We start from the raw sequence: 72,089 nt of genomic DNA on the forward strand, positions 1-72,089 counted from the left end.
TTTGGGCCCTTAAAAATGTTTAATGCACAAAGTTCCTCGGATCTTTTGTGACATAAAATTTAACTTGAAATGAGTCATCGTTCATGGAATTCTGCATTGAATATTCTCAAAATGCGAGCCTTGTAGCATATTTTGTATGAAATAATTTTAAAGCGCGTATGCCTGGAAGCTGTTTTGGATTTATAATGATGTTATGCAACAAATAACTTCAGTCTAAAGCATTCTACGCGGGGCATCTATTGTGTGTGCGATTACGTGTACGTAGGTATTCCTAACACTATTTTTCTCGTTGGTATGGAATGCTAATTCAATAAGAATTGGGCCTACCACGTTTTTATAATAAGACAATATTATAAGATTAACACTATTTGCTAAGTATATTTTTACTAATAAGAAACATCAAAGAATACGCTGGAAGGCTGCTTTCTATTGTGTAAAGTTAGTTACGACTAATTAGGCAAATCATTTCATATGACTTGGTTTCCCAGTTAATTAGAGGATGCTAATTTGGTCTTGCGTGATGAAGCGATAATACACCATGCAGATCCAGGTACAGCTAATATTTAGGCGGGGCGCGGCGAGTATCCATCACTTCCTCGGCCCGACTCTTCCTGTGCGACTCATTTTTCCCCGTTACGACCTCCGCCGGCGATTTATCAACACTTTTATCTCTTAAACTTGAAGGGAACAACTTGAATGATAACAAAGCGGCGCGCCTCGGCTTTAAAAATAATTTCTTATAAAAATATGGGACAATAAAGCCGAGTGTAATTCCTGGAGTAGGAAACTTGGGGAGATAGAGAGAGAAATACCGAAATGGCCCGCTGTGAAAGAGACAGAGTTTCCATCGTTATCTAAGCCTTAATAATGCTTACAAACTGCAGATGCAGCTATAATGGGAAGCCGAAAAATGTCCTCCGTAAGGCGACGTTCACAAAATGGTGAATAGTTAAGAGATAAAAGCTATTGAGATGCTTGAACGCTGCACTTTTCAGTTCAAAGTGTTAAAAACTCGTGGAGCGCCTCCTTTAGTGCTAAGAGTCTTTGTGCTTTTCATAATAGTCTACACTTTGTTTTATTAAGATTAATTTATTTTTTTATTTTGGGAGTGATACAATTTAAAGTAGCTATCATTAATTAATTATTTGATAACAATTCTACATCCAGATACAACATGTTTTATTTAATGTAGCCAGTAGTACTGACAAGCACAGCCTACTAACATCGAATATTCTTTCACTAACAAAAAATATTTAGGTAACGATAGAAACAATGTTGAGGGGGCTACACTTGCAACGCAATACTGTCTTCAAACTCAGACGTCAGTGTTTACGACGAGGATTTACGAATGCCTTCTCCGATATCAATGTATATATGATAGCAAGTGTTTACTTGCTAATTGATCCACATTATGGTCTACCTTCATCTTAAGAAATTAGCTATAAATCATAAGCTCTGTTATTTTAAATTCACGTTTCATGCGATAAATCAAAAGTGTAGTTTGCCGGTGCCAACTAGCGGAGGTGCTCGCGCGGTGCCAGTTCGGCTCGAGCCAAAAAAGTTAGGACTTGTACAGCCTCGCTTCGTTTCAAAGCTTCTGTTTCGTTTGCACTAGTTTCTTGATTTCGAGAGTCATGATTGATGTTTTGGGTTTTTGATGCACGAATGTGATACGCATGTGCAGCATTAGTTAATTACCTTAGTGCTGTGTTCTGTTTTTCACTAAAAAAGTCAGGTTTTTGCAACATGTATTTTTATAACTTAAACTTAAAGACATCGCTTACTCTCACCTTTGAGTAGGATCTCAAGTAGACATTTAATATATTGAACTATTTGATAAACAAAGCTTAAGTTGTCATTTAAGAGCTCGTTCTCAGCTGCCTTGGCGTTGTCAATAAACAAATTAGCTGTCTTAATTCATTTTATGCTGTGACTTAAGATATTATCTGAGATGTTGTTGATATCTTTTCGGAAAATAGCGATGACCTTATGCTGACTTGAACTTAACAGCGTCTCAGTTAATATCGCACTTCAAAGCGAAATTTAGTTGTTTCTATTAATACGGCCCTTAGAATGGACGCGAACTGAGTGTCCGTATGTATTTCTTATACATCTAATTGGGTAGACAAGCACGTTGCTTGCGCACGTACGCGCCGCCTATGTCTGTGTTAACGGTGGGTAGCAACACTAGCCAGACTATAACTGCATGAAGCGTAATGCAATGGTATTACATCACCTGAATCACTATGGTATATTTTAATTTTCATAGTGCTTAGTGATTGATTTGCATAGGTAATTAGTTAGTGATTGGTAACAAAGTTGTTTTGTCTGCTCGGTATGACACCGTTCTTAGGTCTCGAGATCGAATCTCGGGTCGACTAAAGTGATATTGTGTTTTCTGATCACAATCGGCTCGGAATATGGAATTTGTGCCCGATTTGGCGATAGGCCCGCCCTTTTCTAAATCGTGGGACGGTAAACACCTGTGAGGCATGTTTGTTTTGTTTCTGATTGTACTAGCTAATATGTCTGTTACATTCTACCACAACCGGTCTCCAAAGTTGCAGTTCGTATAAACAAGTCGGTGGCATCTAAGTAGAGTGTGGCGCATGATAGATCTACCAACACTTACTCTTCAATCTATGAAAACAAAAATAATCTCAGATTTTAATCGGAATTTGAAAAAAAAACTAAGTAAACACTTCTTACAAATATGGCTACGTTTTTGGCAATAAACAGATACGGATGACTATGAATTTCCTAATTAAAGCCAGATCTGAGACAGACTGACTTTATCCCAAAATATGTAGTTTCTCGAGCTCCTACGCGCTAAAAGACGAAGCCGCAAACGAAAACTAGTTTTCCACTAACGCAGCGACCGCGTCAAGTGTATGTCGAACACGCCGCATTTCGGAAGCAGTTGGAGTTCACACTCAGGTACTCGCGCTAATCGAATCCCGAACCACTGTTCAATAGAACGTGTTCCACCAGTTACGGCTTTCATTCGCAACTTGTGCCGAGTTTCTGTGGTAAAAGTTTGTTTGGACAAATTCCTACACTTGACTGTTACGTTAAATGTTTTATGAATATCAGCCTTATTATACGTTGATTTATTACTATTTTTTGTTTGTACATATTCGGTTTATCGTCCGCCACGCTAATGGTTATACGTAGGTAAATTAATACTACATACATGTCAATTTAAAGAGTTATTATGTCATTAAAAGTAATGAGTTGGGAAGGGATCGAACCTTCGACTATCAATAATATAATAATAATATCAGTCCTGTATTATATAATACATTGGATGTGCAGGTTTCCTCGTGATGTTTTCCTTTACCATTAAAGCGAACGATAAATTTATAAAGACACATGATTTTTTTAGAAAAGTCAGAGGTGTGTGCCCTTGCGATTTGAACCTGCGGACATTCGTCTTGGCAGACCGTTCCATACCCAACTAGGCTATCGCCGCTCGCTTATATATATTATCAATAATATATATAATTAATATAGCAATAAGAAAATTAACAAAAAGTTCTCATTTCATATAGTTTTTCTGTGAGGTAGCGTTGTCACTACCACTATTCAAAAAAAGGTGCAAATCCCGCGGGACTGTGGAATCTCGTTTAGCGGAATTGCGGTCCCTAGTTGCTTTCCAAGCCGAGCCAGCTCACGCTAAAGGCAAATATGTTTACAGCGAAACTAACTATAGTAATGTTTGACTCAGCTAGAATTATTAATAAATCTGTTCCATAAAAAACAACGTTTTGAACTAACTAAACGCTTTCTACAATACAATCGAAGCCGCGTTTAAATTATAGGTTGTATCCGTTACCGATCCAAGGCCTTTGTTGAATCTCCCATTACCATTGTGCCGATAGTCCATTGATAACGGGCGGTATCTATTGTGCGGTCAGTGGGGTTACCTGTGACTTCTCTCGCCGTGCGCCGGATTCAATAAGACTATTATTCTGAATAGGGTTGGTATCACGCACTGGCTAGGCGCTACACAGGATGGGAACAAACCGTTTAGAAACTACAATGAGTTTTTAATTTAAACCACTGACAGATCCATTTAGATTTACGTTATAGTGAACAGTGGCACCCCTATTGAAGCTCTGTTACTAGTTTTATTACTACTAAATATTATATACCAACTTCAGAGATTACAGTACGATATTGACCGGTTTGAAGTTAGTCACAAAACGTGCCCTCTGTAATCTGTCATGTTTAATACATTAAAACTCTATTTAAAATGAAATTGTCAACGACTTCTGTAATATTTTAAGGGTACTCTCAGTAAGAACGATGTATAAAGCTTATTTTGCTTCACTGAAGTAATTTATCAGTTTTCTGTTAACACTACAAAATAACCAAAGACGTTTAAAGCAAACCTCTTCCGTTTTAAACTAGCTCGGGACCACTTCGTAAGTTCCTAGATTACTGAAATCACAGAGTGGAAAATGAAAGATAAGATTTGTGGAGTAACTGTCGAGAGCCGACTTTAGCTAGACTCGAGATAAGTTTTTGTTTCTGTTGAGATTGGACGCCAATGCTGAAACATTATGTTAAATTAACTTCTGAAGAAAAACAAGATTATTAAAACGAGTCCTTGTAATTAATATTTCATCAGGTGGTAAGTTTTGCGAGAATAAGTATTTTTCCTTTTTCTTTTTAAATTGTTAAGCTGTGTACTTGCTTTTTTCTAATTACCTAGACACTGTAGCTTTATCGTTACTAGTCATACTGAAACTTTTAATTAACATTTTTTAAACATACTGCAGTGCATTCTAATTCAAAGTACGATGTCGCATATCTATTGGTTATAGTCAGCCATGATAGTTACCATCAGACGAATGACTGCTGGACCAGTTGCATTGCCATGTTTAGCATTGTTTCAAGTCTTTGTTGTATTTGTAGAGTTGTCAAACCTTATCCCATCCTTACCTCCTCGAACAGAACAACACGTAGCTTTCCAAACCAACAAGTTCGGAAGGTTTCAACTCTGCCGCACCATTAAACTGAACAATTTGCCTACACGTGTTATACTTTACACAATATTAATATATATTCTTTATAATGGGTCTTTTAAACAATTCATGTAGAGAAAAATTAAGTAGGTAACACCACGCCTTCATTCCTGAAGGGGCAGACAGAGGTGCCACCAGGACACCCACTGTTTTGCTTAGTGTTCCGTCCCATTATGAGGGGACGAGCGCATTGGCTTATCGTACAATTCCATCTGGGCTAATACTGAACAGAAAACCCTATAATACTTTGCCCGACCCGGGATTCGAACCCAAAATCTCATAGCGGAGTTCGAACCGCGCACGGAATATAACTACGCCCCCGCGGCAGGGCCGCACTGCCCATTTTAATATCCTCGTGTAAAATCAATTTTCACCACCTGTAAAGCATTTTCTATCTTCAAATACAGTGGTGGAGCCCCTGGTGTATAGAGGACAGTGGGTCAGGGAAAGCGAACGAGGATGGGATTGAGAGGAATAATGGCGCATTCATAAATTCAATATTCTTATTGTACTTGATTATGCAGTTTACTTTGACAGATACAGAAAATTAGGATTTCAAAATAATTAAAAAACCATTTCAGGAAAAATGATGTTTATTAAAACCTGTTGACATGATCATCGCAGTTCACAGATAATGACAACTAATATGTACAATATGTTATACATGTAGTACCTTATATACACGTTATGTATATTTATACGTGGCAGAGTCGAAACTTTAGGATTGTATACAATTACCTTAATTATAAACATTTTAACGTTTTGTCACTTTCGCTTTTACATTATTTGACGCATGAGAGAAAGTGACAAAACAATTGGTAAATGTTTGAATAAGGGGATTACTCCAAAGTCGTACACACGCTATGGTAGAGTTTTGTTTCAAAAACATTTTTTATGCATAAAATGAGCACGTGCCCAATGAATCGAATGGTATATATATTCCTAACCTTTAATGTTTAAAAATGGCGATTGCGGAGGAAGAAGGGATTTGTTAACCCTCGCTGTTCAATTTCTTGTAAAGATCAGCTACATAAAAAACAATATTTCATCAATATTAATGGTATTTCGTGTTAGAAAGAATGGTAAATGATGGAGGAATTTGCTTTTTCATTACTTTTATACCAAAAAAATTCGTTGATAGTCGACCTTTAACACAAATTGTTGACTATGACGGAGAAATATAATGATATATCTTTATTATAGTTTGCGTCAATATTACTTAGTATGTCATCCTTTTATGCGTACAAATCACATGATGCGTTAATGATTCAGAGTCCAATATTTGTTATCAAAAATAACATTAAAATGAATATTAATTTTTATATACGGAATAAGGCAAAGACTAAAGCGTTTAAATTATGGTAATAGTATCACCGCTAAACAGTGAAAATATCGTTAGAATTATGGTAAAATTAACTACATCAATCAAATTATATTTAGGTCAGCGTGTGTACGACTTTATATTTTTAAATTTACAGAAATAATCTAAATATTTACAAACAGATCTATAAATGTAGAGACGCTCTACATTTGACACAAACGGCGTCACGTCCGTCACCTAACGGGCGACAAACGTCCCTGACATGTGTCAAGTGGCAATTGAATATGTGTCAATTTCGACGCGAGAGCTGTCACATTTGAATTGATAATGAACTCTTTCCGGATCGAATTCACCGTCATATTTTCATATAGATTTTCTAACACATTTATTACAATCGTACTTTATCTCTATTGAAATATAGAGTGATCTATGAAGCAAAGTTTAAGTCCGAGTTGAAAAGTTTTAAGAATGACTTGTATCGCGTGATTTTCTGGAATAGATTGTCATAAATATTTATTACAAACACGCAAAAGGAACTGCGTCAAACAGAATTTCAATAGTCTTTCTCACTGGAACATAAACTTAGTTCAAGTTAGCTTCATAGTTTTCTTTATTCAGTTTCTTACTTAATTCATAGATTAATCACTTAAGAAATACTAAAGTTCGATGTAATTTGAGAAGTACAATGGATCAGTAGAAGAATAATTGACTGTGGATATAGATAATAATCTTGAAAAAAAATCCATTTTTCTTCGATAGTTTTAAATTAATTCATCAATAATGTCATCATATATATTGGTAAAAATTGCTGGTATTTAAAAGTTAAAACAAATCAGAAACGGTTATATTGTATTAGGCATTTGTTTGTTGTGATAGAAAGCTAGTAAATTAATGAATGGGTGACGTGACATGAGCGTGATTACTTACCACTATTAATCACCGTCACTAATGGAGCATGACGTCAAAGGAAATGTGCATACGCTACCAATGCTCAAGGAGCAGTAGAATATGATTCTTTATCAGCCCGGTAAGTATTTCATATTCACAAAACAGAAATATAATAGTAATTTAGGAAATTAAATAAAAACTCAATATGGCATTCTAAAACGTAATTATCCGAGTAAATGCGCTCTACGTAGAGGTTTAACAGCGCGCCGTAACTCAGTAGCGAGTGAGGGTCGACGCGCACGTCCCGGAGTGATGGACGTCTCCGCCGTGCGCGCCGCTCGCCCGGCGACTGCGATAACGCAAAAAAACTACCGGGACAACGTCCGGAAATTCCGGCCGGTCAGGGTGGACACGGCTTTATTATTGGGTGTAGTGATTATTCGTTGGTTCTTTACGAATACTTAAGGCAAAGTATTCTTTGATTTATTGCGGTGTGTATGTTAAAACAGTTATAGTGTTGTGCGTTCTTAACAACTTTCCACAAAAGCCAGTAAACGTGCGCTCATTAGAGATGTAACACGTCGTGACGTGAATCAACTAGGAATGTTACTGAAGACATTGTGGGTTAAATGTGGTCTTATGTTATAGAAAATTATTGTACATACTGACCATTTAATAACTATTATTTATCAGTAATAAAATTTATATCGCGTTACGTTGAATCTGGTAGATCTCTTCATCAATGCGATATCTTTTAATAATATTCATTATTGTACCTGATGACCGGTAATGGATAGACATTATGAGAAACGAAATCAATATGGGGCATGAGTAGAACAGTATGACGGTGTTCTTTTCGGAACTGTCCAAACATCTGCTTTATGATTTTCTGCTGAAATGTGTCATTTCATTTTACATGGAGACATTCAATAAAATTCCAGTAATGTACAATATTGTATTGCACAAAGGTAAGAATTATATATTTATTGGGGAAGGAAAGTGCACTGGCCTTTTGGGTAGAGCAATATCGATGAAGGGAAATGCCTGAGTAATAGAGACCCATTGGCATCTATAACGTGAAACAAAATAACAAGAAATATGTACTAACTCGGGATACGATACAAATAATTCCATCAATAATTTATACATGAACGGAATGAAGCGAGTCAGCCGTGCAGTGCCCCTAGCGCGGTGAAATAGCGTGATGCACACGAGTGCCCTGCAGCGGTGCGCCGGACCGAGCGGCCGCGCGCCTCACTACACCGCCCGCCGGCGAGATGCGCTAACTGATGGCCAAATATGCTCACACACATTTATCTCTGAAGAAGTACACAGAGGTGCAATTAGGGCACAGTTCGCCATGTGTGATCCGTCCCATGATGTGATAGGTGACCTTATCGTCATATCGGACAAGGGCAAGGGCTTGATTCTGAGAAGAAAAACCCAATATCACCTTGCTCAACCTAGAATTCTAACCATGCAAGTACCACTGAGAACAATATACAGTCTTGAATATTTGTGCTTTCTGACATTGGATATAGAGAGGTATTGACGAGGAGCCGTGTGGTTGTAATGAAACTCGGTAAGCGACACAATTGCCGATAGAGGTTTTTGTCAACATACAACAGTGTAGTGATTAATGTTGCGTAACAATGCAGTTCAAATGTAACAATACAAAGGACATGGCGATGCTTAACGATTACTGTAGTTTTGCCGGCAAGCATTTAATAATGACGTCACTGAGGATCGCGGCCTTTGTTCTATATTTAGTATAACTAATAATTATGCATATTACGCTTGACATCAGGTCTAGCGTAGTCTCCGTAGTTTATGCCGTGGCATAACAAAAACCGTACCACGAGAACAATTGGCGGCGCTGCCCCGGTATAACTTTCGGTTCACAATTTACTTAGCTCGAGCTGTAGAAGTTCGTGAATAATTTAGCTGCTGTTAAATGTGGCTCTTGTTTTATTTGCTTAATGTTTTTACAATATATTTACATCTCGTTTGGAATTCAGTGATGTAGAATTCACGTGTATTTACTTTGGATATTTAACCAGTTCGTATAATTGTTAAAGTACATTGTATTTAATATGAATAGTGTTGTAGCGTATTTAGCTTGTCAAGTCGATGGTGGCGTGAGTTTTATTACTAAATCGTATAACCAATTTCGATGTATACATATAACATAAATTTTCAAATTTGTTAGTTATGCTCAACTTGTTAATGATTTATTATTTTTCATGAGATATAAGTCAGGTTGGCGAAACATTGGTAAAGTCGTTGTTTCTGCCTACCCTTTCGGAGATAACAGCGTAAGCTTATAGAGTAATACCTGCCGGATAATAATAAAATTACTTTTATAACTTCGTGTAATTTACAGTATAAATAATATTTTGATAAACAAAGAAATTTTGCAGTCCATGTTTCATAAAAAATACATCAATAAATTATAATACATAATTGTGTTTACCAACTTTTTTCACTTTGATACAAAGTAAATATAAGGAAAAATTAAAGTGTATTTCAAATTATCGTCGCTTGTAACAAACGAAACTACGCGTACATAATATTATAATATTCGGTCCGACATTTGCATTCATACATTGTTTGATTTCAACGAACCAGCAAAAGTAAAATAGAGATCCCGAGTTATTCCAACATAATATGGAAATTTCGATAGATTCCAGCTTTACACTCGATAGTTAGAAACTAATCAAATCAGACTAACAAACGTCTGTATTATTTGATTTTTTATTTATTAGAGACACAAGGGCCAGTGAGCCATTGATTCTCACTTATATACTATATAAATGTATCCGCGAATTCTTACTTCGAGGACTCCATTAAAAAGAAACAAATTGCTTAAATATTGAAATTTTGTATTTGATGTTATTCTTCATTCTGGAAAGTTATTTAATACTTCAGTAGTATAATGCAGACGTTTGATATAGTCTAAGGCTGGTCGCAAACATATCAGTTCGATGCGGAGTTGATACGTATATCGTATTCAGACGTCTTTCAATAATAATATTGATCGGTTTAGTAAGGTAGTTCTTCATGTTTCATTACCAGGACGATAGCGACACGTGGAAACGCAATGAAAAGTAAGATTGATTACTAAGAGACTGTTCTACAAGTTACAAGTAAATTTCATTTAACAGTTATCTTTTTATTGAAATTAAACTATTTTTCGGATTCTATCGCGGTTTTTTATATTTTGGTTTTCTCCCGACGTTTCGAAGACTTTGCTTTTAGTTATCTTTTTAAAAAGCTAAAGGCGACACGCATTTTATTACCATTTATTGGGGAGCAAAGATCTCTTGTATGTGGTTGGTTTATAAATCTATGTGGTGAGCAGCTCAACTTAGAAGTTGTAAAGCAGCCCCCAAGTCTTAAGTTTGTGCGTTTAATCTTATATCTATGCAACTCTTATCACTTTACCTCAACTCCGCGTCGAGTTCACAACTTGCCTCACTGATTTGTAGTCACATACAAGACAATACATCTCTACAATACGTTATAAAGTCCGACAGTACGGCGTCACCATCTACTTAAAGTTATCGCTGGAAACAGCGCGAAGTACACGATAATCACTTTACCTGTTTAGTCCATCAATTAGTATTTAGTACGCACGCTCAGTCCGTGACGTCACAATATATGTAATGAAATTTGTCTAACAATAAGATATAATGTAGAAACCGATTTTATACGTCTAACACTCACCAACATATATCACTTAGAAGCAACGTTATTTCACATTTTATAAAGTACGTTCCGAATTCACAGCTGTTAAACCGTTCCCAAGACGTTTCACTGTGAAATCCTTTTAGCACGTCAATGTTTATCGGCTTCAGAACGGCTCTACACTGATATCTCTTGGATCTGGACGCGCTTTTTTGGTGGCGCGACGGTGCCTTGTCTCTCTTTTAACTCTGATTCGCTGCTGCGCTGTGGATATCGAGGGACATGTTAGTAACAGCATGAGGAGATACATACATACATACATATACAGATTTTACAAATACTTATATTTATTTTTACATGTACTACAAATAAAAAATAATGTACAGAATAAAAACGCATTTCTTTTCATTATCAAAAAAATAATTAATTGTTTTACTAAAAGTGTAAGTTTATAAGAAAAATACGCGATTTATCTATGTTATTCACATCTACTATTAGACTTTTAAACGTGTACTGATTGAAAACACAATCGTAACAAAGTACGACAGATAAAAAGTGGACATTTGTTTAAAAATTCAAATGACTTACAAATGATCTTTAATATTTATTACAATTTGAAAGACGTTTGAACTAAGCAATCTAAATATAGTATTTATAAATTAGAAAATCATATTGGTTATGTCTTCAAGTATTTAAATGTTATTGAATATGGTGAAAACATAATAAACTAACTTGTCAATAATATTACTATTTATAAATATATTACAAACCATTGTATACAATAAAGTTGATCTGTGTAAAGATATAAATTTCTTTTCACCCTTCTCTTCATCTTATTGCGCTTTAACCGATCTTACATAAATCATCAATCTTTTTCAGATAAAAAATAAAGGAAGAGATTGATTGAAAGAGATAAATTTGGTAATATTTGTGCCATTGAACGAGTTATCAAAAACCAGAAATAAACATTTGTATTTTACAAGCGCGTGCGATACCGTCGAATGAGCGGCGCGCGATAACAGAGATCCCTCCCCCCCCGCGCCCCCGCCCGTCCCGACTCACCCCCTCCCGCGCCCACAGACGTATTCCATTACGTTTCATGTCAGTTATAATTTTATGTACGACATGTTTTATTGCTTCGGCGTTACTTTTTATACGCGGAGAGTAAAGTAAAACTGATTATGGCTTACGCGTAACTTGCGATATTTAGGCCTTATTTACGTTTAAGATTTTTAATTAATAATATGGAGCCACAACAGTAGATAAACAAGTTCATAGCTTCAAAATGATTCTACACATTCACTTCAATTGAAATATTATTTTTATTGTATCTAAAATATGGTATAAACCCTCTAAGTATATTTGTGAAGAAAGGTAAAGGATTGTTCATAAGGAAACACAAGTTTAAAGGCGATTTGAAATTTGAATTTGTTCCGCTCCATTTATGGCTGACTATACCTAACTTTCGTAATTAATTACATCAATATACAAATATCAAGATAATAATTAAAGTCTGCAATTAATCGTCGCGTCGGAGAAATGGACATGTGTAAGAGATATTTCTTGCAAACACTAAATTCAGTAAAGTATTAGTATACTAAACCAAAAATACTACCAGTAATGGTGGTCGTCGAGTAAAAAATACAGTAATCTGATCAAGCCTCTTTACAAACTTGTTGTAAATGAGGTCCATTCTTTTAATTTTAAAATATTTCACTCCGTAACAAAGGAAGTTTGCCCTTTTAAAAATATGTCAAAGGGTTACCAGAAACTTCTTTATTAACTTTGTGATTGTTCAAGTTGAGAATTTCTTATACATTTTGTAGCAAACGTCTTTTGTAATGTTCTATTGTACTCGGCTTGTTAACTTCGCACAATCATTCCGCTTGTTTACTTTACTTACTATGCATTAAATTCTTTTTATTACCTCGTTAACATAATGAAATTGAGAAATAGGCTAATACGTGTGGGTGAATATACGTCTGAAAATATTTCTCAGTCTTTTCTAACTACATTAGTATATTAATTTGACATCGCTAAGTATCCATTTTTCACGAATGTTAAATAATTCGAATTTGTTGTACATGTCCTTCAAATCAATATTATCGTAGTTGAACATTATGTTATATAACTCAAAGATATCCCAAATAAATTGTTGAGAAACACTATTCTTAGTACATTGTTATATACATAATTATATCTACAAGTTTACATTTGACTAAATTCTATGTATGATGAAATATAAAATTTGAAATGGTTAAAAACTTTGCCAACGTTAAATATTTTGAAATAAATTCTATGTGGTTTTCATAAAACAAAAACGAGTGCCTGTTTACCAGTTTGCGTATGACGGAGAAAGGTTCAACGAATTTCGACGCAAATTAAACAATATTTTTTGCGAAACTTTATTGTATGCATTGGCTATGAAAATAAATATATCACAATATCCTTGCGAACGCAGCGGCGGGTACTGGTCAATAAATAAATTAAGGCCTTTTGCGTATATGTTAATATGTATTCCCAAAGGTAATTAAAATAGTAGACCTATTTTACAACACCTATTTTTCAAAATAAATCTGTCATTTTGCTAGTTATTTATTCGTGTAAATATTTATGGGGAGGCATGTTTATCGCTGGATATTAATATGACATAAAACTTTGTAACAAAGTATTGCATGATATTGCATTCAGCTCGTCACTATGCAAAGGGTATATTTAAAAATCTTGCTTAGAGAAACTCATTTTGAAGAAGCTAATATTTTCATTTCGAATAGTTCTTTTATCAAAGGCAACTAGATCTGGAATGTTTTATTCAACCAATCTTCTTGATTGATGATTAAAATAGTTATGACGATATTACTTACTTCAACTAAGAAAGAAATTACACTCAAAGATTGTGTTGAAAGTCTATTATTCTTTGAAACCCGCCAAGCAAATTAATCAGCCTGTTTTTCACTTACTGCTCGGAATAGGCTTCCTCTCTGTTAAAAGTTCGCACTTACACATTTGAAACACATACTTCAGAATAAATTACATGCATTAAACAGTAATAAAAATTAATACTCGATACCAAGAAATATATAATGAATAGGTAATGACAGCTATTTCAATTGTTTTCTTTTACGTCAAATGTGTTGGATTGTGACTATATTTTAATAAAATTGAGGAAGATTTCTTCAATATACATTTATTATACGTACCAAAAATAACAGTTAAACATATTCTGACTTAAGAAAAAGCATAGACACCGCGGATATAAAAAAGAACAAGAAACGTTTACATAGACACCCAACAGATTCACATATTGAACGCGTTTGTAAAGAAACGACCATTAAATTTATCTTCATTCAGAAATATGGCGGGACGGTCATAATATTGAAATAAAACTATTGACGATTTTATCGCGATTATCTATATTACTATTTTCTCCCGAGGTTTCGACGACCTTGCAGCCTTCATGGTCACGGGGCGGACTGCGGTGTTGGTCAGTTACAAGTGAAAGTTAAAATATGTACCTACATTCGCTATAAAATCCGTAAATAGTTTTATTTCGCGTAAACATAAGAATATTCATAGTCATAATATCATAAACATGTCAAGGATTTAGGGTAAACGTTCGAAGGATAAGGTTACCTTGAGGGTGCTCTTGCGCGGGGAGACGGGCAGCGTCGGCTCACTGTTCAGAGACACCGCGCCCGCGCGACTGCTGCAGCTCCCTGCGAATACAAAGTCTTTCAGAAAAGTGTAGTTACGGCACTACCTAACGAGCAAGATTATCTGATGCTGAGTTGTCATCTTTGAGATCATCCATCACAGAAGTTGGAGCATTATCCGCTTTAATGGACAGGAAAAGCAGATTAGCGTAGAGTAGAATAGGAACTAGGTACCTATATTGGAAAATTTAAAAGGGTTTGAATGGACAAAATAATATTAAGGTATCTGAGCCATATTGTCTTCTGATTTAGGTATATATAATAATTAATTTATAGGAAAGATATCATTTTACACAATTTTATATTCTTACTGATCAAACAATCCACAATTCCGATACAGAAATAAATAAACTCGAAACGAAGTCCTTCTACGAAAATTTAAATTCAGCGGGAGATATATTTTTCCGAGCGAATTACAATTGCAAATACTGACTGTATAGTTATTGGTTCTCTTGCAAATTAATAAAAACCGTTGAATTCTATAGTAAGAGTCTAGAAAAGATTCAATGCGCCCTCGAAATAAGTTATTTTCCTAGTGTATAATCCTAATATAATATAAAATAAATATAATAATAAATCCTACTTGATGAGCACAGAATTTAGCTAGTTTTGTATGCGTATTTTTTGTTATTTTATTTTTACTTGTATTGTTACTATACATCATCTCCTGGTAATCCGAAACAATAAATAAATAAATAACTAATACCTCAGAAAAAAAGATAATGCGGCGCAGAGTTTAAGAAATTTCATTTCAGAGTGAATAGTCGCCCCGCTACGCCTACGCAACATTATTCAAATACCAATTGAGTATTAAAACTGAAATAAAATTTATACTCTGTGTTAGAAGAAGTTAAGTTTCTTAATTCGGCGTTTACACACCTAGTAATTACACCAGGCCACAATTTAATTTAAGACGACAGCAGCGTTACTAGCACATAAATAGACGCTCCGACCTAAATTCCCACACAAAAATCTACCACATAAAGCGCCGACAATCTCACTAGCTGAACTAAACAACAGCAAACCACCTCGGCAATTCCAAAGTCAGTGGTATTACCAGTCCACCTCGCAGTACGCTGTAAACGAAGCTGGTTTTAGTCCGACTACCATAAAGCCTGCGAGGCCGAGCTCCATATTTAACGTTACATTATTTTGGCAGCAATTCAACCGCGCCGCGTGGTCACGCTGTTTCGGTCCTCATGGTGATAATTCAGTCTCTGATACTAACTACGTGAATATAATGCAGAGTTGTACCCTTTGGTTTAGTTCGATTTATGTTGTGAAAACGGCGAGGTTTTGGCTCATTTCCCGGATCGAGAAAAATTAGGACTCGGGGTGAGAATTTGTTCTCATAGTTATAGGTTTATGTATTATATCACAGGACGCAAATGAGCGATAGAGATTACAATACGATAACCAATGTGCATACATTAGTTCGTGGGCTATATATTTATAAAAAAATACAAACACGGAAACGTTCCTTGGAGGTCGCGTCTAAAACTCTAACAATATTACACCAAGACAGAAAGACTATTTCACATTTCATCTAAAAAATACGAGTTGTATTTTTGTTGTAACGTATTGTATTACGACATTGCTTTGAACTTGACAGACGTATGTCTGACTTTCAGTGATATTACGGTACCGCAGACCGACTTTTTATGCCAAATTACTTTAAATCTTACATTATTTATATTTGGGTTTGTATTACATTGTTGTAGTGGCCGCATATTTGTACTTCAACTTCAGCCCGTTGTTTGTGTGTCACCAGGTAGATAGGTGTCTCATGCGCGAGTCCGGTTGAGAAAGTAGAATGAACTATCGCAATATATATTTCTGCTGTCATTCAGTATTATGCAACCACTGTTACGTTCTCTTTTAGAGGACATTGTAGCCAGTGTGATGTTATAAGATTCTCCTTTAATAACTCAAGGTGAGTAAATGACTACAGTGCAGTCGTGACTTACAGTCTAGCTACTTGCACCAATTGGTTGTATAAAATAGCCGATAGCTATAAAAAATACGCCAGCAAAAAAAAAACACTAAAGCTACTAAAATAAGATTTAAAATAATTTCGCGTAGCGCACTATGCCGCGTACTGAACGTCGGCGTTTAGTTTTACAGCTGTAGCGGTACGATGCGCCAGTAACTCGGCTGGTTTACGAGGCAGAATGGCCGCTGGTTTATCGGCGGCGAGATTGGGATGCTGTGCGTTAAACGCTCTGTGTTTGCGGCGAGTTTAGGACGGAGTTATGTCTCTCTAAAACTCTACGAGGTGATCGTGGCCGAATGTTATGATTTTTGTTGGATGTAAAAAATTTCGTCTTTGTTATATGGTCAAATAAGTCTTGTTTATAAGCGAAAATGTGTATATCGTCTGGTCGTGAGTGTTGGTTAGCTTCTATAATATTTCGCTATATCGAACCCATTATGTCAACATTGTTTATTTTTAAGTAAGTGACTCTGCAGTCGGTAGTAAATTAAGTGCAGTCCACTAAATTCTCACCAATGCGTGATGGGACGTTTATCGACCAAAGCCAGGACGACCATACATCATGCGCGTAATAGAACGAATATTGCTTAATTTAAAACTGATACTTGTACACATATTCAAATTTGTTTATAATTAAGTTTTAGGTAGTTTCCTGACTTATGAATGGTATGTAAATTGCTTTAATATTACTGAATTTATGAACGTAATTTCCAAAATTAAACGCTACCTAAAGATAAACATTGCAAAAGTCCGGTTTTGTCTTCTCGAAACATCGAGAAGCATTCTAAAGCTTAGACCACAACCTAGAGGCGATAGCGAACGCGTTGGTACGAAAAAAGCCGTCCCTTTGCTCTGATGTTTTTTGTAAACTAGGCACTATTCATATTTTATGATTTAAGTTTTAATAGGGTATTATGTCTTTTATATTCAAATCAATAAGAGAATATTTCTCGCTTGTCATCCTGCTTTTAAGTATATAAGAGTCGACAGATCGGCTAACATATACCTTGTTTATAATTATGTATGTGCATAAATACACAACACCAAAGGAAATGTGGATACATAGCGTTATACAATAAGAAAGGGGAACTGCAGTGGGCATTACGCGAGCATTCGTCAGTTTCACTAACTGTAACACCCGGCCGTGTGGTTGAAGCTGTAAACTCCACTATCTCGTCCAAACGGGAACTCGCTTGAAAATAGAGTAAAAAGTTATTGATGTGTTTTTCCCGTGCAAGCTGTGGTTCGATACATTCTCGCCAAGTGCCTAAGCCCATGGATTGATGGCCGCTATTTTTTCTCGTGTTCCGAATAAAATTCGTGGGATTCCGCGGGTTAACTGAGCTGCCGGTGGGATCAGAGAGAAATGTTACACGTGGTATTTGCATTGTAGAGTTATTTGAATTGTGCATTGCTAGAACTCCGTAGTGATTCTAATTTTAAACTCAATTTTATGGTTATTTATGAAAGCTTAAAGCTTTTAGTTGCTGGATTTGAAACGTATAATTAAGACGATCTTTTCATTTTATTAGCTAAAATTAGCATGAATAATTTAATGGCGTACACAAGAATAATGTCAGGTGTCAACTTCAGTCGAACGCTTTTCCAAGATATTCTCAGCTAAGGCCGAAATTCGGTATTTTCCAAGTAAATTTAAATTTCTGAACGTACTTTTTTCATTAGTTAATGGCCCTAGATCTTGGAAAGTAGATTGCGTTTATTACGCCGTCTTGCTTATGAATTAATATTTAAATGGGTATTTTGTAATAAGGTATATTATAAATTATCTTGATGTATTCAAAAGTAAGTGCTAAGTTCTTTGTATAATAAGAGCAATGAGACGTTGGATACCACCGTCTATGAGCAAGCACTAGTTTGTGAATTTAAAAGGACATTAGAGGTAGCACAACCTGGTCATGTGGTATAAATATCACCTTACCTTCCCTCCTGGGTCTCCTGTGCGCGGTCCTCCTGCGCCCCCTCTGCAGGTAGATGCCGGCGAACACGAGCACGTTCAGCGCGAGCAGGAAGCACCCTGCGCCGACCGTCACGCCCAGGGCCACCGTGTAGCTATGACAATAATATATACGTTGTGATATCGCTCCAATGTTGGGTATGACGTACGAGTGGGTTACATTTGCCAGGTTTCATGTGGCAATAGATTTTTCATATTTAAATTGTTAATGTTAAATATATGTACTGTTATTGGCTCCTAATGACGCGACATGCGCGTTCCGTCAACCAGAGCGCGTGAACTCCTTCGGTGAAATGTGTGAGCAATGAAAATCTGAGCTGTAACAGTATTATTTTGGAGTGAGAAAAATGGCGTGCCACGCCACATGTATATTTTGCAAGTTAATATTTTGTACGATTTATCCCTGCAAAAATTTCACTTTAGTATATTAAGTGCTAGCTGAGCCGAATTTACATAAAGCCGTTATGTACTACTAACCTAAACCTTCCTTAAGAATTGCGTTAACTTTTAGTAAAAACCATACAAAAATCCGTTGAGTAGATTTTGAGAAGATCGATCACATACAGACAGACAGCTTTTGGAGACTTGGTTTTATAATAAAATTTATAGATTTTCAATAGTTTTCTATGACATTTTTTCTTGATCGTAACCTAGCTATACAATGAACTGACTGACACCTTTGAAAAGCTAGAAGCGCGTATTATGGGATCATAACTCATGATGGTCCTTACTACTCCCGCTGCTATAGTATTCTTCGACTTGCCATCTCAAGTCTCATAGTGACAAGTGCAATGATACTCTCAGGATTTATTTTTAATTATAAGAATTCTTATTGTTTACCATATTCGAGGTATGTGTCATCAAGAGAGCGGCTTGCTCATTTCATTTATCAACATAAAATGCTCAGCGCTGGAGCAAATAAAACATTGAGGGTTCCTCATTTCTAGGTCACGCGTTTGCCTATCTCATAATCGGGTTAGGAAATCTTGGCACGGACACCACCGAACATACAGCCAAAACGGGGCCTTTGGAAATTACATTTAGGAATGATTTAGAATTATATGAGCCACCTTTTGGTGTTCCGCCAACGAAGGAGCTGTAAGCGGAGGAATGTCAGGAACCAGGAAGATTAAAACATGATTTAAGGATTCAAAATTATTTGGATTTTTTCGTTATTATTACAAGAACGTCAGCAAGCTACTTCTATGCCACGAGCTGAATGAGAGATGGTGATATTATTTATAGCATATATATGACCTAGTATCGCCTGTAAGTTAATGATTATCACTGCCTACAAACATGTAACCTAACAGACTGTTTATCTTGCAATATTAAAAGTTAATAGCATATTCTCCGTAAACATAAAACTAAGATGGAGTCCATGAGGAAAATGTAGCAGAAAATCTCCGCCGCCATTGACCTTTATTCTCGTATTGAGACATCCAACGACAAACTCGGTCAAACCCACCATATATCCCGTCTCATTTCCTCCAGAAAAAATATTGCGAACATTGAACTATTTGTATCTACGCACGAGTTCGGGCCGGCGGCCTTACTCGCTGCGATGAAACGAATATGTGTTAGTATTAAAGAAATTATTATAATATACATGATATACACCCGGCTACGCTTGCAAATAATACTTTACCAACAAGTAAAAATACATTTAAATATAGTTTGTTACACAGGAATAGTATAGTTTTATTATTGACGATTTTTTTTTAATTGTTTGATCGTTTGAAGATTATTCTCTACATGAAACGAATCTTATCTCATTTGTATTATTACAGGTACGTACATACCTATAGGGACCACAAGCTCCACAAGCAAGCATATAGAGGTATATTTAGGATCAAATTACCAATTACTGCACGGCACTGATACATTCGATACATTAGAGGAGCCATATGTACACACCTAATTTTATATTGAAACCTTAATATAATAAACATAGTTAATACTTATCCTGTGATGCATGGGGATATATCCACACAATAAACTTACATTCGCCTTTTATCCCTGAAGGGGTAGCCAGAGTCGCAACTGGAGCACCCAATTTCCGCCGTGTGTATTTCCTCCCATGATTTGATAGGGGGAGAGCCTATCACCAAATCGGGCATGTCGGGCACAAATTCCAGACTCTGCACTGATATCGAGTAGAAAAATATCAATATCGTTTTTCCTGACCTGGGAATCGAACCCAAAACCAGCTCTGTAGTCGTACCTTAATATTATAAACTTAATAACTACGCCACCGAAGCAGAGACATGGGATTGCATATATACAATAATAAGTGTCTAGATCTCATTCAGCTTGCATTCTCCGCGAGTGGAACAAACTTATCCTTGTCTTTAATCATAAAACACACTGACGACAAAATCGTTCAAGTCGGGACCAGACCAAATAATAGTCGAGTAATGTAGTCAGTTTAATTCCAGCATATATTCCTGTTATCACAGTTCAGGAAAAAGCTCCCGATGCGAAATGGCCGCGCATTAGGGCATTATTTGCGAGACAAGCGAGGAGTTTAGCTAGGTAAACAACTACGCAAACACATTAGTCGGATTAGAGTTCAGTGGTATGCGATCCATCTTGTTTAGCTTCGGCATCATGTCCTGTCTGTACGTGTTGTGCTTTCAAATTTGATGTACTGCTAGTTTGGTGTTTTACAATGTGAATATTTGTGAAAGAAATAACAAATGAATTACTAACTGACTGCCTCGGTGGCGTAACTGTAATACATGCGCGGTACAGCAGCTCCCTGAGTTGTTGGGTTCGAATCCCGGGTCGGGCAAAGGGATATTTGGGTTTTTCTGCTCAGTATCAGTTCGGAGTCTAAAATTTATGCCTGATATGGCGATAAGCTCGCCTCCTATCATATCATAGGACGGAACACATTTGGCAAAATTAGATGGTCTGGTTGCGCCTCTGCATACCCTTTGGGATAAAATGTAACAAGTGAATAATTGTGGTAATCATCGCCATGAACATCTTGAATGATAGAGGAAATGCGTGCGTGGTGTACAGGTTTGAGAAAGATAAAGAGATATTACAAAATAGAGGAAATAAATACTTCTGGAAATTTCACTTAGTGCAAAACCGCACCAACACCACCAACGTTACAGAAAAGAAACTGAACATTTTTATTACGTAAGGTCCCATATTCATAAATCTTCTTTTGTAGAACCCTATCATTAAGACGGACTACCTTCAAAAGCAAACACTAAGTTATGCACAACCATCAATCAGCATCTAGATAAAAACTTAAATCCTGGAGCCAGACGCCACGACAGATAAAACTTTGCGAGTTTATCAACTGCACGAAGTTTCAGTTCTGAAGAAACCAGATAGAGAGCTTGGATCAACAATGAAAGGCGAGGATGTACTGCTTTTTGCATGAAGAAATGTATTAAAGTTTACCGTTCTAGATTACTTGTATACTTGCGGTCGTCCTGCATGAGATTAAAACCTGTCGAGAATTTCAATTAAGGTATAAAATGCAATAAGAAAGAGGTACTTTCACGTCGATCTTTTGTATTATTGTAACATCAGGGAACCTAAAATTATATTCTACAAAAACTGGCAACGTTTTATACAGTCATGGTAAAGCACCTGGTGGTAAGTAGAGTAGTCCAAATAAAGTGTTGAATGATGAGAAATAATACTCCTCAGCAGTGATACCGAAGTGTCGCATACTTACGTGGATCACTGTGGCATCCTGGCACCATGAGTAAACTATATAAACTTTAAGGAATCTGTGTCCCTCTACCTTCTAAGCTATTTCCTCTCGTAAACGTTAAAAGGTGCATTCCCAACTCGATTTGATAAGACAGCACAAAGCAATAAAACAAAAGAAATACCGCACTACTATTATCTTTCTCCAGAAACAAAACTGCAATAAATTACCCGGTCAGGAGCAAGCGCTGGTAAATTGCGCTTCCATTGTTTATTACGAGCAACTTGCTTTTCATATTATTGTGGGCATTGCGTCCTCGGTCTAGTCGTAGCATAATGTGGAACTGGTGTCATGGCGTATTAATACCTCTTCTGGCAAGTTTGGACGATATTACAAAAAAAACCTTTATTACTCGAATTAAGGTGAGTATAGACTAGACCATTATAACAAAACATCAAGTTTTCGCTGTTTAAAAATGTTTTCTAAATGCATCTAACAGACGATGCTTAATGTTCTGTTATAACCTGATTTTAAACACCAAGTTCAAGTGTTAGTGTAAAGAGCAAAGACGCGAGCGTGCATCGGAGAATGAAGTAAGTAGTTACTTATTCAAGTTCAATCAGTGATTTTGCACATGTTATGCATTAGAACATTTCGTCTAACAGCTTCGAGCATTCATGGAAATGTTACATTTAATGGATATTCTTTAGGAATCCGAGCTTTTGCCTACATTGTAACATGCGTAAGATCGTTACATTACTTTGTTATAATCTAAAAATGTTCTATTCTATATACACCTTTAGATTTGAGTGGTATAATAGATTTTTTATTAAGGGCGGGAAATACACTCAGCGAGCAGCGGTATTAATAATTAAACTTCATGCGATATACTATAAATCTCTGGCATTACGGGCGAGTCGGCTAGAAAGAGGCTGAGGCTTTGACGTCTGCAGCGAGACAGACGCTCGCGTGATCCGCAAATATTTGCTCTCGGCGCTGGGACAGAACGACCTCGTAGCTGATAACCTTGAGCCGTATCTTGTAAGGGACCAAAATACAAAAATACACAATATCATAATTTATATATTATTAGTTTTCGTATGTTTTGCAAACAATGAACAGAAATTATTTATTTGTAATTAAATTTTTGTCTATTATTTTAATTGAATGTAATAATACAGTTATTTACTACAATATTAAGATGAATGTCTGCAAAATTGTCCTTACAAATATCTAGAATATTTAAATAATACCGCTCCACTAAAACATTCTGTATAAAGATATCACTAGAAGCAAATATAACATGAACCACGTTACCGGTAAAAGTTTGTGCGCGAGATAAATTACAAACAATATTTCTCGACTTATAACGAGACATTTCCATAGGAGTTGTCCTAATTGGGACATATTTCAGCATATATTGAATGTCACGCCGCTCCGGCGCCGCTTATTGATTAGTCCTCTTTGATACGCGATATCTCCTGAGGTTTATCGCAAGTTTTGTTGGATAAACTTCGGAGCCCAGGTAACTAACAAAGTGTAGCGTAGTTCAGGATAAAAACATAGAACTTAATAGGCAATATATTAGTGTTACAAGTCGGTACATGGAAATTATAATCACTCAAAAAAACTCACCATGTATGTCAATCTAAATTATTTTAGTAACAAAGCATTTAAATTCACTGGAGGTCAATCTCATCGATTTCGCGCCTTAAGTACGTATTCAACAGAGCATTGAGGCGATAAATGGTGAATGGTGTGTAATTACAGATCTGAACCAATTGTGTCTGTTTAATATGCATCAGTTATAAAGCCGAGTCTTCAAGTAAAGCACGATAATAATTTTAAAAATATCAGTGTTATAACCTTCAGATCATTCCGACATGCTGTTGTGAGTTTGTTAGACATACTTTCCAAATTGTTATGGAAAACAAAAAATCTTTAACGATAAAAATAAGGAATTAGAGGAGGAAAATGGGGATTATAAATAAAATAAATATATTCATATTATTATGAAGTACCTGTAATATTGCGAGTCCAAGGTTAACGAGTCCTCCTTTGGGGTAGGGTGCGGGGAAGGCAGCGCGGAGAGCGCGGGCCGCGGGGAAGGCGACGGCTCGCACTCCTCCACTTCAGAGGAATCTTCCTCCGCCTCCGTGCTGTCCTCCTCATCATCTAGAGCCGCCGCTGTCGTGTACAGCTCGGGGAAAATCTCACCTAAGAAATAAGTTTATTGACAGTAAAATATACGTAAATATACTTAACGTGTCGATCCGTGATAACCCGCGGCGGTGGTAGATGCGCAGTATTTGGTAATATTGCAGAAAGACCTCCCAGATTATCCAGCCCATCTATTTTCCGCAAATATCGGAAAAAAAGAATCTGTATTTACAGGACTGACACGCCGCTTTCCTACTTTACTTTCCATAAAAGTAGGTAGTAAGCAAAATGGCCGCAGTTAACGAGAAACTTGTCAGTTATCATTAGTTACCAAAGTATTGTTAATATTTCTAAACAGGAACGATACCGTCTTCTCTAAAACAAGAGCGTCTCATCAAAATTCTCGTATCTAAAATCGTAGAGCAGTAGACATCGATTAATAAAGTTCGATGCTGTCCATTGACGTGTACAAAGTAACTGAATGTGTCGAGGCTCCAACGCGGCGAGCAATTTATGTTACCCGGCTTGTATGATCGGAAACTACCAACCAGTCGATAGATAAATTAGTGTCTGGCATTTCTAACTCCCTACATTGATATGTTACTTTCAGCTAGTATTAATGAACAGGTCATGTCTGTATTCATCTAGGGGTACGCATAAACTAGTGTACGTGTGATTCATCGAGTAATTACGTGATGATGCGGCAAATATTTTGTCTTAATATGTAGTAATTTCAATTTTAGATAACTTATATATATACATATCCATACAAGATAATATAAATGGCAATAAGATCTCGACTATGACATCATAATATAACGTGGGTAAACAATAAATACATATTATTTTGCATCTTCGCTTATTACGTGATAAAGACGTTAGACTACAACTACATAGTTATAAGACTGTAACTATGTACGTGTTGGTAAGTCGGCATGTTTGTATTCCCTGAATACTAATCAAATTCCCTAAACTTTCGTTGATAGAGTAATATAGTTCAACTGAAGTTGTACAAAGAGCGGTTATCGGTGCGGGGCACCGCCAACACCCGCATCCCTTCGAATAGATTTGTTGTGTGCGAAGGGACTGTTACCCCGACGCTACCCCTTGCTACCCCTTTGATACCCCGTTGTTACCCCGTCCAGGCATTGTTCAACGAGCGAACTAGAAATTAAACAGCGACCACAAATTAGGGAAACCCTCGCAACGACTCGCTTTGATCAAACGTCTCTCCCCACCGCGCGTTTATACGGTTTTTATGACTTTTTCTTGTTTTATGGTGGAATTTACGTTTCTAAATATTGGTTATGGGTTTCACGAGTTTAGTCACGTACATTTACTTTATTGCCTAATTTGAGACGTACTTTTCTGAGTGCGGTCTTTATTTTTTCTTTTACGGAGGTGGTGGTTCAAATTTAATTCTCCGTGAATTATTGGCATACAGAGTAAAATTCCCACGGAGGTCTTTATATAATGGAATAGTAATAATATTAGCTCTGTATTACATACTGTCGTACTGCAGGGCAAGGTAATAAGTAATAACTTTATTTATTGAGAGGAATTAGGCCTTAGTCCGCCACGCTGGCTTGTGGATTAGCAGACTTCACATGCCCTCAAAATTCTTATGGAGAACTTATAAGATATGCACACCGTTAAAATAAGCGATTATTTATAAAAAATATTCACATAACTTTAGAAAAGTCAGAGATGCGTATCCATCGATTTTGAACCTGCGGACATTCGTCTCGACGGGTCCGTTACACTCCTAACAAGCTATCGCCCCTATATAAGTTTTAGAATCAACTTCAACTAGGAAGAAGGGTAGCTCTTGCCTATATCTTACCCGATAAAAAATAAAGTCCAATTTTCAGTTCAATAATGTCCCACATTAATCATACTATCAACTTCACAATCCCACATTAATATTCACAAAGGCGGTAATCCTTTAGTTTATTGCGCGGTATAAAGCAGTGGGACTGACGCAGCTCCTGCCGCCGCCAGTAATTGGCGTCCGCTGATTATAGATTCAATATCCTCCATAGCTTACGTTAATTAAAATATGCATTTTTCATTTATGGACATGCGTTTCTGTATTGTATTGTTAATTGCTTACATGCTGAGCTGGTTCTTTGGAGATTTCAAACCAGAACAATATCCTGAAAGGTGATACATTGCTTTTTGTTGGTATCATGATCGCCTTTAAACTTTATACTACGACATGTGCGTTTTTGATATTTAGGGGATTAATCAGTGGAAGAGAAGAAATTATGATAGTCTCCAAAAATGCCACTGAACTAGCCACGTCGGTTGTAAACATGACATTGATGTTATTTCGAAGAATCGGTACATTTAACATGTAGAATAATATGAAGTTCTAAGTTGATTTTGTGTAGAAATTTACATTCGTAATAGTAATACATCATATTCAGTAGAAGAACAAATATTTTCCTGCTTTTCAATTATCTCTAACTACTAAGGTATTCAGTGTAGCAACACATATCATAAGAATAGCAGCTTTTAATACTAATGAATAAATAATTATTTTAATAAAAGTTACTATTTAAGTAATTACATTATTTCCAAGTTATCAAGAGCACTTAATACTTTCTCAATTCCTTACGTAGGAAGTAATATCACAAAGTTACTCTTAGTTTCCGGAAATTTACCAAAATTTCTTTCCGAAAAGTTAATGTACATTATTATATTATAACTGTACGCCGAACATTTAACACCTAAAACTTAAATTTTGATGCAACTTTAGATGACTAAGTAAAATTTAATATTATCGAACATCTAAAAGCTTTTATGGTTCAACTTTAGTTGTAAGTTTTAATCTATCTGTAAAATTTTAATATAATGTTGGAAAGATATGCATTATATTTTGTATCCATGTGGGTATAATCGCCATACACCCGATACATTTTTTTTGTTGAACCTTTCTGTAGTGAATTAATATAAGTATAGAGTAAAACAAGCCAACCTAATTCCGGCAACAGTTGAGGGACGCAGTCTGTTAGTCAACAACAATTTTACATTACTTATCAATAGATGCCAAAGAAACAGGTAGCGCAACTTAATCAAAACAAGATTCCATATTCAGAGGATTACGACCCTCGGCAATTAGGAAAACCATACGAGGAAGAGGATCAATAGGTACAGTGTAGTCCCTTAGCCAAGCCAGGAAAAAAGCAACATATCACCCCAGCATGATTAATATTCCGGCACACGCGGCAGTTAGCGCGTTCATTCGCAATCTAGTTAACGTACAGCCGCAAAACAAAAGCCGTCGGGGTAACAAATGCCCCATCGGCAATTACCGGTGCGGCGCGGCCACATTGTTACCCCATTCGCGCGCGGACATCGTTAAGAAATCCCGGTACGGATCGCCGGGAATCCCGATGCCGGATCCCGATTATCCGGAATATAAAAGCGAATGGTGCCGCGCTTTGTTCTTTAATAAAAATGAATTTTAATGGAATCGTTACTTGTGTTAGACAGATTTTGTTTTACTTAATTACATTTTCGGTAATTGATTATGTTCGTGAATTATTCGGTTCGTGTATAAACAAAACCTTATTTTAATTAAAAATTATAAACTGAGGGCTCAGACAAATTCTAGGTTATTACTGTTTTATACTACTGAATGAAGTAATCAAGTCGTTCAACAAGCAGATAGTAGACTCAGTAGTTAATGGAAAATAAATTGTATGTAGTAGATAGCGTATGAAGCGTCATGTGTACTGTGGTGTCAGTTTCTCGAACAGTATTTATCGGGCCAGTTCGTTGAGTACCGTGACATCGTGATTATCGAAATAATATTAGTTGTAGAGCTACTTGCGGTCAGTAATGTGGAAGCTGAAAAATTATATATAGTGCCCTTAAAATCTAATAATTAACATCAGGCTCTGCTAAAGCCGAAAAAGAAATTTAATAACATTGTTCCGACAGAATGAAGGGGGCCATTAAATTGCATTGCTTTTCATGTCACCTTATTGCATTGCCTTTAGATCTAGAGGGATAATAACAGTAAGCTATCGGGCATCGAACACCGTGCAGATAATTAACGGGCGATTCGTACGCGAGGACACAATGGACCCCATTGTTGCTCCGACCGACACCATCGACCCCGAGGAGTCTACTCCCGAAAATCATGAATAATAAATTAAAACGAGGTATTGATTAAGTATTTTGGCCGATGGATTGGTATTAAAATTAATGATAAGGAAAATTTGTTTAAGGGCAACATTTTTAGACTGTGGCAGGATGAATCAGGCATTTCTAAATAGAGTAATCAAAATTTGTTCGGGATTTCGAGAAACACGTTAAGTATTCGGGAATACAATTAGTGCTTCACACGACGATGAACTCATCACTTATAACGAGATTTAGAGGTGAATTCTAATTCGGGAACAGTTCCACCGCTGCCAATCGCTTCAAGATAAAGGCGCGAGTATATACAAGCTACACAGCCCAATTCCCAGTGACCTATATACGGAATCTAACTCCATTTGTATCCGCCTGAGGGAATATCAATAGAACCTCGGCTCTGGTAATAGTTGTCGATTAATTTGCGAGTTCCCTCACGCGTGGTGTGCTACGAATCGCGTAGTTCAAGTCTCCGCGTAGCTCGTAGCCGCGTAGCAAATGTTTAAGAACAATGTGGCAGAGGTGGATTTAGTTTGTATTTTGTGTAGTTTTCGTTATTTCTGATTTATTTAAATGGAAACATAACTATGCTGTATCCTTTAGGGGGAAGGTAAAGGTGGCAGTGGCGAAGGGTTTATATAAGCCAATCCCTGTCGGCTTTCCTACATGTAGAATTTAAATAAATTTCAACTTGGTATTATCAGATCGATTTGCACATCACATTTATGCATATTAGTGCCTATATGTTGCGTCTGGTTTCCTATCAAAAAAATTCACCTTTCGCCACTGATAATTGGTTTTCGCCTCAGGATGTGATAGGGACTGTTTATCGCTGTATTGGATAATATTTTTTTTAAGCAACGCACAGGGTATCGCATTCAATGTATCTCCCTAGTCTTGTAGATTTCGTGCTAAAAAAGAATCTTCATAATATTGTAGGTACGTACCTAGACACTGTATATTAGACCTGATGTTTAACAACCCGCTCCATTTCCACAGTTTTAATTAATACTTTAATAAAAATTAAGAACAGAAATTTACAACAGTGTACTTCGGTAGAATGGTTTCTAATTAAATGTTCAGCCTAAAACAGTCAGACTGTGACAAGCAAAAAACATTATGAAATGTTTTTTACAAAATGTAATTTGCTTTAACACGAACTAGACCTTGACATCCATCAGTTAAAATATTTTATAACATTTAGAAAAAGCCGCAATAGCGCAGCGGTGAGAGAAGAGGAATGATGGGACGGAAGCTAGAGGTTCATTCCCGGCCTCAGCTTAAGAAAGTCTCACTTGTGAAAGTCACGTGTATATTATAGGTTATAAATGTAAAATAATGAATGACGTTGATCTTTTTAACGCTAAAGAAAAACGTATCGAAGAAACCTACCCACAAAGACAGTCCCCCATAAAAATCTTGAAGGTATTTCGATATGCCAGCAGAGTGCACGAACGAAGATTACTGCCACAGATTTAAGAGGCCTATGAACCTTATTTTATTTTCAATACCGATTATTTTCCTTAAACTACAACGCATCTAAGATTTCTATAATATTTAGGTCTTCGCAGGCGTTGATCAAAATGTAGGTAACCCTTTCTGATCTTTTGTCATATAAAAAATAATAATAATCATTCAAAATATATGTTCTCATTTTCATTCGACCTAACTCCGTCCCTTCATGAAGGAAACGTTTAATGAGGGTGTTCGATATGGCGGCAGAGGGGTGAGGAACCAGGGGGGGGGGTTAGCACAATTAACGGTGAAAGATAATAAGACATATTATATTTTAATAGTGTAAATGTAACCCAAATAGATCTTTTTCGGTTGTATAAACAGGGGAACTTATTTTATTTACATTATAATTAAAACAACGCCACATTTTTTTCCTATTATTTCTTGTGATAATATTGAGATCAAAATTTAAATAGGGAGAGTAATTCATTGTGAGCATAAATTTCAACCTGGGCAACATAAGTATTTTATTTATAAACTGTCTCATAATTTTCCAGCCTAAAGATCACACTTACAGCCTCAATTTCAAAAACGTTATTACTACACATACAAGTAATACATTCGTTTTCAATTAGGTCGTAAAACAATATCTTGTCAACAAACGGCTTGGTAGGAAACGTCATAAAGACAATTTAAGGGCACGTCCCCAAGCCGTCACTCAGGGTGATATATTTTTATATTTGAAAGGGAAATGAGCAACCGAGCCGCCTGTCTCAGGTGCGTCACACCTCTAATAAATAGTCTGGCACAGTTTTACGGTTGCCGAATACCCGAAGATGTACCTAACAAGGTTTGTGTTTATGAGTCATATTTATCTAGTTTTCATGGAAATTGTTTATGGTATAAAGTTTAAATTTTACTATAATTTGTATCAACTTACAGCCAAGACGGGACTTTAATTTTATTATTGTAGTCGAGAGGGATTTAATGGGAGGGAAAAAGCAAATTGATCACCTGATAAGTGGTCTTGGACTTACTTGAAAATTTCAGATGTATTGTGTTCTCTGAAACCGTTGAAGTAAACGAGGAAGTTCGTGCCCATATATGGGACAGTGTACTAGGCTGGTAATATTATAATGGGTTGTCGACAATTTTGGGAAGGAACGGTTAATTAGGTGCAGACTATTCGGGCGTCCATTTACTTAGTACTTTTCTGTATTCTATGGTATAATTAGGAACATTGCGATGTATGTTGGACAGAAGTACCATCTATTAAGTAGCAGGTTGTATACAAATCTGTCTACTTGGTATACTCAATATGTTTATAAACTTACCAGCGAACATGTCGGGGTGAACGGATCTGAACTGGTGATGTCGCGGCGCGGCGCCGGGTCTGTGGAGCTGAGGGATCAGGTGCAGCCACAGCGCCATCTTGTGCCCGCGGTAGTGGCTCTTGACGCGCAGCTTCGTACCTTGGAAATAGAAGGCGAATTGCTTTAAGTGTACAAATATTGTACACATAAATATATACATGTCAAAAGAACATGATTGAAAGTTAAGTGAACGATACGCTCGTTCTACTTTTAAACCACTAATATACATAAACTAGAATTAGCCTAAATAAATTCACGTAACCTCTCTGATGTGCTATTTTCATGATTTTTTTTATTGCTTTGAATGACGAGACGAGCTTACCATTCGCCTGATAATAAGCTATACGACCGCCCATAAATAGTAGAAACACCATCCAACACCTTGAATTACAAAGTATTGTTTCGTATTTCATTGCGCTCGCCATCCTGAGATATGAGATGTTAAGTCTTATTATGTACAGTAGTTACACTGGCTACAATGTCCTTCAAACCGGAACACAACAGTCTCTTTACACTGCTGCTTGGCGGCAGAAATAGATATTGCGGTGGTACCTACCCAGGCGGATTCTCACATATGAGAGATCTACCACTCGTTACCATGACATAGGTTTTATACAATTTTACTCTCATTTTCGCAACCAGCTTCCATCTTCACTCATCGATCTCGCAGTACGCACCCTTAATATCGCGGAGGGGTAAATTTGATCTAATTCGGAAGCGTTCCCATAGCCCTCGGCATTCTACGAAGCTCTATAAGTTAATGTAATTTAAACACTGTCGTATCGGAGTGACGGGAAATACGGTAACTGATATTCACATATGTGATTTATTATACCTTAAGTGCATTTTAAGAAATATATATTTGTACTACAAGCAATATTTGCCTTTAATGTAAATAGCTTTAAATTTAAAATCATTTCCTAAAACGACAGTGGTCTAGATCCGATTCAGTTCTGATAAAACTTGCAATTATTACGTATTTCACGAAGAAGTTATAAAGCTATAATCTCTAGATGTTTTATAAAGGTTATAATAAGAATTTAAATAATTCCAGACGTCAGTTTTCGTTATTATTATTCTTGCGATAGTTTGTGAACCTCTTTGGATTTTTATTAACAATTTCACAATTACCGCTAAATGAATTTGGGTAAATATGCAAATATGACATAATAAACAGTTTTATATTGGAAAAATGTGCAGTGGAATTCTCCGAGAAATAATTCATTCAGAGCAATTATCGGTATTTTAAATACCAATTAAGTTAAACATTAATTACAGTCGGTAATTATAATTATATAAATATTAAAGTAATAATGAAAGTATTGTACATCGTAATGATTTAAGTGTTATAATTTTACCAATTCAGTCGTTTATGTGTTTCTATAAAAGCACATTATAATAATACATTTATATAATATGAATATAAACATATTATTATAATTGAATGTGTGATATGTTATAAAATTGGCATCAATATAATTAAATTGTAATTTTGTAACATTATGAGTCTCCAAAAAGCCCTTATTCCATCAGCTGTCGAGAACAACCATTTTTTTATTCCTCAGTGAGCGCACTCACAATTCTTTTGTATAGTATCTATCAAAGGACCAGCTTATTCACATTCAAATTCAAATGCAATTTTTTTTATGGCATCGGCTAAATAGGTATATTGGTCTTAAGTAATAACGATAGATCCGATATCTGCTTTTGGAGCATAGAAATATTTAGAAAATAGATGCTTAAATCTAGAATAAATAAGTTTATAGCAAATAAGTAATAAATTTGACAGAAAAAAGTAAAATAACTTTAAATAAGTACACAGAACTATAATCTCTAGTTACTCCTATAATCTTACCTATACTAAGATATTGCTGCGTGTTGATCTCGTATCGCGGCCACGAGATGGTGTCGTGATGTCTCTCGTCGGACTTCGGAGTGGGGTCTCCAGTCTTCGCGAACGCAGCCAGGAGTGACACCGTGGACTCCGCGACGGATACGTCTCCTCGGGAATAGTTCCTGGGGTTAATAGGCGTTCCTCCCACTAACGGGAGGCCCAGGAAGTACGGGAGTGTTTCGCTCGTCACGCTACCTAACCGCTATGGGATAAAAATGGTAAATCATTGTCCACAATTTTGTTTGACGATTTTCGTATTTTACTTTTAGCTTTGTTCATAAACAATAATATTGTCATTGTATCGTGATTGCTTTGTACCGTTATTGTATTGCGGTACGACTGCAGTGCTGAGGTCCCGGGTTCGATTCTCGGGTCGGGCTAAGTGATATTGTAATATGCGTTCGCTACGCAAGATGAAAAATTATTGTAATTAACATGTTAGACATAATTAAAAATACTAAAACACTGCTTATGTAATTCTTAAATGGCCCCCGACATCTTATTTTTTGTCAATTAGGTGCCTACAATAATAAATTTGTATAGCAATATTCTAGATATTATTTTAAAATTTTACTTAACAGAACTATGCTAATATATCTTTGAAGACCATCTGCTCCATTCTGATGAATAATTTGATGTTATATAAATTCAGCGCTACTTAAAAATATTTAACTTTAAATACATTTAGTTTTCAGTAGGAAAATATGGTTTTATTTATAGTTAAACATTACTAATTATAATGCCAACGAAGCAGCAAATATCTTCAATACGATAAATCAAGTGAAACTCTGAACAGATTCACGTTACACAATCCAATTTCTCAGTACAATTTAAATTGTTCAAATCGAGTGGATCTTTAGAGCGTGCGGTTAGCATAAAGGTGGCTTTGCACGGTGAGTATTGTGATTAGTAATTGTAAACTTTTGTAATCTTCATTTGATAATAGTTTATTTCTCTCTTTCTCTCTGCTTTGTCCCCTGACACATCATGCGAAGCAATACACATGGTTAAAAGTGGAGATGACGCGCTTGTGTGTGATTTGTTTTGTGATATTTAATTTACCTATTAAGATTATCTAAACTGCCAGTTTTCCTGTTCAAATGTAATCTGGCATAGCGTGTGTCCCTACTGACCTGCGGGTAGTCGGCGTCCCTGGTCTGGTGCGCGAGATGCGCGAGGTAGGTGCTGGCGCCGCGGCGCGCGTGCAGCTGCGCGACCCGCAGCGCCGGCGCCGCGCCCGCCGCGTCGCTCAGCGACTCCAGCGTCGCGTCGCGGATGTTGATCGGGTGTTGGATCGGCTTCTCCCAGTCCGTGTACTCGTTGCGGATCGCCGCGAAGATCTCGTTGCGGTGGTACCGGTACACGTTGCGCACGTATGTGCGGAGGATGCGGTTTCTATACAGTTTATAGTATAAACATCGTTAGGGAAGTTTAAGTGGATCTGTCTGTGATTTTTATGGGTTTGTATTAAAATTTATACGTGACCAAATTCTCTATACCTTGGGCCAATAGTGTATTATCATCCGGTGCAAGTGTTGTATATTACTGTACGTTTACTAGAATCGAAAATAGATTTACAATAAAATACAAGTAAGAATAAAAAATGTTATGATATAATCTCACCGATGCTCCTCCTCAAATCCATGTCTAATGTCATCTTCACTAAAGAACTGGTAGCTCTCGGTAGTGGAGACGACCACCGCGAGCGCACACTCTAAGAACGCGTCACTCGCGTGCAGGGCTCTCGTTGGAGCCTGGACTTGCACGGGACTGTCCCGCGGCAGAGGCACCGACGGCGCCCAGCCTGCCAGGAACCTCGCCCGAGGAGCATCCACAGCTAACAGCGCCGCGAGAGGACGAGCCCTGATGCATTCCACCAACCTAAACATATGGGTGCCCCGTCATTAAAATATAACATCAGATCTGTATAAAATACTTTCCACGAGTCACGACCCTCTTAATTAAAGTGGTAATATCTTGTGACCACCACGCTGAACGAAGAACGTTTCAAAGTCTAGGTTTCTTTACAATGATTGTTGTTTATTAGCACATAAACATAGGTCTTCATGGTATGGGGTCAGTTCCAGATATACAAAAATCCGAAGACGCATAGTAGGAAAATTTTCCGTTATGAAAGTTATGGCAATCTCCTCCCACTCGAAATATGTCAAATCTGTTTAAATTAGTGCATTTTACTATTTGATTTAGTGCCTTAATTGTGCACAAAACTGCCATAGCGCGAATACCATAAACCACAAACAGCGATTATGATAAAATGTTAGTCAAACGCGGCATTAAGTGTAATTATTGTATATAGGTTTGATTGCGGGGTCACGCCCTGCAGTTGGCTGATAAGCTTCATCGATGTAAATTATTCGCTATTGGATTTGGTTTCCACTGAATTTTATGTTAAAAACGATATAATTCAGTGTTGTAACATGATTTAAGCATGATGTATGAGTTTCATTATTGGAACTGTAAATTTATTATGAGTGGTTGTTGGGTGTTCCTATCGAGGGCTCACCGCAATGTGCTCTATTATTATCAAAGGATTTCTGATACTATTTATGGAGCAATTTAGAAGGAACTATTATATTATCATTAATTAAGTTCAGTTGTATTATTTTATGTAGGTAACCAATGTAGGTGGTTTCCAGATGGCGCGCTTTACATAATGAATACAGAACAGTTGTAGATACATAATCATCGCTTTGCCGTTTAAATAGACGGACTCAACGATCATCGACGACCTTATAATAAAAACGATGCCTACTCCAAAGTTTTGATACATTTACCGAATGCCAGTAAATTCCCTTCCTCGTATTATTATTTATAACCATACTTTCAAACTAACTCGACATATCTCTGGTGTTATGAGCCGTCACATAATATCAAGGTAGGTAAGATAAGCTTTTTTACCTTCTCATATAAATCTATAATAACTTTCTTCTATATCCATCCTATCAGTAAGTTTTACCAATTTTCATCATCGGAAGTCTCCGGCACGCATCTCAGAGACTGCGCCGTGTGGTCTCTCGCCAACGCCGCGTCGGGGGCCATTGCTGTCGGACTTAATGCTGAACCGCTTAGCAGCAGGACTCGGGACACCAGACCTAATGATCATATAGCTGATGAAGCCCTTGTCATCCAAATTCTTCCTTGGATGAAAATTTGTGTTAACCCCTTGCATAAACTAACAACTGAACAGTCTTGTAGATTATTATGCTTCTAATTGTTACAGATCCTATTCCATATTTTCCTAAAATAAACACTTTATTTTCTTGCACGGATCTTCCAAGATTAAAAACTCATTTAGCAGACCTTACCTTTACTCTCCGGCGCCATGAGCATAGCGTTGACGAGCGCAGCTCCCGCGGCATGACCAGCCAGGGTCACTCTCCGAGGGTCGCCTCCGAAGGCAGCGATGTTCCTTCGTACCCAGCCCAGAGATGCGATCACATCCAAGATAGCCGAGCCGCCGGCCTGCTGTATAGGGTCGGACTTCACGCCCGTTGTTAGATAACCTAAGGATTGGTGTGAAGTTTTTAAACTGATTTTTGAAAGGTTAAGATGTTTTGCCAAACAGATGTAGTTCAAAGAAGTGGACAGTGTTGACGTCTTAAGAAGAAGTAGGCCTTGTCTTGTAAGAGAAAATTAGCAAAAGATCTTCAATCTCATCAACGACATTATATTCCAATGAGTGAGGTCCTGCAGGGACACCATCGCGTCACTTGCAGTCGTTGAAATTCTCCTATATTCTGCATCATCTATCCGATCCAGTTTGCGCGATTAGTGTTCAATTCAACACACGAAAAGCTTGTAAGAACTGTGTGTTTTTATGAGCTAATTTAGTATTCTTTTATAATGCTATAGTATATAGATACAATAGCAATCCTTGGCGTTTAAACTTTAGTTATATAAAATTACAAGTTTGTGTTATTACGTAAGTTTAAAGACAATTTATCAGCGGGAAACAAAATTGTAACCAACATTTACTGTAATATGTAGATAATAGCTGTCAAAATACACAATTTACGTTATTACAGTATTAAATAACAGTTAATTATAATTCATATTATCCAAAAGCTAAATTACATTTTCAAACAAATTAGGACATTAAATAAATACATTATCTGTGAGCACATTAAAACAATTGCATTGTCTATTATAATTATGACTAAACATTTGTGGATAGATTGCCGTTGATTAAATGTGAGACCGCACCCGACCGAATAACAGTCGAACGTGTAATGCAGTGAACTCCTCACCAGTATAAATAACTTATTTTTCTTTTGCTACTAGTTTAGTCATATAGTGATATATTTAGTTACGTAGTCATACACTAAGTTAGCTATATACAGATTAAAACAAATACAAGGGGCTCGCACAATCTTGTCTCCTTATGAACTTGAACATGCTGTCTATTGTTTCATACCATAAAAACACTTTATAGTTTTTTGACTGATAGTCGCGCAGACCGTTGGCTTTAGAAGCACTAAGATAGAATATTTCTAAGATTTCTTGGGAGCTAAGAAGATTTTTTTTTCCACGAGCACTGCAAAGTGATCCCACTAAACCTGATAATAAATGGGGACTAGACAGAGATTCGACTGACGACACATGATTACTCCTCACCAGTCGACACAATTATGTCGTCCTGTTTTATACTGGATAAATAAATTCAATCAACAATTAGTGAACTTGTATGCTGTTACCTAGTAATCCTATCCTATAGTTAATAGTGATGACGAGCAGATGAGCGCGCGCGGCGAGCACGGCGCCGTCGAGCACGTTGGGCGAGCCCCACTCGTGGGAGGGCGCGCCGGCCCACACCACCACCGCATACGGCGCCTCCACGCCGCGCGCACCTGCACACCGACACATTGACATCTGAGACTCTTTACAGCGCGCAGTTAAATATTATGATGGTATACGTCAATGGATAGTATTCATCATTGTCTTGTCTGATTAAATTTAATAATTGATGGACATAATTCATTGAAATATGCAAAGCGAACAAAAAATTATGATGTAAAGAACAAGAATGAGCAATTTATTTTATTTTATAAGTACGGAAACTTCATTAAAACGGATAAAATGACAAATATGGTTTATCTACATAGCTCCATCACTCCACATGTCGGGGACCAGGTTCAGGCGATGTTTATCAAGTAAGCCCGCATAATCTTGGTTTCCTTCGACTATCTATTAAAGTTGTACCAACAGGTATCATGTCTTCTATGCCAAGACAAAAAAACAGTTGGGAATTTTATTGTTTACTAGGTTCATAATTCGCTTACCGCTACCGGGCACATATATATTGAGGAACAGACAGTCTTCGCTCTGGTTGGCGAGGAGAGGAACTGTGACCTTCAGCTCGTTGTATATGCCCAGCGGCATCTTTGAAAGTGCTGCGGTCCTGGTAATGAAACAGATTTTATTTATGCTATTAAAGAAAGCTGTAAGCAGAGGTATAACTAGTCCAATCACTTTTAGCCGTGCTATCCGTCCCATAAAGTGATAGGGAGCAAGCCTGTCACCATATCGAGTACAAATTTCAGTCTCCAGGCTGATACTGAGCAAGAAACAATATTATTTTGCCTGATCCGAGATTTGAACTTGATACCTTAGAGCGGTTATTGCACCGCGCTCGCAATACAACTACGCGATCGAGGCAGTTGTTAGTTGACTAATATTTTTATAAAGATGGGCGGAAAGTGGCTTTTCCCTTCATAGATACCAAGCAGTCTAACCAATTCGAAATTATTTTGAATATTTATACTGGAATAATCAAATGGCGCTAATAAAGTCCGCCTTTTAAAATTAAGATTGAACGTTATACAGTTTCTGCGAATTGTAAATTCCGTGAAACCCAAATGCAAAACTCTTGGCCTAGATTATGGGCATTTGAATAGCTCGATATATATTGCCTGCCATTACCGAGCTATGGGGCCATCGATGGTTGATCATGTAACAAGAGTAGAGTAGAGAGTTGAGTTACTAGCAGAGTGAATCTTCCTCTACGATGTGACTAACAATCGAATTTACGATACGTTTCAATGTTTTATATTGCTTCTGAGCCATCAGCTATTGATTATATTTAACTGAACTACGTGTGGTGACTGACTTGTTGGATATATCCGGGCACCGCTGCGGACAGACGGGCGCGAAGGCGTCGGCGAGCCTGGTGCCAGACCAGCTCGGCGCTGGCGGGGGTGGCGCCAGGCGCGCCGGCTGCCCCGCGTACGGGACGCCCAAGAACACCTCCACGGGCTCCAGGCGCCGAGACGCTGGCTCCACTATGATGCCTCGTATCGCTCCTGCAACCAGCAAGCTTTAATACATTTCCACACAAAGCGGTAAGATAGTATTTATTGCTCTTAATATTTTATTACCTTTCCACGCGACTTGTTCGCGCAAGTATCGATTCTAAAATACAAGCGTTAAAAGACCCTTAAACATTTTATTTCGTTTTGAACATTTCCTTCACGCGATAAGCAAACCGACTGAGCGGAACATCAATAAATACACTTGATGCACACAATGTAACACGATTATATACATCACGCCGGGCGGATAGATTGGCCTCATCACTATCCCTTAAAGGTTAACCCCATTCGGGGTACACGCCACGAATGAGATCCAAACAATAATTAATTTGATCTCCGCATTTCGGGAATGAACAAAGCGTTGTCATTCGGCTCGTTTGCCTTAGGCCCGGTCTGATTGGATTGTGCCGGGATTGTAGTGGAATTAAACACCGGGTTGGGTTTGGGCCGCTGGTGTAGAGTCGTGGATTATGTGCGTACGCCGCGCCGCCGCCGCCCCGTCCTGTACAGGTGATCTGTGGTCAATGCTTGTTTAAATTGGGCTCACTCGTCAAACAACTTACAGTTACATTTTGCTATTGTGTTAATGTAGATTCAGTGTTACATTATTTTGCGATATTTTTTTGAGATATTCATAATTGAAAATATTCCAAATAGTCCATTGAAAAGTTACATTTGGGGTTGCGTTTTTTAGAGGACGCAATTTTATTTTTTTGAAGTGTAGGGGGGGTCAGTCTAAAGCTAAAACCAAGTTTGTGGGGTCGCCACCCTTGTCCCACGGCCGCCATCTTGAAAATAGGGGTTGAAATGGTTTTACGATGTATCTCTTAAACTATTTATCTGACAAAAAAAATGTATAAACATTTTTTGTTGCAGATTAAATTCTCTACAACTTTGGTCTAGTAACTTTTGTCGTAGAACTATAAATAAAAAAGTTATAAGCGAAAATGTTAAGAAATTCAATGTTAAGCGATTTCCAGTGCTGTGCTTTAAAGACTTTTAAAAGTCAAAATGCTAATAAAAAAAGTAGTTTTCACTCAAGTTAAAATCGTGTCTAAAATCATTTGAAATCGTCTTCACAATTAAAAACAGAATAAAATACATCCGCACGTACAGAAATATGTAGCACAACTAAAAGATATAAGTTGAACGACAACTTCAACACAATATTATCAGCTATTCTTACAATAAGAGGTTAGAAATAATAATAATAATAGCAGGCAGATGTTCTTTTGTTCCCTAATGGTCCCTTGGGTATTTCGGTATTAATGAGAGTACAAAAAAAAGTATTATGAACCTTATAAACACACGTTCTGATGACGTTGCAATGAACATTGCTTAACATTGAATTTCTTAACATTTTCGCTTATAACTTTTTTATTTATAGTTCTACGACAAAAGTTACTAGACCAAAGTTGTAGAGAATTTAATCTGCAACAAAAAATGTTCATACATTTTTTTTTGTCAGATAAATAGTTTAAGAGATACATCGTAAAAACCATTTCCACCCCTATTTTCAAGATGGCGGCCGTGGGACAAGGGTGGCGACCCCACAAACTTGGTTTTAGCTTTAGACAGACCCCCCCCCTACACTTCAAAAAAATAAAATTGCGTCCTCTAAAAAACGCAAGGTAAGGCCTAAAAAATGTAACATTTCAATGGACTAAAATTGAAATTGAAATTTGTATTTTATTATTTTGTGTACATTATATGAAAAATATTCCATCTGTATAAAATTTGCATTTCTTATATTCGTTCGTAGGTTTGCTAAATAAGTGAATCTGTTTGAGGGAAGACCTTAATTAAAAGAAAATTAACTCATACCTCTCAACGCAATAACAGTAACAAAACAAATTAAATAAAACACAGTTTTTCATCAAACAAAGTTCTTTCGAAATGGTTGAGTAGTTACTCACTACAAACTCACAAATACTTATAAAATGAATAGATAGAACTCAATCCGAGAGTGACATCCCCCTCTCGGCGCAATAACAACCGTACTCGTCCGAGAGCGACCCGTTATTTATCGGCACGAATTGTCGTACGACGCGCGTCCGATAAGCACTCGTACAGCGCAGCACTTGACAAATGGACGCATATCCGCCGTCACACGCTCTTTGCACCACTGCTGCTCTCTATAACCTATGAGTAGGGGTAGCAGATATGCATTTTGTTAGGGATACTCATACGCAACCGTATGCAAATAATGTTCCTATAAAAAGTGAAGCGGGCATCTTACCGCCGAAGGCCGACCGGGCATTTACCGCCCCATCTATTTTCGTAATAAGGTATATACTTCCTAATTATTTTTTTTTTGTGACATTCGGTAACAAACTACTTAAAACAATTGCGGCGTACTGCGCTCGTTTTCATGTTACGCACACGACCAAGGCCCCTTTTTGTTCCCGCAAGCTATGTCTACTGCCGATATGTAGCTAATTATGTTACTTGGCAATACAAGATGATCACAGAACATAATGCAATGACATGCATATTGTGTAATGTAATTTATGGTAAACATTTGTACAATCAGATATTACATGACATATTACCAGGGATGATAATATGCAATACAATCAAGAGCGATTTGCATACACCGACATTCAGTTATAAATAAAGAAATAGTATTAAAAGCTACGACGTGACAACCCTGCGCTCGCCCCCTCAGCCGTCACCCTGTTCAATATGTATTGTTTCCCTCGGGATCCTTTGTTTCTTGCTTATATTTCATTTTTATTAAGGGGCAATATTGTATGGTTGGATGAGGTATGTTAGAACAAGATGGGATGTAAAAAGGTAAATGGAAATATTGATATAGATAGTGTGAAACATGCGTGTCCTTACGTATGTATTGAGGGGTGGATGGAGATGCAACACATGTACTCACTTAAATGAAGATTTTATGGTCCAGAATGTTATGACGGCACTCCTATTGTTATATGTCAAACATGGGTGTATTTATTTAAAATCTTTTTGTTATACGGGCACAGCAAAAAGACGCCACTGCACCTGATGGTAAGTTGAGTGGGGTCCAATGGAATGTCGATTGCCAGGAGATTATTACCCCTGGACAGTCGTCACAATTATGCCGGCTTGGAACCAGATATACACAGACAGATCCCGGAATGCGACATATTTACGTGGGCCACTATGGCGGGTTTTAAAGACACAGCAATTAACATCATTATATGCGACACACTGCTGCTTCGTGCCAGATTCAGAAAACTCTTATGACACGTCAGAACCCATGACCGTATCCGACATGTATATTTACAACAAAAAGATCATACATTGCTTCGAACCATTATTACAAATACATTTGCTGCTGCAGTAAATGCTCAGCGGTAGCGCGGAAGCCCATGAATCTATCGGTTCGCAGCACTTCACTGTAACTACTCTCGTGAGTGTTTGTGGGAAGTAAGAATTTTGGCTACCTCTGGCTTCCGTCCAAGCCTCGGTTTCTTTAGAACTTTACGGACGACTTGATTTTTCGCATGCAACGGATCTGCACTTTGCTGTTTATTATGAATGGAGTGAATAAACGGGCCAAGAATATCATTCTATTGAATTTTGTGTTGGTGTTTATTGTATATTAAATAAATAGACAGAAATTTGATACCATACTTTCAACAGCAGATTGTCTTTTGATTTTTTAATGTTTTACGTATTTTTTTTGTGTTTGGTAAACAAAACTGATAAAACTCATATAATACAATTATCTGGTACATAACTTTTAAATAATTGGAACTTACTAGGCGTAAACGGGTATTTGGACGAAACATGTTGAACCTTAGACAATGCAACATATCAGAACCGCTTATATGAGCATAGAAGAGTATGTATATTACTATTTTCACTATTATAAATTGTTTCTTGAATTTAATTATTGAATTAAAAGCCTATTACTATCAGTAAAACGTGCGCGTGAGTGCTTCAGTAGCGCATTGGAATCGTGCTAGTGGTAAGTGTGGTAGGGTTACCTGCATGCGTGTGCACGATGCGCGAGCTGTAGCGCGGGCCGGCGGCGGCGAGCGTCGCGAGCGCCAGCACCGCGCACCACGCCGCGCATGCGCGCTCCATGCGCCATCACGCGACGGGGGGCTGCACAAAATACACTTCAATAAGTACATAAATATAACCATTTACTAGGTGGTAGCACTCCATTTACTACAATCTGTCTAGGTATAATAGCCGGCAAATATCTTATGCACACTACAATAGCTACACTTACTAACTAAATAAATCTCCCAACACGTGGTAGTGTGCTCAAGTTGTTTGTTGGCTTTGAATTTTTTTCCTGCTAAGCACTTTATTGCTCAGTAATACATGGATCAAATTTAATTGAACTACTTTACTTTGTTTTTTACGCCCAAACGTCAACATTTTTGTCTACATTGAACCTAACGGTAAATAAAGAGTAGAACAATTACGATCAGAGAAAAACATTGCAATGTTCAACGCTAGTATTACGTGAACATTTAACATATATTTCTGTAAGTGAAAACACACGAGCACATAGCTCTCATATTGCGTGAATATCTCGCGACCCCGCGTTTATCGCTCCACGCAGACATTCGCCGAATTCCAACGAATGTACATCAAAATGAAATTCTACGCGGGAAACTTTCTGTTACGATTCGTAAAGGAAATGAATTTTCTTAGCAAAAAAAAGTTCCGGAAGTTAAAGGTCCGCGCGTAATTAAGGATTCACTTTGGTCGGATATTTCGTCATTGAACGTAATCTAAACGTCGTTTCCGGTTCAATACACAGGTATACCATTTCCCATGGGCACGACAAACTCAATATGCCAAGTTTCCCAATTAATCGAGCCCCGCTCATGGCTTCGATAATGCATTGTTTTTCGTATGGGGAAGCAGGGATGTCAGATCGTGTTTGCTTAATCTATATTCGATTTATCAATGTAATAGGATTCGTTTTGGGGTGGAGTTACTCCACTGAAACTTGTGGTGTGTACAGTCGTATAACGAAATATTCGTTTCTAGACTGTGCCTAGTATTATTATTTTTTCTTACTGAATGTTCACCAGAGTTCATTGTTTAATATATACAATAGTTCGTTACACAATATATCTTGTACCAGAAACAGTATTAATAATTCATGTATTTAATAAAAGCGCAAATCAATTTCTTTGTTGGTGGTAGGATATATTTTATATCCGCCCGGCTAGCGATCACCGCACACAAGGTGTTAAAGTGAATGATAATTAATAAACAGTTCACACATAATTTCAATTAGTCAGAGATAAGTTTTCGGTTTTAATCCTGCAGACATCATCACAGTCCGTACCATTTCCAACTACTATTTTATTATGGTTAGATAAAATAGTAAAAAGTCAACAACCCTATGACTTTTCGCTCAAGTAAATTGGATTCTGACAAAGGTTCGGGAAAAAATGAGTTGGTTTTTGTAGCCGCAGGGCAGAGACAAATAGTGCGCTCACGTCAGTCGCAGGCCGGGTGAAGGGCGTACCAAGAGCCTTGCCTGCCACTCCTCAACTGCTCGAAGGCTGATAGTCGGCACATGCGTCATACTCGTGAATTATACGGATGTTATTTTTATTAACCTAATTATAGACATAAGACACTAAGGTAAATATTTTTTTTTAGTCTTTCATAAATATAAAATGCTGAGAAACCTTAAACAATAAGTCGAAGATATTTGTATAAAACACAATAATGGTTTGGAATAAATAAAAAGAACAATGTCAGAATTGTAAAATCCGTAGCTGTATTTAAAGAATATTGAAGTTATTGTCAATTCTTCTAGTGGAAAATGTTCTCCGAACTAGCGATACTGTTCAAATTGGCAATAACAACAGTTTGTTGATACAATGAAATAATTCCATCCAAGCATAACGGAGAATGTAATTCCATAATACTGTAAAAGCGTAATGTGAAATGGAGCGTGTCGAATTGTTGCGCATAAAACATTGTAATCTATTTATGTTCGTTCAGATTGGCTCTGTAGGCACTAAGATAATCTAATTTTGATTTATTAGCACGACTCCATTGTCTTACAACATCTATCGTCTTGTGTCTTAACTGTATATAACGTTGTACTTCGAGTATCTTATACCATTTCTTATCTATATATTGTGTTATATCTATGTAATTTAGCACACACACATTCACGCCTTTTTTCCCGAAGGGATACGCAGAGGTGCAACCAATTCATTCACTTTCCACCGTATATATTGCATGCCACGGTGTGATAGAGAGAGAGAGAGCTTATCGCCATATCGGGCACAAATCCTAGACTCCAGGCTGATATTGAGTAGAAAAACCCAATATCGATGTAAGACTCGGAGCTTGAACGTCAGACCTCAGCATGTCAATCGTACAGTAATATAAATACGCCACCGAGGCTACGAAATTATGCTCATATTAATTGCTTTTAATTCAATGGAAGGATGATGCATTCAGGACGGTCACTCGATGGTAGACGCCATGATTGCGAAGCTATTTACTATGGCGGCCATTCATTTTGCTGGTGGTAGGATATAATTTATATCCGCCCGCATAGCGACCACCGTACATACCAAATAGTGGCACACGTGTGTCGCGTTCCGGGATAAGCCTGTTTATATCCGGTTCCAAGAGGCCAGCATAATTGTGTGAACTACTGAGTAGTAATCATCTCTCGTCAATCGATATTCTATTGGACCCCACTCCATTTACTATCAGATGCAGTAGGTTCAACTTTGTCGTGCACACATAAAAAAACACTATTTGAATTTATTCCCGAAATCAGGGTAGTTTTAGCCTATGATAATACGAAAATAAATTAGACAACCGTAATATACCGTTTAGTATAATTGCGCCTACCTCTTAAGAGACATAGCGCGAGCTTATCTCTAGTCGACTCTTTACTAAAAACACGTCAAATATATAGATTTGATATCGTACCTAAAAATTATAAATATTATACTCTTTCCAAGTAATAATATAAAGCTGAAATAAAATACATGAGAATTACGAATGATGTAATACATCAAACAGAGTATTTGTCGACGAAAAATAAATGAAATATATCAATATATCGTGTGTGCCTCCTCCATACAGAGATGTTACAGTGTGGAATGGAATTGAAAGGTAAAACTGTAGAGGTGGAAAGGTAGAATCGATTACAGGTAAGTATGTTATTTAGAAGGGAGGAGTAGGTATACAAAGGGATAGATCAAAAAGCCTATAACAAACAGATTGGAAAAAACCGGGTTAACTTGGGTACCGGGTACTAGTAGCGTCTTTTGCGAGCTGTTCGAATAATATTGAACTTAATGTTGGAACCATCATGGTGCGTTTTCCGTGGGTCTAAACACCCTCCTTCCTTCCTCAATCCCTATTTCTTTCCTTAGTCTGCCAGCGCATCCATGATTCCTTTGGTATTGTGGTTGTTTTGGTACGGCTGAGATTATTATATAATATCAAATGACCCGACTACTTCAGTTTAAATGCTATAAAACTATTATACCAGAGGGACCTATTCATTCTTCTACAGTAAGCACTCCACGTATAATGCTCGAATTAGTGTATAGCTAAACAATATTGCATTTAGCAGTTGAGCGCAATATTGGCCGAATATAAAGGAAGTTATGCGATATTTGTTTTTACTGCAAACGGGACGCAGGTTCGGCAGCAGGTTATGTTATAGCTTCAGGGGTGTTAACAGCTGAGGTGCGGCGCCAGCGACTTATTTGGGGGTCAATTTTAACAGTCCGAAGTAAAAGTCTGAATAATCTGTCTTTATCTCACTTATTAGTAACACGGTGTTAAATATGCATTCAGTAAAATGGGTCTGTTTGACTCAGGTCGAGGGGCGCAGTCGGGTTTGTTATATATATTACATTAGATCTTTATGTCTCCCAGAACTCTATGGTAACTATTAGATATTGTCTCTGACGTCTGTCAAATAAAATATAAAAATAAAACCGTGCTACATAAAAAATTATGTATTAATTAATTACATGCGAAATACAACAGGGTTGGTCTACATCTATTTGAACTACATTCTAGTTGCATTTAGTTTCACTGGATGGTTGTAGTATATTTTCTAGGCCACACAAGGACAAAAATAACGCAAATATGAATGAATAAAATATTTACTCTGAAGACGATTCATGATTTAGCAAGATAACTTTAACAAATTTAAATGTCAGTAGGTATAAATTATTTTATATTAAAAAGCAACGCGACTACAATCTGCGAATTTAAAACCAGCAAATTATAATGGAATAAAGCAGGCTTATCACAAAATATGTACATTTAAATTTCTGACAAAGAAATTCCAATACGAAAAAAGGAATTTCGCAATCGAATAAACTCTTAATTGTCGATGGACCGACACGATCCGGCTGCAACACATAAGTAACATATTTGAGAGCCTGCACGCGGTGCCAAAATTTAAGACGACACAACCATTGTCATGGCATGTAAACTAGTATATTTTAATGTTGACTATAACGACCATTACTACGCCGATTTACCTCATTTGATACTAAAATAAAAAGAGACACAACTTGATCTTATTGCTGTTCCCTTTAAAGACAGTTCTTTCCTATATCTAAAGGTTAAATATATCTTCTTCGCCATGACTTTAGACCACTCCAATATACACAATAATATGTTTAGGATGCCTCCTATAGGGTTCGATCTCGAGTGTTTTGTGTTATAATCCTAACTAAGTATGTGAGAGAACGTAGTTATTTAAAAATTATTTCTGTATTTTTATCCGTTTTCCGATTTATGAATACAGTATTGCATTTGACTTTTCGCTACCCGCATTTCCCCTACTATGCGGCGAGGTCGCTGTATAAAACGGGGCGCGCATCTGTCGACAGATCAGACGCTGTTCAACATTGGACACGGCACTAGCAAGTGCTCTGAACTGTCAGGTAACGTAAGGTTAAGATGTAATGCTTGTTACTCTGATACTTTGTACGTATGAATTGCTGATTTGAATATTACATAACATTGTTTTGATTTAGTATTGCTTTATACTTATTTATACAATTATACAATTTATATAATTCTTCTTTTTTTTTATTATTTTGTGAAATATATCTCTGATATTAAAACAACCCACTGACTGTTTTTTTTTTTATTGTTTCTCCCACATCAGAAGTGGGATTAGTAACACCAACTACGCCTACAAAATTATTGTTTCAGGTTTATAAAAAAAAAAGCAGTTATAAATAAAATGGAAAAAGTGACTGAGGCTGAGCAGATCCCGGGAATTTCGGATACTACGCCAGGACGTCCAGAAAGGAGTACTTCTGGATGCCGGTCACCAGTCCTAAATCAAAGAGCATCACGCATTCTTCCTGGCTATCGTGAAGTCTCTGACGGTGAAAACTGCGCATTTCCCAACTACGGATCAACAGATAGCCGTGATACAAGGGGAGCAGAATCTGTCCCTATTAGTGTTATGCAAAATATGATGCAGGAAATGATGACGCAACTGATTCGCACTACGGCACAGGCATTTAATCCATCTAATGTACAGCCTGCTCCACGTATGCGAAGTCTTGAGCATATCTATATTCCTGCTTTTGATCCCGATGATCGGACCGATACCATACAAATTTGGTGCCGAAATATTGAAGAACTTAAAACAGAATATGACCTTACTGATCGGGAAATTCTTAATCTAACTCGAAAGAACTTGAAAGGGCGAGCTGCTGATTGGGCACGCCGCAATTATTGTATTTTGACTAATTGGTCTGAACTTAAAACAGGCCTCATTGAAACTTTTGCAGATGAAGCTCGTTATTACGATGACTTGACGCAGTTTATGGAATATACCAGCGAGCAAGCTAATAATCTTGCCGAATATGCAACTAGGAAATGGGAATTGGCAAAAAAAGTGATTGGTGTGGAGATGACTGAACAACGCCTCGTCGAAGCAGTTATTTCTGGTATGTCTGATTTCCGTATTCGCTCTGATTTGCTACGGCTTACACCGAAAAATTTGCCACAATTAATTCAAAGCCTTAATTCGTATAAACGTAAGAAACCTATTAAAGATCCTGATCACGGTATTGCATCTAAACGCTCTAGAAATATTTCTAACTCGGATGTCTCGTCTAGACGATGCCACAAATGTCATAAACTAGGACATATACAAAGAGATTGTCGTTCAAACACATCTAATCGCGGCCCACAAAACAATTCTGCCTCTACCTCTGATAATTCGAAACCTAGTGAACAGAAACTGTCTAAATCAGTCACTTGTAGTTTCTGTAATAGGAAGGGGCATGCTTTTGAAAATTGCTTTCAGCGTCTTAATAAAAAATCTAAAGACGAAAAAATGTCTAATGTTAACAGTTTGACGCTGAGCAATAACAAGTCGCACACAGTCAAAATAGAAGGCCGTAATTACTCGTGCCTAATAGACAGTGGTGCGGAATGCTCTCTTATGCGCGAAAGTATAGGTGATTCAATTAAGGGTAGGATCACTTATGAGACCTTTGTTTTGCGAGGCGTTGGAGATAATACTTTCCGTTCAACACGTAAAAAACAGTGTATGTTGTGCGTTGATGGCCTTAACATTGAATTAGATTTCATTCTAGTCCCCGATAAGTACATTCAGTATGATGTATTACTTGGTCAAAATCTTTTCAATATACCAGGGCTTCAGGTTATTTTTTCAAAAGATTTAGTTCTAGTTTCGCGTAATTCTTACAATATTAACCTGGTGCAAAAGGATTTTGATTCTGTGGTTATAAATTCGAATATAAGTCAAGAATGTAAAAATCTTTTGCGTAATTTATTGGAATCATATTCTGACATGTTTACGTCTGGCAACATAGTTTCTCAAGTAACAACTGGTGAGTTAACTATTCGTTTAAAGAATCCAGACAAAATTGTTCAAAGACAGCCTTATCGGTTAGCGCCAGCCGAACGTGATCATGTTAAAAGACTCATTAAAGATTTGAAAGACAATAATATAATCCGCGACAGCAACTCCCCATTTGCAAGCCCTATATTATTGGTTCGTAAAAAAGATGGTAGTGATAGGATGTGTGTCGATTACAGGGAGTTAAACAGCAACACCGTTCGAGATCACTTTCCACTTCCCATTATCGATGATCATATAAGTAGATTATTTGCAGCTCAATATTTTACTGTACTCGATATGGCGGCTGGATTTCACCAAATCCCCGTAGCTAGAGATTCAATTGAAAAAACTGCTTTCGTTACCCCCGATGGGCAGTACGAATTCCTGCGTATGCCATTTGGGCTTTGTAACGCACCGTCAGTTTTTCAAAGGGCCATCAACACTGCCCTCAAACAATTTATTGACAAATTTGTTTTGATTTACATTGACGATGTAGTAATTTTTTCAGAAACTGTTGAACAAGGACTTGAGCGTTTAAAGGTAGTCCTTGACGCTTTACAAAAAACAGGGTTCTCGCTTAATGTCAATAAATGTAAATTCTTACAGACTGAGATCGAGTATTTGGGTAGAATCGTTTCTAACGGTCAAATAAAGCCAAGTCCGGGTAAGGTTCACGCATTATTAAATGCCCCCGTTCCAACAACTGTAAAACAAGTTCGACAGTTTTGTGGCTTAGCAAGCTATTTTCGGAAATTCATTCCTAATTTTTCTTTGATCATGATTCCCTTATATAATCTCACCCGCAATAATACCAAATGGAACTGGACATCTGAACACGAGCTTGCTAGGAATAAAGTCCTTAATTGTCTGTCATCTGAGCCTGTACTAACTCTATTCGATCCAACGAAACCTGTAGAACTTCACACAGATGCTAGTTCCACTGGTCTAGCGGGCATTCTTTTTCAAAAACACGACAATCAATTGAAAGTTGTTGAATATTTTAGCATGCGGACTACTGATACAGAAAGCCGTTACCACTCTTACGAGTTGGAAACGTTAGCTGTAGTTAGATCTATTAAACATTTTCGACATTACCTCCTTGGCAGGCCGTTTACCGTCATTACGGATTGTAATTCTTTAAAAGCCTCCCGTAATAAAAAAGAATTGTTACCCAGAGTACATAGGTGGTGGGCATATTTGCAGTCTTTTGACTTCACTATAGAGTATCGTAAAGGAGAACGCATTCCCCACGTAGATTATTTGAGTCGCAATCCAGTAACTCTTAACATAAGTAATGTTCAAAATTATAGCGAATGGTTAGAAGTAGAACAAAATAATGACCCCGAAACAAAGGGCATCATTGAATCCATCCAACAAGGTACCATCGACAAAAATATTGCTTCCGGTTATGAAATACAAAATGGTTTGCTGTACCGTAAAGTTTCTATAAATAATAAAATGAAGAAACTTCTCTTTGTCCCGAAAGGCTATCAGTGGCATATTATACAAATATACCATGATGCTCTTAAACATTTTGGGTGGGAAAAAACCCTTAGCAAAATTAGAGAACAATTTTGGTTTCCACATATGACGAAGCGCATTAGAAAGTATGTTAACAATTGTTTGACTTGTAAAATTAATAAAAGTCAATCGGGTTCGCAACAAATTGCCCTTCATCCCATAGACAAATCTCCGATTCCCTTTCATACTGTCCACATGGACACTACCGGCAAGTTAAGTGGCAGTCGACCTACTAAACAATACGCAGTTGTTTTTATCGATGCATTTACCAAATTTGTATTTATGAGGCCGGTTGCTAATTTGACTGCTGCAGCTACTGTAAATTGTTTAAAAAATTTAATTTATACCTTTGGCACCCCTAAACGCATTATTTGCGATCAGGCTGCTAGTTATACTGGTAAAGAATTTTCAAGTTTTTGTGAGCATTGGTCTATAGAATTACACTTCATAGCTAGTGGTGTAAGTCGAGCAAATGGGCAGGTGGAGCGTGTAATGAAGGTTTTAACGAACTGCTTCACAATTGTCGAAAATACATCCAAGAGAAGCTGGAAGGATGCTGTTGGAGAAGTACAATTAGCAATCAATAGCACCTTTAGTAAAACTACTGGTCATACTCCTTTCCAACTTCTTATGGGTTGTGATCAGTCACCTCCTGCTATATCCGCTTTAATAAATGATGTAGAGCGCCTGGACCTCGACATTTGTCGTCAAGAATCTAAACTTAGGATGGACGAGCTGTCAGATACTAGAAAAGCTGCTTTTGATAAGACAAAAGCTAATATTGTACCTTTCAAATTGGGCGATGTAGTATTAGTGAAACAAGACCCGCGAGTGATTAACAAACTTGACAGTAAATTTAGAGGTCCATGCGTCATTACCGAAGTAAAAGACAACGATAGATATACAGTAAGAGTTCATAAGACCGGAAATGAATTGTACGTTTCTCATGATAACCTACGACTTGTCAATTCCGACATGGGACGTGAATTGGCAGATTCTTTAGACACCTCTGAAGAAAATTAAAATACAACTATTGTATTAGGCTAAATTGTCTTGCATATTAGTGGCCGTCTGGCCAACGACCATATGTGTGCACGATAATCATGCCTTTGCCATGTGATTTGGCGTTGCATATTATTGCCATGTGATTTGGCGTTGCATATTATTGCCATGTGATTTGGCGTTGCATATTATTGCCATGTGATTTGGCGTTGCCTATTATTGCCATGTGATTTGGTAATTGTGAGGTCATAAAATTTGACCATCGGATGCGCAAAGGTGTGTCTAATCGTGGAAAATGATGAAATTTTCTATTGTAAAAAAACTGTAAGATTTACTCGTTCGCGAGCCATTATTTTGGCTGCTCGTCAGAATGGCCGTGTGAGAGAACGTAGTTATTTAAAAATTATTTCTGTATTTTTATCCGTTTTCCGATTTATGAATACAGTATTGCATTTGACTTTTCGCTACCCGCATTTCCCCTACTATGCGGCGAGGTCGCTGTATAAAACGGGGCGCGCATCTGTCGACAGATCAGACGCTGTTCAACATTGGACACGGCACTAGCAAGTGCTCTGAACTGTCAGGTAACGTAAGGTTAAGATGTAATGCTTGTTACTCTGATACTTTGTACGTATGAATTGCTGATTTCAATATTACATAACATTGTTTTGATTTAGTATTGCTTTATACTTATTTATACAATTATACAATTTATATAATTCTTCTTTTTTTTTATTATTTTGTGAAATATATCTCTGATATTAAAACAACCCACTGACTGTTTTTTTTTTTATTGTTTCTCCCACAAGTAGCCTAAATTGGGACTTGGACACAAGACCTGGATTAAACTGGAATTAATGCCTGATAGTCTCACCATCTCTCAGTTTGTTACAGAAATGAGGTCCCTCAATCATGAACGAACTGGCTAACTTCCACTTATCCTTTCGGACAGAAATGCGTGTTTGTAAAAAAAACCTCTTACATCGTAGTATAACGCAACAAACAATTTAAAAACAGACATCCCATTAGGGGGGATGCCCCCACTCCTCTGGCCTGATTGCGGTCATGTCAAGCGGATATTCAGCCGGGGATCGGTTCGTCGATGACGTTCTAATCTGCATACAAATGTGTCGGTCGAATGAGACCTTTGTTACGATTGTTTCGCCACACGCACACACACACATACCCATAACTTTGAGTAGATAAGCGGTGCAATGATAACTGGTGATTTTTAGGGCAATAATTTCAGGGTTGTAAGAAGTAGAGCTAAAATGTACATAAAATTGCATACTACATAATACGATGATTAGTATAGTTAAACTTTAAAAAAATCAACGAAAAGATTATAATGTAAAATAATCTGTCATAGTGAAGAATACGGTACAATACGTTTTGATGTATTCACTGTCCAGACACCGTCTACTTCTTGCCCAAAAATACTATTACTATATAATAAGACTGACAGTTACTGAACTTGAAGGGAACATTGGTTTTCGGCAACAAGTTGACAACGTTTGCGCGGTGCCTTAATGTTACAGTGACAGGAAGATGTATAAGGAAAGATATTGCCATTTGCTGTGTTAGACACACAACAAAATGGAGGCAATTAACTGCAAATATTTTTTCATATAACTACTGATAATACCTTTCAATGTTGCTAAATTGTATACATTTGTGATGTATAACAATCAAAGAAATAGTAAATATGCCAAAATCTTATTTAATTGTTTCTATTTGAAGTAACAAGTTACATAGTAGGGCGAGTGTATTCACCTCCCAAACTAACATCTCAATTCTTGCGTAACACTAAATTGTGTATCAAGGGTCAGACGCTGGACAAATATTTGTATATTCGGCAAATATTTGACCAATACGGCCGCGACCTCTCCCGGAGTAACATGGCGTAGGGCTTTTGAAGGAAAATTGTTTTTCACGTTTTCAGGATTATTTGAAAATATATGTAACATTTAGCTACTTTCCTTTGAAATTCGAATTGATGAATATTATGGTTGTCTTTTAAATTTATTTTACGTACGTGTACGTATTAATTTACCTAACTTTTTTACGTGCTCGGCAAAGTGACCCCACTGCACCTGATGGTAAGTGGAGTGGGGTTAAATAGAATGTCGACTGACGAGAGATGACTACCCCTGAGCAGTCGACACAATTATGCCGGCCTATTCGTACAAAGTGATCCCGGAACGCGACACACATACGTGGGCAACGATAGCGGGTTTTAACACCTTGTGGACGGTGGTCGCTTTTCGGGTGGGTATAAAATATATCCTACCACCAGCAAACCTGGCTGCCTCAGTTGGCGTAGTACTTGTTATATTACACAATAATATTGAAGTCACTGATATGTTTACAAGGCTGCTTTATTGTTGGGTTATAATTATTTATAAGTTTTTAAGTTTAAAGTCGTTTACGGTTTGATGTCTGAACGTCAAATGGGCATCTAATTGAATACCAGCAGCTTCAGTACTGCACCGGTACTTCGACATTTAGCTGAACGGAAGGTCCATTGTAAGTATAATAATAGCTTTGTGAAATAATACGATTGTTGTTATTGTTTCCCGTAAGGATTATTGTTCCAGCAACAAACTTCTTTCTTTGTATGAATTAACGAGTTGGTTATACAGTATACACGTTGTTTTAAAAAAAAAGGGTATTCAAAGAACACAACGGGTCAAGCGTAAAAGGTGAAAGAAGTGGAAATGTGTAAATACGTAAATATTATAATTATTGAGTAATTTAACTATAATATTATATTAAAAATAAACAGTTAAATGGCTCTTCATTGAGTAAGTAATATTTAAAGACATTATACGGTTTTAATGTCGCAATTCACCGATATCATTTTAGCGGTTGTAAACATTAAAACAACAAAGTTTAATGTCATTATGGAAATCCTACACGGTGCCAAATATCCCCATTCTAGTTGACCGGGAAAGCGACGCAGAGGCATAGGTTACAGCAAATATGGAACTATTTGAAATAGACCAAGCGAGACTAGCGCACAGTTCTATTTACTTGCTGGCGATATTATTTTACCAGGAATTGGATATGGATTCATCCAAAACTGCATCAAAAAGTCGGGGTTATATTATAACTTGAAGGCCAATGAAATTTATATATTTCCGGAAAATCGGAACACGGAAAAATATAAAGAAAAGAATTTGATTTAATAAATAACTAACAATATATCGTAATATATTTCGGAAGTACGACAAAAAAAATGCCAAAAAAGTGGATGGTAGGCCTTGTTAACCGGGTTTCTTTTGGTCACACTACCTTACTATTTTATAAAGTTTTGCCTGACTGTAAATCCAACCAATTACTCAATAAGTAAAGAGTTTTATGCATTGACGATTTGTTTTAATCTTTAAACATCACGACAGGAACCAAAAATCACATAAATTCTCTTACTTCACGTCGCCCTAACCGGGCATTAATAGTTGCTCTCACTTCACATCGTCTACTAGGCATTGGTAGTTGTTAAACGATAATGCAATTAATAAATCGCACTTACACTGCGTCTATATAATCGCATAGCATAACTCGCATTGTACGCTGGCCCTAAGCATGGACCATGTAAGCAATCGTTTGGTCACGTTAGTTGGAAGCGGATTTAACCAGCGCTCCTGACGCATAATCCGCTCGTTATGTGCGCTGGCCGACGAAACAGAAGCCGGCTTGCAAGTTTATAGACTACTGCATATGTTTAGTTTACTTTGGCAAATATTGGTGTTATGGTTCAAGTCTTTCAGTTTTAGTTGCGTGGATACAAGATATACCCGTTTGGCGGACGATCATGTTATACGGTCAAGAGTGCAGCTTTAGGTCCAATTTGGCGCAGCAATACCATTTTTTTGTCATGCCATTCTTGCTGTGTTCGATGGGGCCTGTTCAGCTTTGACCGCAGCCGAATGGCGTTCTGAAACATTGAGCCAGCCAGGAAAATTGAGTTGAGTAATAAGTAGAATAGTCTATTGAGTATATAGTCTATCTGGGTTTCACTCCACTTAAAGCCCTGTGGAGTCAGTCAGTTAATGCATATCATTATAATATCACTATTTATGATCATTTTACTATTTAATCGATAATGTAACAGATATGTCTACAGATTTTAATAAGAAATATAATAATACGTTACATAAAACACATTATACTTTGTTCTATTATAGGCGGATCGTTCAAATTTCACTCAACCATTGTTATATAACTTGTATCAAACATCAATAGGATCGACACAAAAACATAAGAGATAGCAAAAGAAATCCCCAATATTTCCCTTAATCGGTTGTCAAAACCATTCCACAGTTCTCTTTCGCGAACCAATCAGGATTGTATTCGCTATGACAATAAGATTCCACGCGGAGTTAAAACTCAGTGATATTATTTACTTGTACAATAATGGTATATCTTTCGTAAGAAATCTACGTGGTTATGTTCAACTACAATCAAAAAATGTTCTTGGTATGAAAGCTAGTGTTATTCACGCTGTATGTGTTAGTTCATAATGTATTTTAAATAGTAATTATAATTTATAAAATACTAAAATAGATGTTCCAAAGTTTTGAAACAAGGAATATTGGGAATAAGCGATTTACAGTAAGTTTCTCAGATATTTACGAAATCCGATTTCATATCTGGACATGACGTAATACATATAACTTCGTTACAAAAATTCCTCGTGAAACAATCACAATCGAGCACAGTTCTGGTTCAAAAAATAACCAGGAAAAAGCCACAAAGAGCGAAATAATGAATGAATTTTACAAAACTGGGTCAAAAGAGCAATATCTGATAACAAATTGAATGGAAACCAATATAATATGATTCGCGTTGGAGCGTCCGAATACCGGCGCGGTGTAACAAGTTATTTTTTGTAAGTCGACGCAAAACAAATGGAGTATGACCACATCGATGTCGCGCGGACACTTTCTTAATTGGGTTTTTGTAGTTCATACGAAGCAACCGAAGACCAATTTGGTTTTTGTTCTAACAAATAGAGTGCAGTTTAAATGTCAAGTAAGGAGAGACGATACAGCTTGCAACCATCGCTAAAGTTATTGCAATTTACATGATGTATGACAATTTATCCTTATTAAGACATCATGATTTATTTAGACATTGTTTATGGCAATCGATGTTCGAAAAATGAATATTGAAAATCATCCACAGGCAAAAAATATTTTTGGGGTAATTCCCGTTGGCTATATCGCCAAGGCGTTACCTAAATAATAGGAATATTCCTTTAATTGGGGTAACGTTATAGGAATATCCCTATTATTTAGGTAACGTCATTAAAACCCCACGAAGCTAAGACAAATTCACCGCATAAATTAATGTCTAACCTAAGCTTCAGTAGCAAAGTAATAGACTCCAATGCCTCTGAGAAACGTAATCCTGCTTTGCCCAGTCGCTTAGTAAACTTAAACGCACACAAGCAAAATATTCATATGAGCACCGGATGGATATTAGATAGTGTCGCGAGTGGAGCGCTGCAGTGTTAGATATGAACGTGCAATGCATCTAGTTCTTCGGAGAACTTTGTAGATAAAATTATACCACTGTTTCAACTTTGGAAATTGTAGATTTTCAAAGACAATACTTTGTGTAGAGTTTTGTATCCTAATTATAATAAAAATGTTGGTTTGCGGTGTATCTATGTGATGGTTAGCTAGTCGAGCGGAAGCTATATTTGTAAAAGTGACGTTTGCAGTGCAATAAAATTAAGCGCTTTAGATAGTAACACGAAAGTTACTTTTAGTTTCACCAAGAGGAAATAATTTACTAGAGCCAAAGATAATTATTACAGTGGGGTTTAAATAAACTGTTTATAAGAGATATTGCGTCTAATAATGCCATGCCCGTCGAACATTTTGAATGTACTACATTAGTAGATCCCGGACTCGACTCGTCGAGACTAACCAGTATGGTTTTTCATCTTGTATATAGTTTTATGGCACAGTAATCAAGTTATGGCATACTTCGAGGTAGGCACAACACACACTCTGTACAGCAATCTCTCCACTTGTCCATAGAAACTAAATTTCACGTCAGTCGTGGCTGACTTCAATCCAGCCATGACTAAGCGAACACATCGTACGCGGTCACTGCCCTTTCCTTTCGGATATCCTTATCGACTAAATGACTTGGACCTCACGCTATATTTAATTCAGGGTATTGTTAATTCAATCACCACGTCCTTTGACGACGTATTATCGTAATTATGTCGTCTACCACTCTAAATAATTATCTTTGTGCGAGTCGAGTGTATCGAACGACATTTCGTTGAGAGCATCTGAAGTTGCTTCGCGTTTGATGTTAGCTATGTTCTTTGTTTTAACTTGAGCGACTTGTTCTTGTTCATTCTAACAATGTTTCTGTTTAGCATCAGTTACTGGAACATTTGTATATTTATATTTATGTACTTTTATTGCTATTGATAAACTAAAGGCGACTAACGAGAGCATAGTTTTTGAAAATTATTATGTATATTTTATATTTATAAGTATAAAACATTCAATATTATCATCACGTGGTGTACTGAGCTAAGGAGAAATGGATATGTGCATTAGTATCCATTACCGTCCAAAAAGAGAGACGCCAAACACATTGTATCACAAAGCTATGCGAACTACAAGCCGCAAATCGCTTTGCGAACTAAGTTATTCAATGCATACGTTACCAACAGCAATGTATGTGTGAACTACTTTGAACTTTCACGTTCTACGAACTATTGCGAATGCTGTGGTAATGTAATAGAAAATGAACTGGCATATACCGTCATAAAATCAATCACTCTGTACTGAGATAGACACATGTGCAAGTCACTTGCTCCTACTTGCCTGTGACGTATCACGTCAGTAATCAGAATTGAAGAACTAGACGACTACAGGTTGTATGGTCGCTTTATTTCCTCTAGATAGAAACGAGAGCCCATTCTTTATGCCAAGATTCTTAACGTAAAACAGTCTTTTCTAATAGAAGACTCGCAGCTGATTCATTAAAGAGAGCTGGTGAGCAACCTTTGTACGTTCAATTAACTACTGATGGGCCTAATTGTATCCATATATGATTATTATGGTAAATATATATCTCAAAGCTAAATGCGACTAAATTATAGCGAACGAGCCATTGTTACGTGCCTGATTATTCCCAGAGGTTAAAATAATTATTAGTTAACATTATTGTCTTCGTTACCTCAAAATGGGTCTTAATGGGGGTATGTTTCCGAATATTCTTTGAACGGTGATCGTGGTTTATAAAGATCTAGATACTGCTCGCTACATCCCCTGCTTAAAATGCATTTTCCCACCACAAAAGTTTCTAAATTACTGTTCGACGTTACTTCGTTTACATCTAAGGAACATTAAACATTTAGAAGCTTTTGATATTATAATACTAGTAAGATTCGCCATAGTAGCTCATTCCGACGACGCGATCAACAGCAACACAGGACTGCATAATTTTTCAACCAAGGAGGCAACGTTCTTCGTCATCTGATATATTATTTGCTTTACTAGAACTATGAGCATGTTGTTGTAGATAATATATTAAGATCATATATTATGTACATACTTTAGAAGTAAACTCAAAAACATCTGAGAACAGAACTGAAATATAATACATAATATTTCGCACGAAAATAGAACTTGTCTTGAATTAATTAGGCTTCATTATATCACAGAAAATATATCCTATATTCTGGAAAAAGAGCGAAGTAGTGAGCTAAGTACTCAGTAATATTATTTGTACTAAGGATTCTTTATATTATTATATAATCCAATAAGTGCTACTACATAGCGGTGACGTATGTATATTGCATATATATATAACACTGCTCTTACATCCTGGGTTCGAAATTTTGAATCGGGCAGTGGTATTGTTTTTTTTCTTACTATCATCTCCGAGTCGGGAAATAGTAGGTAATATAGGCTCGCTCCCTATCACACCATGGTATTGAACCCACAAGGTGACGAGTGTTAAGCTGAGTTACATCTCTTCTTACTCCTTCGGAGATAAAGGCGTGATGTGTGTTTCAGTGGCGAAGCGTCCATACAAGCCGATTCCTACCGGGTTACCTTTTGAAAATTAATTAAAAATAATAAAAGAAAAACATAACAATATAACCAGAATAAAAATAGTAAGTATATTCAAACAAGTCATCTTATATTTATTAAATTAAATCAATACTTCAATGATATCTGTCGTTCATAATATCAATTCGTTAAATCGTAACTCGCGCGCAGTGCTCGCGCCTTATAGTGTTCGAAGTGAACCCGGCCGCGCATAGCTTACCTCGCGATATTGTTGTCTCTTTCACTCGCAGCGCGGTGTCTTTGTCTAATCTTTTGGAAGTGACGTAAAAATACATGTGTGCGTGCGTGTCTGTGTACTTCAGGGTAACCCGAGAATCTGCGGCTTAATGTTGAGCTGTTGGCGCGAAATATTTTTAATAATTTAGAATGTATAATTAGTGTTTGTGCGTTATTAATTCTTGTTGGACTCTTTTAGGTACCTATGTTCAAAATATATGATTATTTTGTAAATTTAGAGACTAGAAATATTTTTTATGTTAGAAGGAAATTATTTAGTATTATTATATTTTACTGATTTTAATTAATTGTGAACAGCGTATTATATTATGTTAACTGTAGAAAAAAATATTTCATCGGGTTCCCTTTTGAAAATTTTCACCCTTCGCCACTGGTGTGTTTATTTGTATATTCCAATCCTCAGCTCTCCCACGCCTCTGTGAGTCTGTTTGCCCTCGCTTGTAGCTAATGTCCGGTGTAATGACGCGGGTAATCCGCGCTGACGGACTACTCCACACGTTTGCTCACAGTTCCACTCCGTGTTTATCTTTGTCACTGCTCCTGTTACAAATACATGAACGTTGACACGAGTTAAGTTGTTATCTACAGACAGGGTACGTCTAATCGAAGTTAACATTGTACATACTTTGAATCTGTAGATTTGAAGTTAGTTCTTTTATGTGCATATTTTGTGTATTTGTATATGCTTACATGGGGACATTTTGACGAAATAGAAAATAACTTTCTGTTACAATGAAAATTGTTGCAGTTTTGTAGTTTACGTAGTGTTAACGTAAATATAATAATAAATATGGAAGAGGAGTAAGCTAATCATTTTTTTTTATGATTTTAAAAAGTACTGCTATAATAACATAATAATATTTCGTTACCAGTACTAAATAATGACGCAATAATATTCGTATTTGAAAATATATTTTTCAATATTTGTCCAGACGCTTTGCCCTTCACACGGGGCTTCTTCGTTCACAACAGGCTTCGTGATCGGTATCAAATAACGAAATAACAAACTTTGGGATTTTTCGCTCATAATCATGAGCAGCAGACTATCGGGAGTGAAAGGGACGGTCGAATCTTGCTTTTATTCGTGCCTCAAACTTGTTTAAGATACTATGTATACTTAAATAAATATATTATGTAATAGTAATAATTAAAAAATATATCAGCCCGTGAAACCCGCAGTAGTGCCCCTTAAGTGGCGATAGCCTAGTTGGTTGTGGAACGGACTGCCGACACGAATGTCCGCAGGTTCAAATCCCAAGGGCACACAGTCTGACTTTTCTAAAAAATATATATGTATTCATTAGAATTATCCCTTGCTTTAACGATGAAGGAAAACATCGTGAGGAAACCTGGATACCTGATAAATTCTCTATAAGTATTTTCGAGGGTGTATAAAGTGCGAAGCAGTCCACTGCGTTATGAAATATAATTGTCCAGCAGTCCCTGACAGGTGGTCCGAGTGGTCCGTCCGAGTCGCGAGTGAGCGGCGCTCGGCTGAGCGATGAGTTCGGCGCTGCCGGCTGACAGCGTGACGTATCTGAGGATTTGCCGTATAACGCCCTCCGTTTATTTACCTTAACTCTACTATTTTTTATTACGTAAAACTAGTTTTGTTATGATAGGACTTTGGAATATAAGTAATAAACAGAAATATAATAGACTAGTGAAACCAAACTGTCAAGATTTTTAATAATTCTAAATATTGAAAAGCTTTCTAATCGGTTTTGTAAGTAACTGAAAGATATCGAAAGCTCATGCCGAGCAATATTATCATATATGTATAAGCAAAGACATTTATATAAGTCATTGATATTGATCATCTTAACTCAAAAATGTAGTCACCTTTATTTATCTTGTAGTAAGTTTTAATCTCCCATATTCGTAAGCCGGGCCTCGGTAACCTCTGTTTATAATCTATGGATGTATCGTGAACTTTGCCTCGCGCCGAGGATTTGCCTTTAATTATAACTGGATTTAAAACATTACCCACTCGAGCACGCGGTTTGGTGGATGGTTAAAGGACGCGGTAGTTTTGAGCTTGTAGCTCTGATTATAATTAGGTTTATCGAGATCACTTCGTAATGTAAAGATTCTTTTTCTGCTGACGTTATCTCGGCCTTGTGTCAGGAATATTTCTCCTTTTCTTTTCTCTTTCTATTTCTCTTTTATCCAGTCTTGAGCATATTTCTTTTCCTTTGATTGTAATTCAGTTCGCGTACCGCTGAGCAACAAGCCGCGCGTGCTCATGTCAAGCAATTATCAATAAACAATTAGTCTCATCCCATCATTAACATTTTATAGTGTTAAGTTTATATCAATAAACTGTCAGTCATTTATATCAAGTGTTGTTCTTTATCATATCATCATCAAAACAAACTATAAGGTGTGTGGTGCTGAACCTAGACCGTACAATATTCCTGTGGAAATAAGATAGACAAATCTCTATCTCTTTTACATTAGAGAACGCAAATTCGAACTAACAGTTGTGTTTGGTTTTTCGGAGATATAGGCTCGAATACTATGCTATGCTAGCAATGTAGCACGCATGAATGGTAGCTCGGGACGTGAACCCAATTAGTGTTTTATGCCTAGATGTGGAAGTCGGGCGAGGGGAGGTGGCGGGTGGCGGTGCGGGGCGGGAGGGGAAGGGTCGCATGCCTCGCGAGCCTCACGCCTATACTGTAATCATTAACAAACTTTCTAATTAAGAGTACAAACAGAGCAACTTCAAAGTGATTGTAAATACGCTGTTGATAGTTGACACATGTAGTTTCGGTAGTTTACCGTCTGTTTCGGTATTATAGAAGTTTGGAATGGAATCGTATGTCTGTGCCGACCTTAAGAGTTAAACAATATTGGGCAAATCTTTGGACAGGACGTTTATTGTTCAAGGACGATGTACACAGTCTACTCGCCATTGTGAGACTTAATGTCTAATGTTTTGTGGCTGTAGTTCTGGATGCTGTTGTTACTGGTTATGGGTCGAGGTGGCACTGACCATCAGGGTAAGAACTTGTTCTTAATCAATGAATGAACATAGGAACTCCCCATATATACCTTTGTGGGTTAACCAAACTAATCGATTCAACAAACGCTTCGTCAAATTTATTTTTCATCCAGTCTCGATTGGCATAATTAATACACACAATATCCAAGAAGTATAACCAAGGCAAACAGAGCGACACCACGCGTCGACTCCCAGGAGGCGTGAATCAGCCTTGTAACCAACTCAAGGAGGCGGCGATGCGGCGAATAGTGGAACTTGCGCCATGCATTATGTATTCACAAACATTGACGAGCCTCCGCCCCTGCCACCCGCTGTCCTCACCCAGCGCGATGGTAATTTACATTCACGGGCTGGGACCACTTCGCAACTTGGCGCTGAGACGGATTAAAAAAATCAACACCGCGCCGGAGCAAAGTGAGGACATGTTGGGGAATTCGCTTGTTATTTAGATTGAGGACGTGAAGATTTATTCTCAAGTAATTTAGGGGGTTGAGAGACTAGCAGCGTGCTTATTAAAGTAGTAAGAACTATAACTTACAACGTTCTGTATGTAAATACGCTTTTCACATATGGATGTGAAGTCTTTGAATACACAGAATATACTTTGGTTAAAAATTAAATCTTGACTTTATTTGGCTACTGCTTACCAGCAGCAGAATTGGATAAGTTGATATTTCCACATCGACTCTCGAATCTACCCTACACTATTCACTATTTCCTCCTACAATTTGAGAACTTCGTTGCGAAAGCAGACAAAAAACACGCGACCGGTGCATCCTATATTCCATCCAAAAGGAACTGATTAGTCGTATTTCACTCCCTATGAATTTGATATCAAACCTTGCAAATTTTCGCGACACATGAAAGTTCATTTCATGAAAATGCTTAATTTAATATTCTATATTGAGCTTAATATTAATATTATATATTATACGAGAATAGATATAAAATTCCAAATATAGTGAAGTTCGTTGTACACATACCCTAAAATCCGCACGGTAATTAATTTGGAAAACAAAAGAGCAACAAAGAAACCAGTCCTATAGAAACGTACTTGTTCCGTAGATTCTTTGTAACACTCGGTATAAGTATGTAGGTTGCCGACGCTTCATTACGCTTAATGTGGGGAACAAACGGCGCATAAAATTGTACAATGCGATTTAAAAATAGCTATATTCTTATTTATAAATGTTTAATGCGATTGTTGATATGTTCCTGATTCACGCTATATAGTATAGAATAAGCATAATATTGTGATAAGAAATAAATTATTATTTTAGCGCAAACAAAATATCTTATAAGACAGTTATTCCGCGAACAAAATATTACAAGAAAAGAAGATAAATGAACGTGTCTAACGACTTACAATTCTATGCTACTGAAGGTACAGTACATAATAAATTGAAACTAAATACAGCTGTAAAGTCGTAGCCGCACGGCGTATTTATTATTTACTTTCCATTATGTGTCAGTGGAACTAATGTCATCGAGGACGTGTCCTTTATCTCGGTCACGTAGTTTAGCGTAAATAATAGACAAAATGTTACCAAACTTCTGCTCTGAACGTTTCAACTTAAATAAGATATTTCAAATGGGAAACTTCTGTAATTCGAGTTAAAACGGTAACGTCTCCGTACGAAAAACTTGAAAGTTTGCGAGTAAACTACGCAGCCGGAATAATTCCAGCAAAATCTGTTAAGAATATTTGCCGCTATTTCACATCTCTTTTCACTGAGATCGCAGAGCTATAGGCGAGTAGTTGTATGTAAAACTTCCTCAGGTGAGGTGCATTCAGATAACAGTTTTGAATACGTACAACATTTGCTGTTGGAATGTGTCCGGTGCAAAGATGAACGCGACCCCTTGTTCAACTTTTAAATTAAATAGTTTGGACGTAGCTCATTCCAAGTATTTTATCTAAGACAAAATCAGAGGTCTAGAAACTGTTGTAATTTATTAACAGTCGTTCAACAGTGATTCGACTCATTTATTAAATTAAGTCTATGTTCTTGAATTAAATTATACATTTACATTGTAACAAATTATGATAGGCTTATTATGTGTGCTAAAGATAAAATCTTCGAAATTAAAACTGATTAATAAATATGATAAATGTTTATATGATCCACAAACATTTATGTGTCGATGTTTGAGACTGAAGAATAGTTCTGCCTTATGACTTTAAGGAAACAAATCTTATGTCCTTAAACATTATCCTTATCCGCTTTGGACCCACGTTATTCATTTATAAAAATACACACAGTCCCGAGTCCACGTTAATTAATGCTAATTTAAAAAGAGTGTTTTCGGATTCGTTCAATTCAATGAATTTTTATTTAAAAAATTAAAACATCCCTAATCTCGTTTAACTTGTAGCATGAAATGAACGCGCCCGATGTTCAATTCTTTAAAATATTTTTCCATTTTAAATTAGGAACGGTCAGTACCTTTTCAATTTAAAAATGATTCCATTGTTCTCTTCTTTAGTAAATTTCGTTATGGGTTGTATTACAATGACCGAGTTGAACAGGTGGAAATATGCACGGAAATATTTTGTTGAAATAAATTTTGATGTATTTTTTGTGACGTCTCAAAGGTAAATACGCCCACATGCCCAGCTGCCCACATAAAATTCGGGATTTGAGGTTGAAAATAGAAAGTACTGTAACAGGGTTTGTTAGTGGCAACGGGGATTAGATAAAAAAAAGTGACGTGCAGCCACGTTATCACATCCATTTTTTTCTTTGGATAGTTTAATTAAAAATATTTATAGTACAGTTAATAAACAGAGTGAAATATCTACCTGTATCCAGGCTATTTAGTTTTAGTAAGTAAATCGTAATATTTCAAAACGAAATTTATTGTATCAAATAAAGACATTGCGATAATATATTGACGTGGTTGAAATAGAAATTGTTATGTTTAAGGAAAAACCATATATCAGTAAATACGTTTACTCAGCTTAGTAGCTGACACTAATACTACCATTCTACTCTTACCCACTTCAGTTGTACTGTTTAACAAAAAGTGTCAAAGAATTGAATACACATATCGACGATTGAAAAGCTAATTGTCTCAAGTGACATTTTTAAAAAAAAAATTTACTAGGTTAAAAAAAAAAAAATAGTAAAAAGTGCAGATTTTAAATATGTATGAAACTTAAATAATAATAAATAATAATATCAGCCCTGTATTATATACTTGCCCACTGCTGAGCACGAGCCTCCTCAACTACTGAGAGGGATTAGGCCTTTGTCCACCACGCGACGCTGGCCCAGTGCGGAGTGCTAGACAGCACACACGTTCGAAATTCCTATAGAGAACTTCTCAGATTTGCAGGTTTCCTCACTATGTTTTCCTTCACCGTTAAAGTGAATACACACATGATTTTTTTTTTTTTTGAAAAGTCAGGGGTTTTTGCCCTTGGGATTTGAACCAGCCGACATTCGTCTAGGCAGTCCGTTCCACACCCAACTAGGCTATCGCCGCTTCCATGTATGAAACTTGGTGTCGCAAAAAATGTCGCTGAAATCAATTAGACTTCCAACCGTCGATAGCTATTCTAATACATAACAGAAGTATTTAAGATTAAAACCACTCTACACAAGCGATCTGTACTTATGTTTGATCATGTAATTTTATAGGCCTCACGTTAGTTAGTAGACTACATCGAAAATCCTCAATACACCGATGTTCTCACAAACCCTTTATCGTTCAAACAATGTTTAACGATAAATACATAATGTATACAACGATATTTCTTAAATACAATCAGAAAAGCGCTTTGTTCTAGTGTACGCGGAGCGGTATACAACGTTTCGACATGAATAATGTAGTATTAACTCAGTTGATTACCGAACGGAGGTTTATCTTTAGCTGTTTAGAGGAATAGTGGAACATTTCACTCAAATATAAATCGACTTAGATTGTTTTTAACCTCCATTAAATATTATCATTATTGCGAAAATTTGTGAGGATTTTTGAATGCTCTAAGAAATAAAACAGAAATAGCTATATAGATTCAAGTAACATTGAACACATAGGAAGATTATGTCCCAAATTATAATATACTAGTTTTTACCCGCATATATTAGTTTAACATCATATTAGTGGCGAAAGGTCCATACAGACCGATTCCTGCCGGCTTTCTCTTTCGTAATTTATGTTAAATCTAACTATCATTAGAACAATTTGCAGACCGCATTTATGCATATTATTAGTATTTATATGTTGTGTCGGGTTCTCTTTCGAAAAATGTCACTCTTCGCCACGGCATCATATCATATAGTTAAGGCGCTTGTCTTCCGAAATCCATCGCAAAACGTTCCGTATGAGAGTTACGCACGAAAAAATAAAGGAAAAGATAAATGATACGGCATGGCGATTGACGGCTCCAAATAGGTCACGCCCATGCATGACCCACGTCCCGGGCGATCGCATCTCAGAGCGCTTACGTATGTGGCGGTGAACTTGCCTTTAAAGTAGAAATATTTGAGGTGGTAGGTTCTAATTTGAGTCCGTTTTGATGAGTAGTAGGACCCTGGGAAGAAAGGCTTGGTGGCGTAGTTGTATTGCGTAGTATGACCACTGCTCTCAAGTCCCTGATTCCAATTCCGAGTCGGGAAAAGTGATATTTGGGTTCTTCTGCTCCGTATCAGCTCAAGTCAGAAACTTTTGCCCGATATGGCGATAGGCTCGCTCCGTATCATGGGACGAAACACACACAAAAGTGCTTTGGTTGCACATCTGCTTACCCCGTCGGGAATAAAGGCGTGAATAATGTTTTTTAACGAAATAGATCGGTAACCAAATTTATGTATCGTCTCATCATAATATGATTTCGTTTATAAAATACGTATGAAATGATGTTTGGAATTTGTAATACAGCGAAAGAAACGTCAATAACCTTGTGCATACATTACTGTAACCGCCCAGTGTCGGCCTACAGCTTCCAAGGTGAAGACGCGAACTTATAAAACCACTACAGTAAAAGACAATGTAGTGTAAACATTCATTAGCAAGGCTGTAAGTTGTGCTCGCGAGCGGCGGCAGGCGGTAATGGCGCGGTTTTCCTAACCCATAAACTTTCGCCGATAAATTTGGCTTGTTTGCAAATTTTCGGCACTTCGAAGCGCTATTATGCCTCGTGTTATATTACATGCTCTTTGAAAAATTACTTTATTTTTTAACCTTTAGGAATTGTTTTATTTTTATCTTGGTTAATATATACAGCATTTGGTGGTTTGTCGCTTGAGGATCCGGCCGGGTGGGTACAACTGTTATGTTTAATTCTGACAAAAAACACCATTGGCCAAAGCCTTTTTTTTTGTTTGAACAACATTAATTAATGCTGGCTATTATGACACTTAACCTCCTATATCGCTGAATGACAATCGGGGTCCAAAGTCATGAACCCTTTTATAATAAATTGTTGGTCATTCTTGTGCTGTCGCTTACCATCAGACAGTTAATTACTCGTCTCGTTTTTTTACAAAGCAGCTACCTTCTAATAACGAGTAATAAAAGCCAACGATTCAACCAACACCGCAGACGAATTCAGGGCTTATTTATTGCAGAAATTTAATTAAAACGCTAACAAGCGCTCTTGAAGTGTATCGACGTCTTTTGATACCGAAATATTAAACAAAAATCCCTCGGCGCAGGCGCGCTGCCGGTGCCTCCAAACCATTTGTAAACGAGGTAAGTGTCGGTTAAAGTAATTCAGTTTAAGGTTATGACGCTTATTTTCAACAGTAAAATGTAACGTAATCTTATCCTCAACTTTTCCTAACAGAGGTTTCAATAAAGATTAATAAGACTTACTGCTAAAAGGTATCAGAATTACAAACGGCGCATTGTTAGTGGTGTTAACACTTTTGAAGTACAAATTCCGATTTCTTGCTCGCAATATGTTTTCCAACCGAAAAACTCAAAACGAGTTTTGGTTAGTTTACGGCCTACATGCGTTCACTCGACCACCGCGCCAGTGCAAACTGAAACGCAAAAATGTTACACCCAAGCTTTTACGAACTACCGCTTTCGGTTTATAACAACCCGCACGCGGCCGTTGGCTGGATGTATAAAATTTTCCTCCCAAAATAGCTGTCAAAGTTTGATAAAGGGTTTTCTATTAAGGCTGGTTTTCCCCGCGGTGAGACTACCTGGAACTACCCGCAGGTAATTTACATCATAAAGTTTCACCTAATTCGTTTCGTACGCTGTTGATAATTTATCAATTCAGTTTCTAGTTTCCCTTCACAACACTATAGTTATTGCTATGTCAATTACAACGAAACTAACTTTATTTAATCTGATCTTGCAATTCTAGCTAACTACGGTTAAGCTGACTGAGGGTTATTGTTAAACCATATATGTATATTGTGTGTATATTTGACTGTTTGATCATCACTCTCATATAAGGTAAGTATTGTATTTTAGCAAATAATTTATCCTTTAATATTCTCTCTTTTTCATATATTAGAAGGATGACGCAATAATTAAGCTATGACAAATCACAGAAGAAATAGCATTAAAGTAAAAATAACTATTCTTAATTATTTCTTATGTTTACACGAATGTATAAAATATTCTATTTAATTTATAAAATAATGAATGCAGAAATTGTTATTTTTAGTAGTCAAGTTTTAAAATTTTGACAAAAAGCACACATGCCTACTCTTCCAGTGATATCGCATGCATATATGCTATTAAAGAAAACACACAAAATGAACTGGTCAATACCAATTGAAAAATTAATTCCCTGATTGACTCGAACAGATAATCTATTTGTAAGACAAACTGCGGAGAAGACAATCGTTAAATCGGTTTAACTGCCTTTTAAGGCCATTCCCTTTTATTATATCGCTTAGTAAGTGGTACTTTCAATGTATTAACTGGGGATTCGAAAGAAAATATAATTTGACGACTCTCGACCTATTTAGGTCACAGTTAATGTCTAGATTTGGTATCGGGATTCGATTTTGATGTAAAAAAGTATTAAATGTTTACTTTATACGTATTTTAGGGCGTGACAATCCAACGTTACGTCGCCAAATAGCTACGATTGGAATAAAATCTAAGGGTTATGTAGAAGTTAAAAAACTAATATTAAGTGGCGATAGCCTCAGTGGAAGTAAAATAGATTGTTCTGCAAGTTCAAAATTCAACGTATGCACAACTGATTTTTCTAAAGTTATGTGTGTATTCTTTATGAATTATAGCTTGGTCGCTTGACGTACCTAATAGGTTCTCCGTGAAAACTTTAAAGTTATGTGAAGCACTAGGCCAGCGTCGTGTACTAAGGCCCACACCCTCCCAGAAGTAGAGGGGGCCCGTGCTCAGCGGTGGGATAGTATATAATGTATCCGGGCAGCAGGTACTCAACGACAAATCCCTCAAATTGTCTGCACTGACCGCAGACATATAACCAAGCAACAATTCCTCTTTGGAACCGACGGCCTAATATAATTGTGCCGGTCACTGTAATCTCAAGTGCGGTAACTCTCCGCTGACGTCACAGCGCTCTCACCACTCTCCCGACATTTGCATATGAATCTATTAAGGTTGCGATGTACTTGACACATTATATTGCTTAGGCATGGAATTAACTGTGAATCAGTGGAATTATTTTATTATATTTATTTTTACGACACTACGACATCTTCAACAGTAAGCGTCATATATCAGTCAATTGACATAACACCGTAATGTACT

The 72,089-nt window shown here is 36.9% G+C and overlaps 1 protein-coding gene across 1 annotated transcript; it reads right to left on the minus strand.

Moving 5' to 3' along the window:
- Window positions 1-10,475: 10,475 nt before the first annotated feature.
- Window positions 10,476-43,720, minus strand: LOC115446734 (neuroligin-4, X-linked). The gene is made up of 14 exons (XM_030173507.1): window positions 43,621-43,720; window positions 39,439-39,631; window positions 38,612-38,730; window positions 38,027-38,179; window positions 36,638-36,835; window positions 36,289-36,424; window positions 34,935-35,192; window positions 34,445-34,706; window positions 33,273-33,513; window positions 31,379-31,516; window positions 24,305-24,500; window positions 18,572-18,702; window positions 14,560-14,642; window positions 10,476-11,190 (listed from the first exon to the last, which is right to left on the minus strand). The coding sequence occupies exons 1-14, from the start codon at window positions 43,718-43,720 to the stop codon at window positions 11,104-11,106; spliced, it is 2,295 nt and encodes a 764-aa protein (XP_030029367.1). The 3' UTR covers window positions 10,476-11,103.
- Window positions 43,721-72,089: the final 28,369 nt, after the last annotated feature.

The sequence above is a fragment of the Manduca sexta genome, chromosome 23, assembly GCF_014839805.1.
Source record: "Manduca sexta isolate Smith_Timp_Sample1 chromosome 23, JHU_Msex_v1.0, whole genome shotgun sequence".
Lineage (NCBI taxonomy): Eukaryota > Metazoa > Arthropoda > Insecta > Lepidoptera > Sphingidae > Manduca > Manduca sexta.

Excerpts from the sequence above, each read along its gene's own strand:
- LOC115446734 (XM_030173507.1), bottom strand. The coding sequence starts at position 43,720 with ATGGAGCGCGCATGCGCGGCGTGGTGCGCGGTGCTGGCGCTCGCGACG. Across the intron at positions 34,707-34,934 it reads GGATTTGAGGAGGAGCATCG|AAACCGCATCCTCCGCACAT; the intron begins GTGAGATTATAT and ends TAAACTGTATAG. Across the intron at positions 18,703-24,304 it reads TTGGACTCGCAATATTACAG|CTACACGGTGGCCCTGGGCG; the intron begins GTACTTCATAAT and ends TTATTGTCATAG.